Source organism: Symphalangus syndactylus, chromosome 6 (genome assembly GCF_028878055.3).
Source record: "Symphalangus syndactylus isolate Jambi chromosome 6, NHGRI_mSymSyn1-v2.1_pri, whole genome shotgun sequence".
In the NCBI taxonomy this organism is placed as follows: Eukaryota; Metazoa; Chordata; class Mammalia; order Primates; family Hylobatidae; genus Symphalangus; species Symphalangus syndactylus.
In genome coordinates this window covers 149,627,626-149,699,714 of record NC_072428.2, presented here as the reverse complement: position 1 = coordinate 149,699,714, position 72,089 = coordinate 149,627,626, and positions in this window count along the sequence as shown.

Sequence of the window (72,089 nt, the reverse complement as noted above, 5' to 3'; positions counted from 1 at the left end):
TTTCCACTACTACGCTCTTAGCGCTCCAAATGTCCAGTTGCATTTTCTACAGAAAGAGTGTTCAGATCTGCTCAATCAAAAGTATGGTTTAACTCTGTTAGCTGAATGCACAGATCAGAAAGAAGTTTCACCGAATGATTCTGTGTAGTTTATATTTGAAGACATTCCTTTTTCCACTATTACCCTCTTAGCGCTCCGAATCTCCACTTGCATTTTCTACAAAAAGAGTGTTTCATAACTGCTCAATCAAAAATATGTTTTATCTCTGTTAACTGAATTTACAGATCAGAAATAAGTTTCACAGAATGCATCTGTGTAGTTTTTATTTGAAGATATTCTTTTTCAAAATGTAGGCCTCTTAGCGCTTAGCATGTCCAATTGCAGTTTCTACAGAAAGAGTGTTTCACAACGGCTCAATCAAAAGTAAGGTTCAACTCTGTTAGTTGAATGCACAGAACAGAAAGAATTTTCACAGAATGCTACTGTGTAGTTTATATTTGAATATATTCCTTTTTCCACTATTACCCTCTTAGCGCTCCGAATGTCCACTTGCATTTTCTACAGAAAGAGTGTTCAGAACTGCGCAATCAAAAGTATGGTTTAACTCTGTTAGCTTAATGAACATATCAGAAATAAGTTTCACACAATGCTTCTGTGTAGTTTTTATTTGAAGATATTATTTTCCCCAATATAGGCCTCTTAGCGCTCAGAATGTCCAATTGCAGTTTCTACAGAAAGAGTGTTTCAGAACGGCTCAATCAAAAGTAAGGTTCAACTCTGTTAGTTGAATGCACAGAACAGAAAGAAGTTTCATACAATGCTTCTGTGTAGTTTATATTTGAACATATTCTTTTTTCCACTATTACCCACTTAGCGCTACGAATGTCCAGTTGCATTTTCTACAGACAGAGTGTTTCAAAACTGCTCAATCAAAAGTATGGTTTAACTCTGTTAGCTGAATGCTCAGATCAGAAAGAAGTTTCACAGAATGCTTCTGTGTAGTTTATATTTGAATATATTCCTTTTTCCACTACTACGCTCTTAGCGCTCCAAATGTCCAGTTGCATTTTCTACAGAAAGAGTGTTCAGATCTGCTCAATCAAAAGTATGGTTTAACTCTGTTAGCTGAATGCACAGATCAGAAAGAAGTTTCACCGAATGATTCTGTGTAGTTTATATTTGAAGACATTCCTTTTTCCACTATTACCCACTTAGCGCTCCGAATCTCCACTTGCATTTTCTACAAAAAGAGTGTTTCATAACTGCTCAATCAAAAATATGTTTTATCTCTGTTAACTGAATTTACAGATCAGAAATAAGTTTCACAGAATGCATCTGTGTAGTTTTTATTTGAAGATATTCTTTTTCAAAATGTAGGCCTCTTAGCGCTTAGCATGTCCAATTGCAGTTTCTACAGAAAGAGTGTTTCAGAACGGCTCAATCAAAAGTAAGGTTCAACTCTGTTAGTTGAATGCACAGAACAGAAAGAATTTTCACAGAATGCTACTGTGTAGTTTATATTTGAATATATTCCTTTTTCCACTATTACCCTCTTAGCGCTCCGAATGTCCACTTGCATTTTCTACAGAAAGAGTGTTCAGAACTGCGCAATCAAAAGTATGGTTTAACTCTGTTAGCTTAATGAACATATCAGAAATAAGTTTCACACAATGCTTCTGTGTAGTTTTTATTTGAAGATATTATTTTTCCCAATATAGGCCTCTTAGCGCTCAGAATGTCCAATTGCAGTTTCTACAGAAAGAGTGTTTCAGAACGGCTCAATCAAAAGTAAGGTTCAACTCTGTTAGTTGAATGCACAGAACAGAAAGAAGTTTCATACAATGCTTCTGTGTAGTTTATATTTGAACATATTATTTTTTCCACTATTACCCACTTAGCGCTACGAATGTCCAGTTGCATTTTCTACAGACAGAGTGTTTCAAAACTGCTCAATCAAAAGTATGGTTTAACTCTGTTAGCTGAATGCTCAGATCAGAAAGAAGTTTCACAGAATGCTTCTGTGTAGTTTATATTTGAATATATTCCTTTTTCCACTACTACGCTCTTAGCGCTCCAAATGTCCAGTTGCATTTTCTACAGAAAGAGTGTTCAGATCTGCTCAATCAAAAGTATGGTTTAACTCTGTTAGCTGAATGCACAGATCAGAAAGAAGTTTCACCGAATGATTCTGTGTAGTTTATATTTGAAGACATTCCTTTTTCCACTATTACCCACTTAGCGCTCCGAATCTCCACTTGCATTTTCTACAAAAAGAGTGTTTCATAACTGCTCAATCAAAAATATGTTTTATCTCTGTTAACTGAATTTACAGATCAGAAATAAGTTTCACAGAATGCATCTGTGTAGTTTTTATTTGAAGATATTCTTTTTCAAAATGTAGGCCTCTTAGCGCTTAGCATGTCCAATTGCAGTTTCTACAGAAAGAGTGTTTCAGAACGGCTCAATCAAAAGTAAGGTTCAACTCTGTTAGTTGAATGCACAGAACAGAAAGAATTTTCACAGAATGCTACTGTGTAGTTTATATTTGAATATATTCCTTTTTCCACTATTACCCTCTTAGCGCTCCGAATGTCCACTTGCATTTTCTACAGAAAGAGTGTTCAGAACTGCGCAATCAAAAGTGTGGTTTAACTCTGTTAGCTTAATGAACATATCAGAAATAAGTTTCACACAATGCTTCTGTGTAGTTTTTATTTGAAGATATTATTTTTCCCAATATAGGCCTCTTAGCGCTCAGAATGTCCAATTTCAGTTTCTACAGAAAGAGTGTTTCAGAAAGGCTCAATCAAAAGTAAGGTTCAACTCTGTTAGTTGAATGCACAGAACAGAAAGAAGTTTCATACAATGCTTCTGTGTAGTTTATATTTGAACATATTCTTTTTTCCAATATTACCCACTTAGCGCTACGAATGTCCAGTTGCATTTTCTACAGACAGAGTGTTTCAAACCTGCTCAATCAAAAGTATGGTTTAACTCTGTTAGCTGAATGCTCAGATCAGAAAGAAGTTTCACAGAATGCTTCTGTGTAGTTTATATTTGAATATATTCCTTTTTCCACTACTACTCTCTTAGCGCTCCAAATGTCCAGTTGCATTTTCTACAGAAAGAGAGTTCAGATCTGCTCAATCAAAAGTATGGTTTAATTCTGTTAGCTGAATGCACAGATCAGAAAGAAGTTTCACCGAATGATTCTGTGTAGTTTATATTTGGAGACATTCCTTTTTCCACTATTACCCTCTTAGCGCTCCGAATCTCCACTTGCATTTTCTACAGAAAGAGTGTTTCAGAACGGCTCAATCAAAACTAAGGTTCAACTCTTTTAGTTGAACGAACAGAACAGAAAGATGTTTCACACAATTCTTCTGTGTAGTTTTTATTTGTAGACATTCTTTTTCCCAATATAGGCCTCTTAGCGCTCAGAATGTCCAATTGCAGTTTCTACAGAAAGAGTGTTTCAGAACGGCTCAATCAAAAGTAAGGTTCAACTCTGTTAGTTGAATGCACAGAACAGAAAGAAGTTTCATACAATGCTTCTGTGTAGTTTATATTTGAACATATTCTTTTTTCCACTATTACCCACTTAGCGCTACGAATGTCCAGTTGCATTTTCTACAGACAGAGTGTTTCAAAACTGCTCAATCAAAAGTATGGTTTAACTCTGTTAGCTGAATGCTCAGATCAGAAAGAAGTTTCACAGAATGCTTCTGTGTAGTTTATATTTGAATATATTCCTTTTTCCACTACTACGCTCTTAGCGCTCCAAATGTCCAGTTGCATTTTCTACAGAAAGAGTGTTCAGATCTGCTCAATCAAAAGTATGGTTTAACTCTGTTAGCTGAATGCACAGATCAGAAAGAAGTTTCACCGAATGATTCTGTGTAGTTTATATTTGAAGACATTCCTTTTTCCACTATTACCCTCTTAGCGCTCCGAATCTCCACTTGCATTTTCTACAAAAAGAGTGTTTCATAACTGCTCAATCAAAAATATGTTTTATCTCTGTTAACTGAATTTACAGATCAGAAATAAGTTTCACAGAATGCATCTGTGTAGTTTTTATTTGAAGATATTCTTTTTCAAAATGTAGGCCTCTTAGCGCTTAGCATGTCCAATTGCAGTTTCTACAGAAAGAGTGTTTCAGAACGGCTCAATCAAAAGTAAGGTTCAACTCTGTTAGTTGAATGCACAGAACAGAAAGAATTTTCACAGAATGCTACTGTGTAGTTTATAATTGTATATATTCCTTTTTCCACTATTACCCTCTTAGCGCTCAGAATGTCCACTTGCATTTTCTACAGAAAGAGTGTTCAGAACTGCGCAATCAAAAGTATGGTTTAACTCTGTTAGCTTAATGAACATATCAGAAATAAGTTTCACACAATGCTTCTGTGTAGTTTTTATTTGAAGATATTATTTTTCCCAATATAGGCCTCTTAGCGCTCAGAATGTCCAATTGCAGTTTCTACAGAAAGAGTGTTTCAGAAAGGCTCAATCAAAAGTAAGGTTCAACTCTGTTAGTTGAATGCACAGAACAGAAAGAAGTTTCATACAATGCTTCTGTGTAGTTTATATTTGAACATATTCTTTTTTCCACTATTACCCACTTAGCGCTACGAATGTCCAGTTGCATTTTCTACAGACAGAGTGTTTCAAAACTGCTCAATCAAAAGTATGGTTTAACTCTGTTTGCTGAATGCTCAGATCAGAAAGAAGTTTCACAGAATGCTTCTGTGTAGTTTATATTTGAATATATTCCTTTTTCCACTACTACTCTCTTAGCGCTCCAAATGTCCAGTTGCATTTTCTACAGAAAGGGAGTTCAGATCTGCTCAATCAAAAGTATGGTTTAACTCTGTTAGCTGAATGCACAGATCAGAAAGAAGTTTCACCGAATGATTCTGTGTAGTTTATATTTGGAGACATTCCTTTTTCCACTATTACCCTCTTAGCGCTCCGAATCTCCACTTGCATTTTCTACAGAAAGAGTGTTTCAGAACGGCTCAATCAAAACTAAGGTTCAACTCTTTTAGTTGAACAAACAGAACAGAAAGAAGTTTCACACAATTCTTCTGTGTAGTTTTTATTTGTAGACATTCTTTTTCCCAATATAGGCCTCTTAGCGCTCAGAATGTCCAATTGCAGTTTCTACAGAAAGAGTGTTTCAGAACGGCTCAATCAAAAGTAAGGTTCAACTCTGTTAGTTGAATGCACAGAACAGAAAGAAGTTTCATACAATGCTTCTGTGTAGTTTATATTTGAACATATTCTTTTTTCCACTATTACCCACTTAGCGCTACGAATGTCCAGTTGCATTTTCTACAGACAGAGTGTTTCAAAACTGCTCAATCAAAAGTATGGTTTAACTCTGTTAGCTGAATGCTCAGATCAGAAAGAAGTTTCACAGAATGCTTCTGTGTAGTTTATATTTGAATATATTCCTATTTCCACTACTACGCTCTTAGCGCTCCAAATGTCCAGTTGCATTTTCTACAGAAAGAGTGTTCAGATCTGCTCAATCAAAAGTATGGTTTAACTCTGTTAGCTGAATGCACAGATCAGAAAGAAGTTTCACCGAATGATTCTGTGTAGTTTATATTTGAAGACATTCCTTTTTCCACTATTACCCTCTTAGCGCTCCGAATCTCCACTTGCATTTTCTACAAAAAGAGTGTTTCATAACTGCTCAATCAAAAATATGTTTTATCTCTGTTAACTGAATTTACAGATCAGAAATAAGTTTCACAGAATGCATCTGTGTAGTTTTTATTTGAAGATATTCTTTTTCAAAATGTAGGCCTCTTAGCGCTTAGCATGTCCAATTGCAGTTTCTACAGAAAGAGTGTTTCAGAACGGCTCAATCAAAAGTAAGGTTCAACTCTGTTAGTTGAATGCACAGAACAGAAAGAATTTTCACAGAATGCTACTGTGTAGTTTATATTTGAATATATTCCTTTTTCCACTATTACCCTCTTAGCGCTCCGAATGTCCACTTGCATTTTCTACAGAAAGAGTGTTCAGAACTGCGCAATCAAAAGTATGGTTTAACTCTGTTAGCTTAATGAACATATCAGAAATAAGTTTCACACAATGCTTCTGTGTAGTTTTTATTTGAAGATATTATTTTCCCCAATATAGGCCTCTTAGCGCTCAGAATGTCCAATTGCAGTTTCTACAGAAAGAGTGTTTCAGAACGGCTCAATCAAAAGTAAGGTTCAACTCTGTTAGTTGAATGCACGGAACAGAAAGAAGTTTCATACAATGCTTCTGTGTAGTTTATATTTGAACATATTCTTTTTTCCACTATTACCCACTTAGCGCTACGAATGTCCAGTTGCATTTTCTACAGACAGAGTGTTTCAAAACTGCTCAATCAAAAGTATGGTTTAACTCTGTTAGCTGAATGCTCAGATCAGAAAGAAGTTTCACAGAATGCTTCTGTGTAGTTTATATTTGAATATATTCCTTTTTCCACTACTACGCTCTTAGCGCTCCAAATGTCCAGTTGCATTTTCTACAGAAAGAGTGTTCAGATCTGCTCAATCAAAAGTATGGTTTAACTCTGTTAGCTGAATGCACAGATCAGAAAGAAGTTTCACCGAATGATTCTGTGTAGTTTATATTTGAAGACATTCCTTTTTCCACTATTACCCACTTAGCGCTCCGAATCTCCACTTGCATTTTCTACAAAAAGAGTGTTTCATAACTGCTCAATCAAAAATATGTTTTATCTCTGTTAACTGAATTTACAGATCAGAAATAAGTTTCACAGAATGCATCTGTGTAGTTTTTATTTGAAGATATTCTTTTTCAAAATGTAGGCCTCTTAGCGCTTAGCATGTCCAATTGCAGTTTCTACAGAAAGAGTGTTTCAGAACGGCTCAATCAAAAGTAAGGTTCAACTCTGTTAGTTGAATGCACAGAACAGAAAGAATTTTCACAGAATGCTACTGTGTAGTTTATATTTGAATATATTCCTTTTTCCACTATTACCCTCTTAGCGCTCCGAATGTCCACTTGCATTTTCTACAGAAAGAGTGTTCAGAACTGCGCAATCAAAAGTGTGGTTTAACTCTGTTAGCTTAATGAACATATCAGAAATAAGTTTCACACAATGCTTCTGTGTAGTTTTTATTTGAAGATATTATTTTTCCCAATATAGGCCTCTTAGCGCTCAGAATGTCCAATTGCAGTTTCTACAGAAAGAGTGTTTCAGAAAGGCTCAATCAAAAGTAAGGTTCAACTCTGTTAGTTGAATGCACAGAACAGAAAGAAGTTTCATACAATGCTTCTGTGTAGTTTATATTTGAACATATTCTTTTTTCCACTATTACCCACTTAGCGCTACGAATGTCCAGTTGCATTTTCTACAGACAGAGTGTTTCAAACCTGCTCAATCAAAAGTATGGTTTAACTCTGTTAGCTGAATGCTCAGATCAGAAAGAAGTTTCACAGAATGCTTCTGTGTAGTTTATATTTGAATATATTCCTTTTTCCACTACTACTCTCTTAGCGCTCCAAATGTCCAGTTGCATTTTCTACAGAAAGAGAGTTCAGATCTGCTCAATCAAAAGTATGGTTTAATTCTGTTAGCTGAATGCACAGATCAGAAAGAAGTTTCACCGAATGATTCTGTGTAGTTTATATTTGGAGACATTCCTTTTTCCACTATTACCCTCTTAGCGCTCCGAATCTCCACTTGCATTTTCTACAGAAAGAGTGTTTCAGAACGGCTCAATCAAAACTAAGGTTCAACTCTTTTAGTTGAACGAACAGAACAGAAAGATGTTTCACACAATTCTTCTGTGTAGTTTTTATTTGTAGACATTCTTTTTCCCAATATAGGCCTCTTAGCGCTCAGAATGTCCAATTGCAGTTTCTACAGAAAGAGTGTTTCAGAACGGCTCAATCAAAAGTAAGGTTCAACTCTGTTAGTTGAATGCACAGAACAGAAAGAAGTTTCATACAATGCTTCTGTGTAGTTTATATTTGAACATATTCTTTTTTCCACTATTACCCACTTAGCGCTACGAATGTCCAGTTGCATTTTCTACAGACAGAGTGTTTCAAAACTGCTCAATCAAAAGTATGGTTTAACTCTGTTAGCTGAATGCTCAGATCAGAAAGAAGTTTCACAGAATGCTTCTGTGTAGTTTATATTTGAATATATTCCTTTTTCCACTACTACGCTCTTAGCGCTCCAAATGTCCAGTTGCATTTTCTACAGAAAGAGTGTTCAGATCTGCTCAATCAAAAGTATGGTTTAACTCTGTTAGCTGAATGCACAGATCAGAAAGAAGTTTCACCGAATGATTCTGTGTAGTTTATATTTGAAGACATTCCTTTTTCCACTATTACCCTCTTAGCGCTCCGAATCTCCACTTGCATTTTCTACAAAAAGAGTGTTTCATAACTGCTCAATCAAAAATATGTTTTATCTCTGTTAACTGAATTTACAGATCAGAAATAAGTTTCACAGAATGCATCTGTGTAGTTTTTATTTGAAGATATTCTTTTTCAAAATGTAGGCCTCTTAGCGCTTAGCATGTCCAATTGCAGTTTCTACAGAAAGAGTGTTTCAGAACGGCTCAATCAAAAGTAAGGTTCAACTCTGTTAGTTGAATGCACAGAACAGAAAGAATTTTCACAGAATGCTACTGTGTAGTTTATAATTGTATATATTCCTTTTTCCACTATTACCCTCTTAGCGCTCAGAATGTCCACTTGCATTTTCTACAGAAAGAGTGTTCAGAACTGCGCAATGAAAAGTATGGTTTAACTCTGTTAGCTTAATGAACATATCAGAAATAAGTTTCACACAATGCTTCTGTGTAGTTTTTATTTGAAGATATTATTTTTCCCAATATAGGCCTCTTAGCGCTCAGAATGTCCAATTGCAGTTTCTACAGAAAGAGTGTTTCAGAAAGGCTCAATCAAAAGTAAGGTTCAACTCTGTTAGTTGAATGCACAGAACAGAAAGAAGTTTCATACAATGCTTCTGTGTAGTTTATATTTGAACATATTCTTTTTTCCACTATTACCCACTTAGCGCTACGAATGTCCAGTTGCATTTTCTACAGACAGAGTGTTTCAAAACTGCTCAATCAAAAGTATGGTTTAACTCTGTTTGCTGAATGCTCAGATCAGAAAGAAGTTTCACAGAATGCTTCTGTGTAGTTTATATTTGAATATATTCCTTTTTCCACTACTACTCTCTTAGCGCTCCAAATGTCCAGTTGCATTTTCTACAGAAAGGGAGTTCAGATCTGCTCAATCAAAAGTATGGTTTAACTCTGTTAGCTGAATGCACAGATCAGAAAGAAGTTTCACCGAATGATTCTGTGTAGTTTATATTTGGAGACATTCCTTTTTCCACTATTACCCTCTTAGCGCTCCGAATCTCCACTTGCATTTTCTACAGAAAGAGTGTTTCAGAACGGCTCAATCAAAACTAAGGTTCAACTCTTTTAGTTGAACAAACAGAACAGAAAGAAGTTTCACACAATTCTTCTGTGTAGTTTTTATTTGTAGACATTCTTTTTCCCAATATAGGCCTCTTAGCGCTCAGAATGTCCAATTGCAGTTTCTACAGAAAGAGTGTTTCAGAACGGCTCAATCAAAAGTAAGGTTCAACTCTGTTAGTTGAATGCACAGAACAGAAAGAAGTTTCATACAATGCTTCTGTGTAGTTTATATTTGAACATATTCTTTTTTCCACTATTACCCACTTAGCGCTACGAATGTCCAGTTGCATTTTCTACAGACAGAGTGTTTCAAAACTGCTCAATCAAAAGTATGGTTTAACTCTGTTAGCTGAATGCTCAGATCAGAAAGAAGTTTCACAGAATGCTTCTGTGTAGTTTATATTTGAATATATTCCTATTTCCACTACTACGCTCTTAGCGCTCCAAATGTCCAGTTGCATTTTCTACAGAAAGAGTGTTCAGATCTGCTCAATCAAAAGTATGGTTTAACTCTGTTAGCTGAATGCACAGATCAGAAAGAAGTTTCACCGAATGATTCTGTGTAGTTTATATTTGAAGACATTACTTTTTCCACTATTACCCTCTTAGCGCTCCGAATCTCCACTTGCATTTTCTACAAAAAGAGTGTTTCATAACTGCTCAATCAAAAATATGTTTTATCTCTGTTAACTGAATTTACAGATCAGAAATAAGTTTCACAGAATGCATCTGTGTAGTTTTTATTTGAAGATATTCTTTTTCAAAATGTAGGCCTCTTAGCGCTTAGCATGTCCAATTGCAGTTTCTACAGAAAGAGTGTTTCAGAACGGCTCAATCAAAAGTAAGGTTCAACTCTGTTAGTTGAATGCACAGAACAGAAAGAATTTTCACAGAATGCTACTGTGTAGTTTATATTTGAATATATTCCTTTTTCCACTATTACCCTCTTAGCGCTCCGAATGTCCACTTGCATTTTCTACAGAAAGAGTGTTCAGAAATGCGCAATCAAAAGTATGGTTTAACTCTGTTAGCTTAATGAACATATCAGAAATAAGTTTCACACAATGCTTCTGTGTAGTTTTTATTTGAAGATATTATTTTTCCCAATATAGGCCTCTTAGCGCTCAGAATGTCCAATTGCAGTTTCTACAGAAAGAGTGTTTCAGAACGGCTCAATCAAAAGTAAGGTTCAACTCTGTTAGTTGAATGCACAGAACAGAAAGAAGTTTCATACAATGCTTCTGTGTAGTTTATATTTGAACATATTCTTTTTTCCACTATTACCCACTTAGCGCTACGAATGTCCAGTTGCATTTTCTACAGAAAGAGTGTTTCAAAACTGCTCAATCAAAAGTATGGTTTAACTCTGTTAGCTGAATGCTCAGATCAGAAAGAAGTTTCACAGAATGCTTCTGTGTAGTTTATATTTGAATATATTCCTTTTTCCACTACTACGCTCTTAGCCCTCCAAATGTCCAGTTGCATTTTCTACAGAAAGAGTGTTCAGATCTGCTCAATCAAAAGTATGGTTTAACTCTGTTAGCTGAATGCACAGATCAGAAAGAAGTTTCACCGAATGATTCTGTGTAGTTTATATTTGAAGACATTCCTTTTTCCACTATTACCCTCTTAGCGCTCCGAATCTCCACTTGCATTTTCTACAAAAGAGTGTTTCATAACTGCTCAATCAAAAATATGTTTTATCTCTGTTAACTGAATTTACAGATCAGAAATAAGTTTCACAGAATGCATCTGTGTAGTTTTTATTTGAAGATATTCTTTTTCAAAATGTAGGCCTCTTAGCGCTTAGCATGTCCAATTGCAGTTTCTACAGAAAGAGTGTTTCAGAACGGCTCAATCAAAAGTAAGGTTCAACTCTGTTAGTTGAATGCACAGAACAGAAAGAATTTTCACAGAATGCTACTGTGTAGTTTATATTTGAATATATTCCTTTTTCCACTATTACCCTCTTAGCGCTCCGAATGTCCACTTGCATTTTCTACAGAAAGAGTGTTCAGAACTGCGCAATCAAAAGTATGGTTTAACTCTGTTAGCTTAATGAACATATCAGAAATAAGTTTCACACAATGCTTCTGTGTAGTTTTTATTTGAAGATATTATTTTTCCCAATATAGGCCTCTTAGCGCTCGGAATGTCCAATTGCAGTTTCTACAGAAAGAGTGTTTCAGAAAGGCTCAATCAAAACTAAGGTTCAACTCTGTTAGTTGAATGCACAGAACAGAAAGAAGTTTCATACAATGATTCTGTGTAGCTTATATTTGAACATATTCTTTTTTCCACTATTACCCACTTAGCGCTACGAATGTCCAGTTGCATTTTCTACAGACAGAGTGTTTCAAAACTGCTCAATCAAAAGTATGGTTTAACTCTGTTAGCTGAATGCTCAGATCAGAAAGAAGTTTCCCAGAATGCTTCTGTGTAGTTTATATTTGAATATATTCCTTTTTCCACTACTACTCTCTTAGCGCTCCAAATGTCCAGTTGCATTTTCTACAGAAAGAGTGTTCAGATCTGCTCAATCAAAAGTATGGTTTAACTCTGTTAGCTGAATGCACAGATCAGAAAGAAGTTTCACAGAATGATTCTGTGTAGTTTATATTTGGAGACATTCCTTTTTCCACTATTACGCTCTTAGCGCTCCGAATCTCCACTTGCATTTTCTACAGAAAGTGTGTTTCAGAACGGCTCAATCAAAACTAAGGTTCAACTCTTTTAGTTGAACAAACAGAACAGAAAGGAGTTTCACACAATTCTTCTGTGTAGTTTTTATTTGTAGACATTCTTTTTCCCAATATAGGCCTCTTAGCGCTCAGAATGTCCAATTGCAGTTTCTACAGAAAGAGTGTTTCAGAACGGCTCAATCAAAAGTGAGGTTCAACTCTGTTAGTTGAATGCACAGAACAGAAAGAAGTTTCATACAATGCTTCTGTGTAGTTTATATTTGAACATATTCTTTTTTCCACTATTACCCACTTAGCGCTACGAATGTCCAGTTGCATTTTCTACAGACAGAGTGTTTCAAAACTGCTCAATCAAAAGTATGGTTTAACTCTGTTAGCTGAATGCTCAGATCAGAAAGAAGTTTCACAGAATGCTTCTGTGTAGTTTATATTTGAATATATTCCTTTTTCCACTACTACGCTCTTAGCGCTCCAAATGTCCAGTTGCATTTTCTACAGAAAGAGTGTTCAGATCTGCTCAATCAAAAGTATGGTTTAACTCTGTTAGCTGAATGCACAGATCAGAAAGAAGTTTCACCGAATGATTCTGTGTAGTTTATATTTGAAGACATTCCTTTTTCCACTATTACCCTCTTAGCGCTCCGAATCTCCACTTGCATTTTCTACAAAAAGAGTGTTTCATAACTGCTCAATCAAAAATATGTTTTATCTCCTTTAACTGAATTTACAGATCAGAAATAAGTTTCACAGAATGCATCTGTGTAGTTTTTATTTGAAGATATTCTTTTTCCCAATGTAGGCCTCTCAGCGCTTAGCATGTCCAATTGCAGTTTCTACAGAAAGAGTGTTTCAGAACGGCTCAATCAAAAGTAAGGTTCAACTCTGTTAGTTGAATGCACAGAACAGAAAGAATTTTCACAGAATGCTACTGTGTAGTTTATATTTGAATATATTGCTTTTCCCACTATTACCCTCTTAGCGCTCCGAATGTCCACTTGCATTTTCTACAGAAAGAGTGTTCAGAACTGCGCAATCAAAAGTATGGTTTAACTCTGTTAGCTTAATGAACATATCAGAAATAAGTTTCACACAATGCTTCTGTGTAGTTTTTATTTGAAGATATTATTTTTCCCAATATAGGCCTCTTAGCGCTCAGAATGTCCAATTGCAGTTTCTACAGAAAGAGTGTTTCAGAAAGGCTCAATCAAAAGTAAGGTTCAACTCTGTTAGTTGAATGCACAGAACAGAAAGAAGTTTTATACACTGCTTCTGTGTAGTTTATATTTGAACATATTCTTTTTTCCACTATTACCCACTTAGCGCTACGAATGTCCAGTTGCATTTTCTACAGACAGAGTGTTTCAAAACTGCTCAATCAAAAGTATGGTTTAACTCTGTTAGCTGAATGCTCAGATCAGAAAGAAGTTTCACAGAATGCTTCTGTGTAGTTTATATTTGAATATATTCCTTTTTCCACTACTACTCTCTTAGCGCTCCAAATGTCCAGTTGCATTTTCTACAGAAAGAGAGTTCAGATCTGCTCAATCAAAAGTATGGTTTAAATCTGTTAGCTGAATGCACAGATCAGAAAGAAGTTTCACCGAATGATTCTGTGTAGTTTATATTTGGAGACATTCCTTTTTCCACTATTACCCTCTTAGCGCTCCGAATCTCCACTTGCATTTTCTACAGAAAGAGTGTTTCAGAACGGCTCAATCAAAACTAAGGTTCAACTCTTTTAGTTGAACAAACAGAACAGAAAGAAGTTTCACACAATTCTTCTGTGTAGTTTTTATTTGTAGACATTCTTTTTCCCAATATAGGCCTCTTAGCGCTCAGAATGTCCAATTGCAGTTTCTACAGAAAGAGTGTTTCAGAACGGCTCAATCAAAAGTAAGGTTCAACTCTGTTAGTTGAATGCACAGAACAGAAAGAAGTTTCATACAATGCTTCTGTGTAGTTTATATTTGAACATATTCTTTTTTCCACTATTACCCACTTAGCGCTACGAATGTCCAGTTGCATTTTCTACAGACAGAGTGTTTCAAAACTGCTCAATCAAAAGTATGGTTTAACTCTGTTAGCTGAATGCTCAGATCAGAAAGAAGTTTCACAGAATGCTTCTGTGTAGTTTATATTTGAATATATTCCTTTTTCCACTACTACGCTCTTAGCGCTCCAAATGTCCAGTTGCATTTTCTACAGAAAGAGTGTTCAGATCTGCTCAATCAAAAGTATGGTTTAACTCTGTTAGCTGAATGCACAGATCAGAAAGAAGTTTCACCGAATGATTCTGTGTAGTTTATATTTGAAGACATTCCTTTTTCCACTATTACCCTCTTAGCGCTCCGAATCTCCACTTGCATTTTCTACAAAAAGAGTGTTTCATAACTGCTCAATCAAAAATATGTTTTATCTCTGTTAACTGAATTTACAGATCAGAAATAAGTTTCACAGAATGCATCTGTGTAGTTTTTATTTGAAGATATTCTTTTTCCCAATGTAGGCCTCTTAGCGCTTAGCATGTCCAATTGCAGTTTCTACAGAAAGAGTGTTTCAGAACGGCTCAATCAAAAGTAAGGTTCAACTCTGTTAGTTGAATGCACAGAACAGAAAGAATTTTCACAGAATGCTACTGTGTAGTTTATATTTGTATATATTGCTTTTCCCACTATTACCCTCTTAGCGCTCCGAATGTCCACTTGCATTTTCTACAGAAAGAGTGTTCAGAACTGCGCAATCAAAAGTATGGTTTAACTCTGTTAGCTTAATGAACATATCAGAAATAAGTTTCACACAATGCTTCTGTGTAGTTTTTATTTGAAGATATTATTTTTCCCAATATAGGCCTCTTAGCGCTCAGAATGTCCAATTTCAGTTTCTACAGAAAGAGTGTTTCAGAAAGGCTCAATCAAAACTAAGGTTCAACTCTGTTAGTTGAATGCACAGAACAGAAAGAAGTTTTATACACTGCTTCTGTGTAGTTTATATTTGAACATATTCTTTTTTCCACAATTACCCACTTAGCGCTACGAATGTCCAGTTGCATTTTCTACAGACAGAGTGTTTCAAAACTGCTCAATCAAAAGTATGGTTTAACTCTGTTAGCTGAATGCTCAGATCAGAAAGAAGTTTCACAGAATGCTTCTGTGTAGTTTATATTTGAATATATTCCTTTTTCCACTACTACTCTCTTAGCGCTCCAAATGTCCAGTTGCATTTTCTACAGAAAGAGAGTTCAGATCTGCTCAATCAAAAGTATGGTTTAACTCTGTTAGCTGAATGCACAGATCAGAAAGAAGTTTCACCGAATGATTCTGTGTAGTTTATATTTGGAGACATTCCTTTTTCCACTATTACCCTCTTAGCGCTCCGAATCTCCACTTGCATTTTCTACAGAAAGAGTGTTTCAGAACGGCTCAATCAAAACTAAGGTTCAACTCTTTTAGTTGAACAAACAGAACAGAAAGAAGTTTCACACAATTCTTCTGTGTAGTTTTTATTTGTAGACATTCTTTTTCCCAATATAGGCCTCTTAGCGCTCAGAATGTCCAATTGCAGTTTCTACAGAAAGAGTGTTTCAGAACGGCTCAATCAAAAGTAAGGTTCAACTCTGTTAGTTGAATGCACAGAACAGAAAGAAGTTTCATACAATGCTTCTGTGTAGTTTATATTTGAACATATTCTTTTTTCCACTATTACCCACTTAGCGCTATGAATGTCCAGTTGCATTTTCTACAGACAGAGTGTTTCAAAACTGCTCAATCAAAAGTATGGTTTAACTCTGTTAGCTGAATGCTCAGATCAGAAAGAAGTTTCACAGAATGCTTCTGTGTAGTTTATATTTGAATATATTCCTATTTCCACTACTACGCTCTTAGCGCTCCAAATGTCCAGTTGCATTTTCTACAGAAAGAGTGTTCAGATCTGCTCAATCAAAAGTATGGTTTAACTCTGTTAGCTGAATGCACAGATCAGAAAGAAGTTTCACCGAATGATTCTGTGTAGTTTATATTTGAAGACATTCCTTTTTCCACTATTACCCTCTTAGAGCTCCGAATCTCCACTTGCATTTTCTACAAAAAGAGTGTTTCATAACTGCTCAATCAAAAATATGTTTTATCTCTGTTAACTGAATTTACAGATCAGAAATAAGTTTCACAGAATGCATCTGTGTAGTTTTTATTTGAAGATATTCTTTTTCAAAATGTAGGCCTCTTAGCGCTTAGCATGTCCAATTGCAGTTTCTACAGAAAGAGTGTTTCAGAACGGCTCAATCAAAAGTAAGGTTCAACTCTGTTAGTTGAATGCACAGAACAGAAAGAATTTTCACAGAATGCTACTGTGTAGTTTATATTTGAATATATTCCTTTTTCCACTATTACCCTCTTAGCGCTCCGAATGTCCACTTGCATTTTCTACAGAAAGAGTGTTCAGAACTGCGCAATCAAAAGTATGGTTTAACTCTGTTAGCTTAATGAACATATCAGAAATAAGTTTCACACAATGCTTCTGTGTAGTTTTTATTTGAAGATATTATTTTTCCCAATATAGGCCTCTTAGCGCTCAGAATGTCCAATTGCAGTTTCTACAGAAAGAGTGTTTCAGAAAGGCTCAATCAAAAGTAAGGTTCAACTCTGTTAGTTGAATGCACAGAACAGAAAGAAGTTTTATACACTGCTTCTGTGTAGTTTATATTTGAACATATTCTTTTTTCCACTATTACCCACTTAGCGCTACGAATGTCCAGTTGCATTTTCTACAGACAGAGTGTTTCAAAACTGCTCAATCAAAAGTATGGTTTAACTCTGTTAGCTGAATGCTCAGATCAGAAAGAAGTTTCACAGAATGCTTCTGTGTAGTTTATATTTGAATATATTCCTTTTTCCACTACTACTCTCTTAGCGCTCCAAATGTCCAGTTGCATTTTCTACAGAAAGAGAGTTCAGATCTGCTCAATCAAAAGTATGGTTTAACTCTGTTAGCTGAATGCACAGATCAGAAAGAAGTTTCACCGAATGATTCTGTGTAGTTTATATTTGGAGACATTCCTTTTTCCACTATTACCCTCTTAGCGCTCCGAATCTCCACTTGCATTTTCTACAGAAATAGTGTTTCAGAACGGCTCAATCAAAACTAAGGTTCAACTCTTTTAGTTGAACAAACAGAACAGAAAGAAGTTTCACACAATTCTTCTGTGTAGTTTTTATTTGTAGACATTCTTTTTCCCAATATAGGCCTCTTAGCGCTCAGAATGTCCAATTGCAGTTTCTACAGAAAGAGTGTTTCAGAACGGCTCAATCAAAAGTAAGGTTCAACTCTGTTAGTTGAATGCACAGAACAGAAAGAAGTTTCATACAATGCTTCTGTGTAGTTTATATTTGAACATATTCTTTTTTCCACTATTACCCACTTAGCGCTATGAATGTCCAGTTGCATTTTCTACAGACAGAGTGTTTCAAAACTGCTCAATCAAAAGTATGGTTTAACTCTGTTAGCTGAATGCTCAGATCAGAAAGAAGTTTCACAGAATGCTTCTGTGTAGTTTATATTTGAATATATTCCTATTTCCACTACTACGCTCTTAGCGCTCCAAATGTCCAGTTGCATTTTCTACAGAAAGACTGTTCAGATCTGCTCAATCAAAAGTATGGTTTAACTCTGTTAGCTGAATGCACAGATCAGAAAGAAGTTTCACCGAATGATTCTGTGTAGTTTATATTTGAAGACATTCCTTTTTCCACTATTACCCTCTTAGAGCTCCGAATCTCCACTTGCATTTTCTACAAAAAGAGAGTTTCATAACTGCTCAATCAAAAATATGTTTTATCTCTGTTAACTGAATTTACAGATCAGAAATAAGTTTCACAGAATGCATCTGTGTAGTTTTTATTTGAAGATATTCTTTTTCAAAATGTAGGCCTCTTAGCGCTTAGCATGTCCAATTGCAGTTTCTACAGAAAGAGTGTTTCAGAACGGCTCAATCAAAAGTAAGGTTCAACTCTGTTAGTTGAATGCACAGAACAGAAAGAATTTTCACAGAATGCTACTGTGTAGTTTATATTTGAATATATTCCTTTTTCCACTATTACCCTCTTAGCGCTCCGAATGTCCACTTGCATTTTCTACAGAAAGAGTGTTCAGAACTGCGCAATCAAAAGTATGGTTTAACTCTGTTAGCTTAATGAACATATCAGAAATAAGTTTCACACAATGCTTCTGTGTAGTTTTTATTTGAAGATATTATTTTTCCCAATATAGGCCTCTTAGCGCTCAGAATGTCCAATTGCAGTTTCTACAGAAAGAGTGTTTCAGAAAGGCTCAATCAAAAGTAAGGTTCAACTCTGTTAGTTGAATGCACAGAACAGAAAGAAGTTTTATACACTGCTTCTGTGTAGTTTATATTTGAACATATTCTTTTTTCCACTATTACCCACTTAGCGCTACGAATGTCCAGTTGCATTTTCTACAGACAGAGTGTTTCAAAACTGCTCAATCAAAAGTATGGTTTAACTCTGTTAGCTGAATGCTCAGATCAGAAAGAAGTTTCACAGAATGCTTCTGTGTAGTTTATATTTGAATATATTCCTTTTTCCACTACTACTCTCTTAGCGCTCCAAATGTCCAGTTGCATTTTCTACAGAAAGAGAGTTCAGATCTGCTCAATCAAAAGTATGGTTTAAATCTGTTAGCTGAATGCACAGATCAGAAAGAAGTTTCACCGAATGATTCTGTGTAGTTTATATTTGGAGACATTCCTTTTTCCACTATTACCCTCTTAGCGCTCCGAATCTCCACTTGCATTTTCTACAGAAAGAGTGTTTCAGAACGGCTCAATCAAAACTAAGGTTCAACTCTTTTAGTTGAACAAACAGAACAGAAAGAAGTTTCACACAATTCTTCTGTGTAGTTTTTATTTGTAGACATTTTTTTTCCCAATATAGGCCTCTTAGCGCTCAGAATGTCCAATTGCAGTTTCTACAGAAAGAGTGTTTCAGAACGGCTCAATCAAAAGTAAGGTTCAACTCTGTTAGTTGAATGCACAGAACAGAAAGAAGTTTCATACAATGCTTCTGTGTAGTTTATATTTGAACATATTCTTTTTTCCACTATTACCCACTTAGCGCTACGAATGTCCAGTTGCATTTTCTACAGACAGAGTGTTTCAAAACTGCTCAATCAAAAGTATGGTTTAACTCTGTTAGCTGAATGCTCAGATCAGAAAGAAGTTTCACAGAATGCTTCTGTGTAGTTTATATTTGAATATATTCCTTTTTCCACTACTACGCTCTTAGCGCTCCAAATGTCCAGTTGCATTTTCTACAGAAAGAGTGTTCAGATCTGCTCAATCAAAAGTATGGTTTAACTCTGTTAGCTGAATGCACAGATCAGAAAGAAGTTTCACCGAATGATTCTGTGTAGTTTATATTTGAAGACATTCCTTTTTCCACTATTACCCTCTTAGCGCTCCGAATCTCCACTTGCATTTTCTACAAAAAGAGTGTTTCATAACTGCTCAATCAAAAATATGTTTTATCTCTGTTAACTGAATTTACAGATCAGAAATAAGTTTCACAGAATGCATCTGTGTAGTTTTTATTTGAAGATATTCTTTTTCCCAATGTAGGCCTCTTAGCGCTTAGCATGTCCAATTGCAGTTTCTACAGAAAGAGTGTTTCAGAACGGCTCAATCAAAAGTAAGGTTCAACTCTGTTAGTTGAATGCACAGAACAGAAAGAATTTTCACAGAATGCTACTGTGTAGTTTATATTTGTATATATTGCTTTTCCCACTATTACCCTCTTAGCGCTCCGAATGTCCACTTGCATTTTCTACAGAAAGAGTGTTCAGAACTGCGCAATCAAAAGTATGGTTTAACTCTGTTAGCTTAATGAACATATCAGAAATAAGTTTCACACAATGCTTCTGTGTAGTTTTTATTTGAAGATATTATTTTTCCCAATATAGGCCTCTTAGCGCTCAGAATGTCCAATTTCAGTTTCTACAGAAAGAGTGTTTCAGAAAGGCTCAATCAAAAGTAAGGTTCAACTCTGTTAGTTGAATGCACAGAACAGAAAGAAGTTTTATACACTGCTTCTGTGTAGTTTATATTTGAACATATTCTTTTTTCCACAATTACCCACTTAGCGCTACGAATGTCCAGTTGCATTTTCTACAGACAGAGTGTTTCAAAACTGCTCAATCAAAAGTATGGTTTAACTCTGTTAGCTGAATGCTCAGATCAGAAAGAAGTTTCACAGAATGCTTCTGTGTAGTTTATATTTGAATATATTCCTTTTTCCACTACTACTCTCTTAGCGCTCCAAATGTCCAGTTGCATTTTCTACAGAAAGAGAGTTCAGATCTGCTCAATCAAAAGTATGGTTTAACTCTGTTAGCTGAATGCACAGATCAGAAAGAAGTTTCACCGAATGATTCTGTGTAGTTTATATTTGGAGACATTCCTTTTTCCACTATTACCCTCTTAGCGCTCCGAATCTCCACTTGCATTTTCTACAGAAAGAGTGTTTCAGAACGGCTCAATCAAAACTAAGGTTCAACTCTTTTAGTTGAACAAACAGAACAGAAAGAAGTTTCACACAATTCTTCTGTGTAGTTTTTATTTGTAGACATTCTTTTTCCCAATATAGGCCTCTTAGCGCTCAGAATGTCCAATTGCAGTTTCTACAGAAAGAGTGTTTCAGAACGGCTCAATCAAAAGTAAGGTTCAACTCTGTTAGTTGAATGCACAGAACAGAAAGAAGTTTCATACAATGCTTCTGTGTAGTTTATATTTGAACATATTCTTTTTTCCACTATTACCCACTTAGCGCTATGAATGTCCAGTTGCATTTTCTACAGACAGAGTGTTTCAAAACTGCTCAATCAAAAGTATGGTTTAACTCTGTTAGCTGAATGCTCAGATCAGAAAGAAGTTTCACAGAATGCTTCTGTGTAGTTTATATTTGAATATATTCCTATTTCCACTACTACGCTCTTAGCGCTCCAAATGTCCAGTTGCATTTTCTACAGAAAGAGTGTTCAGATCTGCTCAATCAAAAGTATGGTTTAACTCTGTTAGCTGAATGCACAGATCAGAAAGAAGTTTCACCGAATGATTCTGTGTAGTTTATATTTGAAGACATTCCTTTTTCCACTATTACCCTCTTAGAGCTCCGAATCTCCACTTGCATTTTCTACAAAAAGAGTGTTTCATAACTGCTCAATCAAAAATATGTTTTATCTCTGTTAACTGAATTTACAGATCAGAAATAAGTTTCACAGAATGCATCTGTGTAGTTTTTATTTGAAGATATTCTTTTTCAAAATGTAGGCCTCTTAGCGCTTAGCATGTCCAATTGCAGTTTCTACAGAAAGAGTGTTTCAGAACGGCTCAATCAAAAGTAAGGTTCAACTCTGTTAGTTGAATGCACAGAACAGAAAGAATTTTCACAGAATGCTACTGTGTAGTTTATATTTGAATATATTCCTTTTTCCACTATTACCCTCTTAGCGCTCCGAATGTCCACTTGCATTTTCTACAGAAAGAGTGTTCAGAACTGCGCAATCAAAAGTATGGTTTAACTCTGTTAGCTTAATGAACATATCAGAAATAAGTTTCACACAATGCTTCTGTGTAGTTTTTATTTGAAGATATTATTTTTCCCAATATAGGCCTCTTAGCGCTCAGAATGTCCAATTGCAGTTTCTACAGAAAGAGTGTTTCAGAAAGGCTCAATCAAAAGTAAGGTTCAACTCTGTTAGTTGAATGCACAGAACAGAAAGAAGTTTTATACACTGCTTCTGTGTAGTTTATATTTGAACATATTCTTTTTTCCACTATTACCCACTTAGCGCTACGAATGTCCAGTTGCATTTTCTACAGACAGAGTGTTTCAAAACTGCTCAATCAAAAGTATGGTTTAACTCTGTTAGCTGAATGCTCAGATCAGAAAGAAGTTTCACAGAATGCTTCTGTGTAGTTTATATTTGAATATATTCCTTTTTCCACTACTACTCTCTTAGCGCTCCAAATGTCCAGTTGCATTTTCTACAGAAAGAGAGTTCAGATCTGCTCAATCAAAAGTATGGTTTAAATCTGTTAGCTGAATGCACAGATCAGAAAGAAGTTTCACCGAATGATTCTGTGTAGTTTATATTTGGAGACATTCCTTTTTCCACTATTACCCTCTTAGCGCTCCGAATCTCCACTTGCATTTTCTACAGAAAGAGTGTTTCAGAACGGCTCAATCAAAACTAAGGTTCAACTCTTTTAGTTGAACAAACAGAACAGAAAGAAGTTTCACACAATTCTTCTGTGTAGTTTTTATTTGTAGACATTCTTTTTCCCAATATAGGCCTCTTAGCGCTCAGAATGTCCAATTGCAGTTTCTACAGAAAGAGTGTTTCAGAACGGCTCAATCAAAAGTAAGGTTCAACTCTGTTAGTTGAATGCACAGAACAGAAAGAAGTTTCATACAATGCTTCTGTGTAGTTTATATTTGAACATATTCTTTTTTCCACTATTACCCACTTAGCGCTACGAATGTCCAGTTGCATTTTCTACAGACAGAGTGTTTCAAAACTGCTCAATCAAAAGTATGGTTTAACTCTGTTAGCTGAATGCTCAGATCAGAAAGAAGTTTCACAGAATGCTTCTGTGTAGTTTATATTTGAATATATTCCTATTTCCACTACTACGCTCTTAGCGCTCCAAATGTCCAGTTGCATTTTCTACAGAAAGAGTGTTCAGATCTGCTCAATCAAAAGTATGGTTTAACTCTGTTAGCTGAATGCACAGATCAGAAAGAAGTTTCACCGAATGATTCTGTGTAGTTTATATTTGAAGACATTCCTTTTTCCACTATTACCCTCTTAGAGCTCCGAATCTCCACTTGCATTTTCTACAAAAAGAGTGTTTCATAACTGCTCAATCAAAAATATGTTTTATCTCTGTTAACTGAATTTACAGATCAGAAATAAGTTTCACAGAATGCATCTGTGTAGTTTTTATTTGAAGATATTCTTTTTCAAAATGTAGGCCTCTTAGCGCTTAGCATGTCCAATTGCAGTTTCTACAGAAAGAGTGTTTCAGAACGGCTCAATCAAAAGTAAGGTTCAACTCTGTTAGTTGAAGGCACAGAACAGAAAGAATTTTCACAGAATGCTACTGTGTAGTTTATATTTGAATATATTCCTTTTTCCACTATTACCCTCTTAGCGCTCCGAATGTCCACTTGCATTTTCTACAGAAAGAGTGTTCAGAACTGCGCAATCAAAAGTATGGTTTAACTCTGTTAGCTTAATGAACATATCAGAAATAAGTTTCACACAATGCTACTGTGTAGTTTTTATTTGAAGATATTATTTTTCCCAATATAGGCCTCTTAGCGCTCAGAATGTCCAATTGCAGTTTCTACAGAAAGAGTGTTTCAGAAAGGCTCAATCAAAAGTAAGGTTCAACTCCGTTAGTTGAATGCACAGAACAGAAAGAAGTTTCATACAATGCTTCTGTGTAGTTTATATTTGAACATATTCTTTTTTCCACAATTACCCACTTAGCGCTACGAATGTCCAGTTGCATTTTCTACAGACAGAGTGTTTCAAAACCGCTCAATCAAAAGTATGGTTTAACTCTGTTTGCTGAATGCTCAGAAGAGAAAGAAGTTTCCCAGAATGCTTCTGTGTAGTTTATATTTGAATATATTCCTTTTTCCACTACTACTCTCTTAGCGCTCCAAATGTCCAGTTGCATTTTCTACAGAAAGAGTGTTCAGATCTGCTCAATCAAAAGTATGGTTTAACTCTGTTAGCTGAATGCACAGATCAGAAAAAGTTTCACAGAATGATTCTGTGTAGTTTATATTTGGAGACATTCCTTTTTCCACTATTACGCTCTTAGCGCTCCGAATCTCTACTTGCATTTTCTACAGAAAGTGTGTTTCAGAACGGCTCAATCAAAACTAAGGTTCAACTCTTTTAGTTGAACAAACAGAACAGAAAGAAGTTTCACACAATTCTTCTGTGTAGTTTTTATTTGCAGACATTCTTTTTCCCAATATAGGCCTGTTAGCGCTCAGAATGTCCAATTGCAGTTTCTACAGAAAGAGTGTTTCAGAACGGCTCAATCAAAAGTAAGGTTCAACTCTGTTAGTTGAATGCACAGAACAGAAAGAAGTTTCATACAATGCTTCTGTGTAGTTTATATTTGAACATATTCTTTTTTCCACTATTACCCACTTAGCGCTACGAATGTCCAGTTGCATTTTCTACAGACAGAGTGTTTCAAAACTGCTCAATCAAAAGTATGGTTTAACTCTGTTAGCTGAATGCTCAGATCAGAAAGAAGTTTCACAGAATGCTTCTGTGTAGTTTATATTTGAATATATTCCTATTTCCACTACTACGCTCTTAGCGCTCCAAATGTCCAGTTGCATTTTCTACAGAAAGAGTGTTCAGATCTGCTCAATCAAAAGTATGGTTTAACTCTGTTAGCTGAATGCACAGATCAGAAAGAAGTTTCACCGAATGATTCTGTGTAGTTTATATTTGAAGACATTCCTTTTTCCACTATTACCCTCTTAGAGCTCCGAATCTCCACTTGCATTTTCTACAAAAAGAGTGTTTCATAACTGCTCAATCAAAAATATGTTTTATCTCTGTTAACTGAATTTACAGATCAGAAATAAGTTTCACAGAATGCATCTGTGTAGTTTTTATTTGAAGATATTCTTTTTCAAAATGTAGGCCTCTTAGCGCTTAGCATGTCCAATTGCAGTTTCTACAGAAAGAGTGTTTCAGAACGGCTCAATCAAAAGTAAGGTTCAACTCTGTTAGTTGAATGCACAGAACAGAAAGAATTTTCACAGAATGCTACTGTGTAGTTTATATTTGAATATATTCCTTTTTCCACTATTACCCTCTTAGCGCTCCGAATGTCCACTTGCATTTTCTACAGAAAGAGTGTTCAGAACTGCGCAATCAAAAGTATGGTTTAACTCTGTTAGCTTAATGAACATATCAGAAATAAGTTTCACACAATGCTTCTGTGTAGTTTTTATTTGAAGATATTATTTTTCCCAATATAGGCCTCTTAGCGCTCAGAATGTCCAATTGCAGTTTCTACAGAAAGAGTGTTTCAGAAAGGCTCAATCAAAAGTAAGGTTCAACTCTGTTAGTTGAATGCACAGAACAGAAAGAAGTTTTATACACTGCTTCTGTGTAGTTTATATTTGAACATATTCTTTTTTCCACTCTTACCCACTTAGCGCTACGAATGTCCAGTTGCATTTTCTACAGACAGAGTGTTTCAAAACTGCTCAATCAAAAGTATGGTTTAACTCTGTTAGCTGAATGCTCAGATCAGAAAGAAGTTTCACAGAATGCTTCTGTGTAGTTTATATTTGAATATATTCCTTTTTCCACTACTACTCTCTTAGCGCTCCAAATGTCCAGTTGCATTTTCTACAGAAAGAGAGTTCAGATCTGCTCAATCAAAAGTATGGTTTAAATCTGTTAGCTGAATGCACAGATCAGAAAGTAGTTTCACCGAATGATTCTGTGTAGTTTATATTTGGAGACATTCCTTTTTCCACTATTACCCTCTTAGCGCTCCGAATCTCCACTTGCATTTTCTACAGAAATAGTGTTTCAGAACGGCTCAATCAAAACTAAGGTTCAACTCTTTTAGTTGAACAAACAGAACAGAAAGAAGTTTCACACAATTCTTCTGTGTAGTTTTTATTTGTAGACATTCTTTTTCCCAATATAGGCCTCTTAGCGCTCAGAATGTCCAATTGCAGTTTCTACAGAAAGAGTGTTTCAGAACGGCTCAATCAAAAGTAAGGTTCAACTCTGTTAGTTGAATGCACAGAACAGAAAGAAGTTTCATACAATGCTTCTGTGTAGTTTATATTTGAACATATTCTTTTTTCCACTATTACCCACTTAGCGCTACGAATGTCCAGTTGCATTTTCTACAGACAGAGTGTTTCAAAACTGCTCAATCAAAAGTATGGTTTAACTCTGTTAGCTGAATGCTCAGATCAGAAAGAAGTTTCACAGAATGCTTCTGTGTAGTTTATATTTGAATATATTCCTATTTCCACTACTACGCTCTTAGCGCTCCAAATGTCCAGTTGCATTTTCTACAGAAAGAGTGTTCAGATCTGCTCAATCAAAAGTATGGTTTAACTCTGTTAGCTGAATGCACAGATCAGAAAGAAGTTTCACCGAATGATTCTGTGTAGTTTATATTTGAAGACATTCCTTTTTCCACTATTACCCTCTTAGAGCTCCGAATCTCCACTTGCATTTTCTACAAAAAGAGTGTTTCATAACTGCTCAATCAAAAATATGTTTTATCTCTGTTAACTGAATTTACAGATCAGAAATAAGTTTCACAGAATGCATCTGTGTAGTTTTTATTTGAAGATATTCTTTTTCAAAATGTAGGCCTCTTAGCGCTTAGCATGTCCAATTGCAGTTTCTACAGAAAGAGTGTTTCAGAACGGCTCAATCAAAAGTAAGGTTCAACTCTGTTAGTTGAAGGCACAGAACAGAAAGAATTTTCACAGAATGCTACTGTGTAGTTTATATTTGAATATATTCCTTTTTCCACTATTACCCTCTTAGCGCTCCGAATGTCCACTTGCATTTTCTACAGAAAGAGTGTTCAGAACTGCGCAATCAAAAGTATGGTTTAACTCTGTTAGCTTAATGAACATATCAGAAATAAGTTTCACACAATGCTACTGTGTAGTTTTTATTTGAAGATATTATTTTTCCCAATATAGGCCTCTTAGCGCTCAGAATGTCCAATTGCAGTTTCTACAGAAAGAGTGTTTCAGAAAGGCTCAATCAAAAGTAAGGTTCAACTCCGTTAGTTGAATGCACAGAACAGAAAGAAGTTTCATACAATGCTTCTGTGTAGTTTATATTTGAACATATTCTTTTTTCCACAATTACCCACTTAGCGCTACGAATGTCCAGTTGCATTTTCTACAGACAGAGTGTTTCAAAACCGCTCAATCAAAAGTATGGTTTAACTCTGTTTGCTGAATGCTCAGAAGAGAAAGAAGTTTCCCAGAATGCTTCTGTGTAGTTTATATTTGAATATATTCCTTTTTCCACTACTACTCTCTTAGCGCTCCAAATGTCCAGTTGCATTTTCTACAGAAAGAGTGTTCAGATCTGCTCAATCAAAAGTATGGTTTAACTCTGTTAGCTGAATGCACAGATCAGAAAAAGTTTCACAGAATGATTCTGTGTAGTTTATATTTGGAGACATTCCTTTTTCCACTATTACGCTCTTAGCGCTCCGAATCTCCACTTGCATTTTCTACAGAAAGTGTGTTTCAGAACGGCTCAATCAAAACTAAGGTTCAACTCTTTTAGTTGAACAAACAGAACAGAAAGAAGTTTCACACAATTCTTCTGTGTAGTTTTTATTTGCAGACATTCTTTTTCCCAATATAGGCCTGTTAGCGCTCAGAATGTCCAATTGCAGTTTCTACAGAAAGAGTGTTTCAGAACGGCTCAATCAAAAGTAAGGTTCAACTCTGTTAGTTGAATGCACAGAACAGAAAGAAGTTTCATACAATGCTTCTGTGTAGTTTATATTTGAATATATTCCTATTTCCACTACTACGCTCTTAGCGCTCCAAATGTCCAGTTGCATTTTCTACAGAAAGAGTGTTCAGATCTGCTCAATCAAAAGTATGGTTTAACTCTGTTAGCTGAATGCACAGATCAGAAAGAAGTTTCACCGAATGATTCTGTGTAGTTTATATTTGAAGACATTCCTTTTTCCACTATTACCCTCTTAGCGCTCCGAATCTCCACTTGCATTTTCTACAAAAAGAGTGTTTCATAACTGCTCAATCAAAAATGTGTTTTATCTCTGTTAACTGAATTTACAGATCAGAAATATGTTTCACAGAATGCATCTGTGTAGTTTTTATTTGAAGATATTCTTTTTCAAAATGTAGGCCTCTTAGCGCTTAGCATGTCCAATTGCAGTTTCTACAGAAAAAGTGTTTCAGAACGGCTCAATCAAAAGTAAGGTTCAACTCTGTTAGTTGAATGCACAGAACAGAAAGTATTTTCACAGAATGCTACTGTGTAGTTTATGTTTGAATATATTCCTTTTTCCACTATTACCCTCTTAGCGCTCCGAATGTCCACTTGCATTTTCTACAGAAAGAGTGTTCAGAACTGCACAATCAAAAGTATGGTTTAACTCTGTTAGCTTAATGAACATATCAGAAATAAGTTTCACACAATGCTTCTGTGTAGTTTTTATTTGAAGATATTATTTTTCCCAATATAGGCCTCTTAGCGCTCAGAATGTCCAATTGCAGTTTCTACAGAAAGAGTGTTTCAGAAAGGCTCAATCAAAAGTAAGGTTCAACTCTGTTAGTTGAATGCACAGAACAGAAAGAAGTTTCATACAATGCTTCTGTGTAGTTTATATTTGAACATATTCTTTTTTCCACTATTACCCACTTAGCGCTACGAATGTCCAGTTGCATTTTCTACAGACAGAGTGTTTCAAAACTGCTCAATCAAAATTATGGTTTAACTCTGTTAGCTGAATGCTCAGATCAGAAAGAAGTTTCACAGAATGCTTCTGTGTAGTTTATATTTGAATATATTCCTTTTTCCACTACTACTCTCTTAGCGCTCCAAATGTCCAGTTGCATTTTCTACAGAAAGAGAGTTCAGATCTGCTCAATCAAAAGTATGGTTTAACTCTGTTAGCTGAATGCACAGATCTGCAAGTAGTTTCACCGAATGATTCTGTGAAGTTTATATTTGGAGACATTCCTTTTTCCACTATTACCCTCTTAGCGCTCCGAATCTCCACTTGCATTTTCTACAGAAAGAGTGTTTCAGAACGGCTCAATCAAAACTAAGGTTCAACTCTTTTAGTTGAACAAACAGAACAGAAAGAAGTTTCACACAATTCTTCTGTGTAGTTTTTATTTGTAGACATTCTTTTTCCCAATATAGGCCTCTTAGCGCTCAGAATGTCCAATTGCAGTTTCTACAGAAAGAGTGTTTCAGAACGGCTCAATTCAAAGTAAGGTTCAACTCAGTTAGTTGAATGCACAGAACAGAAAGACGTTTCATACAATGCTTCTGTGTAGTTTATATTTGAACATATTCTTTTTTCCACTATTACCCACTTAGCGCTACGAATGTCCAGTTGCATTTTCTACAGACAGAGTGTTTCAAAACTGCTCAATCAAAAGTATGGTTTAACTCTGTTAGCTGAATGCTCAGATCAGAAAGAAGTTTCACAGAATGCTTCTGTGTAGTTTATATTTGAATATATTCCTTTTTCCACTACTACGCTCTTAGCGCTCCAAATGTCCAGTTGCATTTTCTACAGAAAGAGTGTTCAGATCTGCTCAATCAAAAGTATGGTTTAACTCTGTTAGCTGAATGCACAGATCAGAAAGAAGTTTCACCGAATGATTCTGTGTAGTTTATATTTGAAGACATTCCTTTTTCCACTATTACCCTCTTAGCGCTCCGAATCTCCACTTGCATTTTCTACAAAAGAGTGTTTCATAACTGCTCAATCAAAAATATGTTTTATCTCTGTTAACTGAATTTACAGATCAGAAATAAGTTTCACAGAATGCATCTGTGTAGTTTTTATTTGAAGATATTCTTTTTCAAAATGTAGGCCTCTTAGCGCTTAGCATGTCCAATTGCAGTTTCTACAGAAAGAGTGTTTCAGAACGGCTCAATCAAAAGTAAGGTTCAACTCTGTTAGTTGAATGCACAGAACAGAAAGGATTTTCACAGAATGCTACTGTGTAGTTTATATTTGAATATATTCCTTTTTCCACTATTACCCTCTTAGCGCTCCGAATGTCCACTTGCATTTTCTACAGAAAGAGTGTTCAGAACTGCGCAATCAAAAGTATGGTTTAACTCTGTTAGCTTAATGAACATATCAGAAATAAGTTTCACACAATGCTTCTGTGTAGTTTTTATTTGAAGATATTATTTTTCCCAATATAGGCCTCTTAGCGCTCGGAATGTCCAATTGCAGTTTCTACAGAAAGAGTGTTTCAGAAAGGCTCAATCAAAACTAAGGTTCAACTCTGTTAGTTGAATGCACAGAACAGAAAGAAGTTTCATACAATGCTTCTGTGTAGCTTATATTTGAACATATTCTTTTTTCCACTATTACCCACTTAGCGCTACGAATGTCCAGTTGCATTTTCTACAGACAGAGTGTTTCAAAACTGCTCAATCAAAAGTATGGTTTAACTCTGTTTGCTGAATGCTCAGATCAGAAAGAAGTTTCCCAGAATGCTTCTGTGTAGTTTATATTTGAATATATTCCTTTTTCCACTACTACTCTCTTAGCGCTCCTAATGTCCAGTTGCATTTTCTACAGAAAGAGTGTTCAGATCTGCTCAATCAAAAGTATGGTTTAACTCTGTTAGCTGAATGCACAGATCAGAAAGAAGTTTCACAGAATGATTCTGTGTAGTTTATATTTGGAGACATTCCTTTTTCCAGTATTACGCTCTTAGCGCTCCGAATCTCCACTTGCATTTTCTACAGAAAGTGTGTTTCAGAACGGCTCAATCAAAACTAAGGTTCAACTCTTTTAGTTGAACAAACAGAACAGAAAGAAGTTTCACACAATTCTTCTGTGTAGTTTTTATTTGTAGACATTCTTTTTCCCAATATAGGCCTCTTAGCGCTCAGAATGTCCAATTGCAGTTTCTACAGAAAGAGTGTTTCAGAACGGCTCAATCAAAAGTAAGGTTCAACTCTGTTAGTTGAATGCACAGAACAGAAAGAAGTTTCATACAATGCTTCTGTGTAGTTTATATTTGAACATATTCTTTTTTCCACTATTACCCACTTAGCGCTACGAATGTCCAGTTGCATTTTCTACAGACAGAGTGTTTCAAAACTGCTCAATCAAAAGTATGGTTTAACTCTGTTAGCTGAATGCTCAGATCAGAAAGAAGTTTCACAGAATGCTTCTGTGTAGTTTATATTTGAATATATTCCTTTTTCCACTACTACTCTCTTAGCGCTCCAAATGTCCAGTTGCATTTTCTACAGAAAGGGAGTTCAGATCTGCTCAATCAAAAGTATGGTTTAACTCTGTTAGCTGAATGCACAGATCAGAAAGAAGTTTCACCGAATGATTCTGTGTAGTTTATATTTGGAGACATTCCTTTTTCCACTATTACCCTCTTAGCGCTCCGAATCTCCACTTGCATTTTCTACAGAAAGAGTGTTTCAGAACGGCTCAATCAAAACTAAGGTTCAACTCTTTTAGTTGAACAAACAGAACAGAAAGAAGTTTCACACAATTCTTCTGTGTAGTTTTTATTTGTAGACATTCTTTTTCCCAATATAGGCCTCTTAGCGCTCAGAATGTCCAATTGCAGTTTCTACAGAAAGAGTGTTTCAGAACGGCTCAATCAAAAGTAAGGTTCAACTCTGTTAGTTGAATGCACAGAACAGAAAGAAGTTTCATACAATGCTTCTGTGTAGTTTATATTTGAACATATTCTTTTTTCCACTATTACCCACTTAGCGCTACGAATGTCCAGTTGCATTTTCTACAGACAGAGTGTTTCAAAACTGCTCAATCAAAAGTATGGTTTAACTCTGTTAGCTGAATGCTCAGATCAGAAAGAAGTTTCACAGAATGCTTCTGTGTAGTTTATATTTGAATATATTCCTATTTCCACTACTACGCTCTTAGCGCTCCAAATGTCCAGTTGCATTTTCTACAGAAAGAGTGTTCAGATCTGCTCAATCAAAAGTATGGTTTAACTCTGTTAGCTGAATGCACAGATCAGAAAGAAGTTTCACCGAATGATTCTGTGTAGTTTATATTTGAAGACATTCCTTTTTCCACTATTACCCTCTTAGCGCTCCGAATCTCCACTTGCATTTTCTACAAAAAGAGTGTTTCATAACTGCTCAATCAAAAATATGTTTTATCTCTGTTAACTGAATTTACAGATCAGAAATAAGTTTCACAGAATGCATCTGTGTAGTTTTTATTTGAAGATATTCTTTTTCAAAATGTAGGCCTCTTAGCGCTTAGCATGTCCAATTGCAGTTTCTACAGAAAGAGTGTTTCAGAACGGCTCAATCAAAAGTAAGGTTCAACTCTGTTAGTTGAATGCACAGAACAGATAGAATTTTCACAGAATGCTACTGTGTAGTTTATATTTGAATATATTCCTTTTTCCACTATTACCCTCTTAGCGCTCCGAATGTCCACTTGCATTTTCTACAGAAAGAGTGTTCAGAACTGCGCAATCAAAAGTATGGTTTAACTCTGTTAGCTTAATGAACATATCAGAAATAAGTTTCACACAATCCTTCTGTGTAGTTTTTATTTGAAGATATTATTTTTCCCAATATAGGCCTCTTAGCGCTCAGAATGTCCAATTGCAGTTTCTACAGAAAGAGTGTTTCAGAAAGGCTCAATCAAAAGTAAGGTTCAACTCTGTTAGTTGAATGCACAGAACAGAAAGAAGTTTTATACACTGCTTCTGTGTAGTTTATATTTGAACATATTCTTTTTTCCACTATTACCCACTTAGCGCTACGAATGTCCAGTTGCATTTTCTACAGACAGAGTGTTTCAAAACTGCTCAATCAAAAGTATGGTTTAACTCTGTTAGCTGAATGCTCAGATCAGAAAGAAGTTTCACAGAATGCTTCTGTGTAGTTTATATTTGAATATATTCCTTTTTCCACTACTACTCTCTTAGCGCTCCAAATGTCCAGTTGCATTTTCTACAGAAAGAGAGTTCAGATCTGCTCAATCAAAAGTATGGTTTAAATCTGTTAGCTGAATGCACAGATCAGAAAGAAGTTTCACCGAATGATTCTGTGTAGTTTATATTTGGAGACATTCCTTTTTCCACTATTACCCTCTTAGCGCTCCGAATCTCCACTTGCATTTTCTACAGAAATAGTGTTTCAGAACGGCTCAATCAAAACTAAGGTTCAACTCTTTTAGTTGAACAAACAGAACAGAAAGAAGTTTCACACAATTCTTCTGTGTAGTTTTTATTTGTAGACATTCTTTTTCCCAATATAGGCCTCTTAGCGCTCAGAATGTCCAATTGCAGTTTCTACAGAAAGAGTGTTTCAGAACGGCTCAATCAAAAGTAAGGTTCAACTCTGTTAGTTGAATGCACAGAACAGAAAGAAGTTTCATACAATGCTTCTGTGTAGTTTATATTTGAACATATTCTTTTTTCCACTATTACCCACTTAGCGCTACGAATGTCCAGTTGCATTTTCTACAGACAGAGTGTTTCAAAACTGCTCAATCAAAAGTATGGTTTAACTCTGTTAGCTGAATGCTCAGATCAGAAAGAAGTTTCACAGAATGCTTCTGTGTAGTTTATATTTGAATATATTCCTATTTCCACTACTACGCTCTTAGCGCTCCAAATGTCCAGTTGCATTTTCTACAGAAAGAGTGTTCAGATCTGCTCAATCAAAAGTATGGTTTAACTCTGTTAGCTGAATGCACAGATCAGAAAGAAGTTTCACCGAATGATTCTGTGTAGTTTATATTTGAAGACATTCCTTTTTCCACTATTACCCTCTTAGAGCTCCGAATCTCCACTTGCATTTTCTACAAAAAGAGTGTTTCATAACTGCTCAATCAAAAATATGTTTTATCTCTGTTAACTGAATTTACAGATCAGAAATAAGTTTCACAGAATGCATCTGTGTAGTTTTTATTTGAAGATATTCTTTTTCAAAATGTAGGCCTCTTAGCGCTTAGCATGTCCAATTGCAGTTTCTACAGAAAGAGTGTTTCAGAACGGCTCAATCAAAAGTAAGGTTCAACTCTGTTAGTTGAAGGCACAGAACAGAAAGAATTTTCACAGAATGCTACTGTGTAGTTTATATTTGAATATATTCCTTTTTCCACTATTACCCTCTTAGCGCTCCGAATGTCCACTTGCATTTTCTACAGAAAGAGTGTTCAGAACTGCGCAATCAAAAGTATGGTTTAACTCTGTTAGCTTAATGAACATATCAGAAATAAGTTTCACACAATGCTACTGTGTAGTTTTTATTTGAAGATATTATTTTTCCCAATATAGGCCTCTTAGCGCTCAGAATGTCCAATTGCAGTTTCTACAGAACGAGTGTTTCAGAAAGGCTCAATCAAAAGTAAGGTTCAACTCCGTTAGTTGAATGCACAGAACAGAAAGAAGTTTCATACAATGCTTCTGTGTAGTTTATATTTGAACATATTCTTTTTTCCACAATTACCCACTTAGCGCTACGAATGTCCAGTTGCATTTTCTACAGACAGAGTGTTTCAAAACCGCTCAATCAAAAGTATGGTTTAACTCTGTTTGCTGAATGCTCAGAAGAGAAAGAAGTTTCCCAGAATGCTTCTGTGTAGTTTATATTTGAATATATTCCTTTTTCCACTACTACTCTCTTAGCGCTCCAAATGTCCAGTTGCATTTTCTACAGAAAGAGTGTTCAGATCTGCTCAATCAAAAGTATGGTTTAACTCTGTTAGCTGAATGCACAGATCAGAAAAAGTTTCACAGAATGATTCTGTGTAGTTTATATTTGGAGACATTCCTTTTTCCACTATTACGCTCTTAGCGCTCCGAATCTCCACTTGCATTTTCTACAGAAAGTGTGTTTCAGAACGGCTCAATCAAAACTAAGGTTCAACTCTTTTAGTTGAACAAACAGAACAGAAAGAAGTTTCACACAATTCTTCTGTGTAGTTTTTATTTGCAGACATTCTTTTTCCCAATATAGGCCTGTTAGCGCTCAGAATGTCCAATTGCAGTTTCTACAGAAAGAGTGTTTCAGAACGGCTCAATCAAAAGTAAGGTTCAACTCTGTTAGTTGAATGCACAGAACAGAAAGAAGTTTCATACAATGCTTCTGTGTAGTTTATATTTGAACATATTCTTTTTTCCACTATTACCCACTTAGCGCTACGAATGTCCAGTTGCATTTTCTACAGACAGAGTGTTTCAAAACTGCTCAATCAAAAGTATGGTTTAACTCTGTTAGCTGAATGCTCAGATCAGAAAGAAGTTTCACAGAATGCTTCTGTGTAGTTTATATTTGAATATATTCCTTTTTCCACTACTATGCTCTTAGCGCTCCAAATGTCCAGTTGCATTTTCTACAGAAAGAGTGTTCAGATCTGCTCAATCAAAAGTATGGTTTAACTCTGTTAGCTGAATGCACAGATCAGAAAGAAGTTTCACCGAATGATTCTGTGTAGTTTATATTTGAAGACATTCCTTTTTCCACTATTACCCTCTTAGCGCTCCGAATCTCCACTTGCATTTTCTACAAAAAGAGTGTTTCATAACTGCTCAATCAAAAATGTGTTTTATCTCTGTTAACTGAATTTACAGATCAGAAATATGTTTCACAGAATGCATCTGTGTAGTTTTTATTTGAAGATATTCTTTTTCAAAATGTAGGCCTCTTAGCGCTTAGCATGTCCAATTGCAGTTTCTACAGAAAAAGTGTTTCAGAACGGCTCAATCAAAAGTAAGGTTCAACTCTGTTAGTTGAATGCACAGAACAGAAAGTATTTTCACAGAATGCTACTGTGTAGTTTATGTTTGAATATATTCCTTTTTCCACTATTACCCTCTTAGCGCTCCGAATGTCCACTTGCATTTTCTACAGAAAGAGTGTTCAGAACTGCACAATCAAAAGTATGGTTTAACTCTGTTAGCTTAATGAACATATCAGAAATAAGTTTCACACAATGCTTCTGTGTAGTTTTTATTTGAAGATATTATTTTTCCCAATATAGGCCTCTTAGCGCTCAGAATGTCCAATTGCAGTTTCTACAGAAAGAGTGTTTCAGAAAGGCTCAATCAAAAGTAAGGTTCAACTCTGTTAGTTGAATGCACAGAACAGAAAGAAGTTTCATACAATGCTTCTGTGTAGTTTATATTTGAACATATTCTTTTTTCCACTATTACCCACTTAGCGCTACGAATGTCCAGTTGCATTTTCTACAGACAGAGTGTTTCAAAACTGCTCAATCAAAATTATGGTTTAACTCTGTTAGCTGAATGCTCAGATCAGAAAGAAGTTTCACAGAATGCTTCTGTGTAGTTTATATTTGAATATATTCCTTTTTCCACTACTACTCTCTTAGCGCTCCAAATGTCCAGTTGCATTTTCTACAGAAAGAGAGTTCAGATCTGCTCAATCAAAAGTATGGTTTAACTCTGTTAGCTGAATGCACAGATCTGCAAGTAGTTTCACCGAATGATTCTGTGAAGTTTATATTTGGAGACATTCCTTTTTCCACTATTACCCTCTTAGCGCTCCGAATCTCCACTTGCATTTTCTACAGAAAGAGTGTTTCAGAACGGCTCAATCAAAACTAAGGTTCAACTCTTTTAGTTGAACAAACAGAACAGAAAGAAGTTTCACACAATTCTTCTGTGTAGTTTTTATTTGTAGACATTCTTTTTCCCAATATAGGCCTCTTAGCGCTCAGAATGTCCAATTGCAGTTTCTACAGAAAGAGTGTTTCAGAACGGCTCAATTCAAAGTAAGGTTCAACTCTGTTAGTTGAATGCACAGAACAGAAAGACGTTTCATACAATGCTTCTGTGTAGTTTATATTTGAACATATTCTTTTTTCCACTATTACCCACTTAGCGCTACGAATGTCCAGTTGCATTTTCTACAGACAGAGTGTTTCAAAACTGCTCAATCAAAAGTATGGTTTAACTCTGTTAGCTGAATGCTCAGATCAGAAAGAAGTTTCACAGAATGCTTCTGTGTAGTTTATATTTGAATATATTCCTTTTTCCACTACTACGCTCTTAGCGCTCCAAATGTCCAGTTGCATTTTCTACAGAAAGAGTGTTCAGATCTGCTCAATCAAAAGTATGGTTTAACTCTGTTAGCTGAATGCACAGATCAGAAAGAAGTTTCACCGAATGATTCTGTGTAGTTTATATTTGAAGACATTCCTTTTTCCACTATTACCCTCTTAGCGCTCCGAATCTCCACTTGCATTTTCTACAAAAGAGTGTTTCATAACTGCTCAATCAAAAATATGTTTTATCTCTGTTAACTGAATTTACAGATCAGAAATAAGTTTCACAGAATGCATCTGTGTAGTTTTTATTTGAAGATATTCTTTTTCAAAATGTAGGCCTCTTAGCGCTTAGCATGTCCAATTGCAGTTTCTACAGAAAGAGTGTTTCAGAACGGCTCAATCAAAAGTAAGGTTCAACTCTGTTAGTTGAATGCACAGAACAGAAAGGATTTTCACAGAATGCTACTGTGTAGTTTATATTTGAATATATTCCTTTTTCCACTATTACCCTCTTAGCGCTCCGAATGTCCACTTGCATTTTCTACAGAAAGAGTGTTCAGAACTGCGCAATCAAAAGTATGGTTTAACTCTGTTAGCTTAATGAACATATCAGAAATAAGTTTCACACAATGCTTCTGTGTAGTTTTTATTTGAAGATATTATTTTTCCCAATATAGGCCTCTTAGCGCTCGGAATGTCCAATTGCAGTTTCTACAGAAAGAGTGTTTCAGAAAGGCTCAATCAAAACTAAGGTTCAACTCTGTTAGTTGAATGCACAGAACAGAAAGAAGTTTCATACAATGCTTCTGTGTAGCTTATATTTGAACATATTCTTTTTTCCACTATTACCCACTTAGCGCTACGAATGTCCAGTTGCATTTTCTACAGACAGAGTGTTTCAAAACTGCTCAATCAAAAGTATGGTTTAACTCTGTTTGCTGAATGCTCAGATCAGAAAGAAGTTTCCCAGAATGCTTCTGTGTAGTTTATATTTGAATATATTCCTTTTTCCACTACTACTCTCTTAGCGCTCCTAATGTCCAGTTGCATTTTCTACAGAAAGAGTGTTCAGATCTGCTCAATCAAAAGTATGGTTTAACTCTGTTAGCTGAATGCACAGATCAGAAAGAAATTTCACAGAATGATTCTGTGTAGTTTATATTTGGAGACATTCCTTTTTCCAGTATTACGCTCTTAGCGCTCCGAATCTCCACTTGCATTTTCTACAGAAAGTGTGTTTCAGAACGGCTCAATCAAAACTAAGGTTCAACTCTTTTAGTTGAACAAACAGAACAGAAAGAAGTTTCACACAATTCTTCTGTGTAGTTTTTATTTGTAGACATTCTTTTTCCCAATATAGGCCTCTTAGCGCTCAGAATGTCCAATTGCAGTTTCTACAGAAAGAGTGTTTCAGAACGGCTCAATCAAAAGTAAGGTTCAACTCTGTTAGTTGAATGCACAGAACAGAAAGAAGTTTCATACAATGCTTCTGTGTAGTTTATATTTGAACATATTCTTTTTTCCACTATTACCCACTTAGCGCTACGAATGTCCAGTTGCATTTTCTACAGACAGAGTGTTTCAAAACTGCTCAATCAAAAGTATGGTTTAACTCTGTTAGCTGAATGCTCAGATCAGAAAGAAGTTTCACAGAATGCTTCTGTGTAGTTTATATTTGAATATATTCCTTTTTCCACTACTACTCTCTTAGCGCTCCAAATGTCCAGTTGCATTTTCTACAGAAAGGGAGTTCAGATCTGCTCAATCAAAAGTATGGTTTAACTCTGTTAGCTGAATGCACAGATCAGAAAGAAGTTTCACCGAATGATTCTGTGTAGTTTATATTTGGAGACATTCCTTTTTCCACTATTACCCTCTTAGCGCTCCGAATCTCCACTTGCATTTTCTACAGAAAGAGTGTTTCAGAACGGCTCAATCAAAACTAAGGTTCAACTCTTTTAGTTGAACAAACAGAACAGAAAGAAGTTTCACACAATTCTTCTGTGTAGTTTTTATTTGTAGACATTCTTTTTCCCAATATAGGCCTCTTAGCGCTCAGAATGTCCAATTGCAGTTTCTACAGAAAGAGTGTTTCAGAACGGCTCAATCAAAAGTAAGGTTCAACTCTGTTAGTTGAATGCACAGAACAGAAAGAAGTTTCATACAATGCTTCTGTGTAGTTTATATTTGAACATATTCTTTTTTCCACTATTACCCACTTAGCGCTACGAATGTCCAGTTGCATTTTCTACAGACAGAGTGTTTCAAAACTGCTCAATCAAAAGTATGGTTTAACTCTGTTAGCTGAATGCTCAGATCAGAAAGAAGTTTCACAGAATGCTTCTGTGTAGTTTATATTTGAATATATTCCTATTTCCACTACTACGCTCTTAGCGCTCCAAATGTCCAGTTGCATTTTCTACAGAAAGAGTGTTCAGATCTGCTCAATCAAAAGTATGGTTTAACTCTGTTAGCTGAATGCACAGATCAGAAAGAAGTTTCACCGAATGATTCTGTGTAGTTTATATTTGAAGACATTCCTTTTTCCACTATTACCCTCTTAGCGCTCCGAATCTCCACTTGCATTTTCTACAAAAAGAGTGTTTCATAACTGCTCAATCAAAAATATGTTTTATCTCTGTTAACTGAATTTACAGATCAGAAATAAGTTTCACAGAATGCATCTGTGTAGTTTTTATTTGAAGATATTCTTTTTCAAAATGTAGGCCTCTTAGCGCTTAGCATGTCCAATTGCAGTTTCTACAGAAAGAGTGTTTCAGAACGGCTCAATCAAAAGTAAGGTTCAACTCTGTTAGTTGAATGCACAGAACAGATAGAATTTTCACAGAATGCTACTGTGTAGTTTATATTTGAATATATTCCTTTTTCCACTATTACCCTCTTAGCGCTCCGAATGTCCACTTGCATTTTCTACAGAAAGAGTGTTCAGAACTGCGCAATCAAAAGTATGGTTTAACTCTGTTAGCTTAATGAACATATCAGAAATAAGTTTCACACAATCCTTCTGTGTAGTTTTTATTTGAAGATATTATTTTTCCCAATATAGGCCTCTTAGCGCTCAGAATGTCCAATTGCAGTTTCTACAGAAAGAGTGTTTCAGAACGGCTCAATCAAAAGTAAGGTTCAACTCTGTTAGTTGAATGCACAGAACAGAAAGAAGTTTCATACAATGCTTCTGTGTAGTTTATATTTGAACATATTCTTTTTTCCACTATTACCCACTTAGCGCTACGAATGTCCAGTTGCATTTTCTACAGACAGAGTGTTTCAAAACTGCTCAATCAAAAGTATGGTTTAACTCTGTTAGCTGAATGCTCAGATCAGAAAGAAGTTTCACAGAATGCTTCTGTGTAGTTTATATTTGAATATATTCCTTTTTCCACTACTACGCTCTTAGCGCTCCAAATGTCCAGTTGCATTTTCTACAGAAAGAGTGTTCAGATCTGCTCAATCAAAAGTATGGTTTAACTCTGTTAGCTGAATGCACAGATCAGAAAGAAGTTTCACCGAATGATTCTGTGTAGTTTATATTTGAAGACATTCCTTTTTCCACTATTACCCACTTAGCGCTCCGAATCTCCACTTGCATTTTCTACAAAAAGAGTGTTTCATAACTGCTCAATCAAAAATATGCTTTATCTCTGTTAACTGAATTTACAGATCAGAAATAAGTTTCAAAGAATGCATCTGTGTAGTTTTTATTTGAAGATATTCTTTTTCAAAATGTAGGCCTCTTAGCGCTTAGCATGTCCAATTGCAGTTTCTACAGAAAGAGTGTTTCAGAACGGCTCAATCAAAAGTAAGGTTCAACTCTGTTAGTTGAATGCACAGAACAGAAAGAATTTTCACAGAATGCTACTGTGTAGTTTATATTTGAATATATTCCTTTTTCCACTATTACCCTCTTAGCGCTCCGAATGTCCACTTGCATTTTCTACAGAAAGAGTGTTCAGAACTGCGCAATCAAAAGTATGGTTTAACTCTGTTAGCTTAATGAACATATCAGAAATAAGTTTCACACAATGCTTCTGTGTAGTTTTTATTTGAAGATATTATTTTTCCCAATATAGGCCTCTTAGCGCTCAGAATGTCCAATTGCAGTTTCTACAGAAAGAGTGTTTCAGAAAGGCTCAATCAAAAGTAAGGTTCAACTCTGTTAGTTGAATGCACAGAACAGAAAGAAGTTTCATACAATGCTTCTGTGTAGTTTATATTTGAACATATTCTTTTTTCCACTATTACCCACTTAGCGCTACGAATGTCCAGTTGCATTTTCTACAGACAGAGTGTTTCAAAACTGCTCAATCAAAAGTATGGTTTAACTCTGTTAGCTGAATGCTCAGATCAGAAAGAAGTTTCACAGAATGCTTCTGTGTAGTTTATATTTGAATATATTCCTTTTTCCACTACTACTCTCTTAGCGCTCCAAATGTCCAGTTGCATTTTCTACAGAAAGGGAGTTCAGATCTGCTCAATCAAAAGTATGGTTTAACTCTGTTAGCTGAATGCACAGATCAGAAAGAAGTTTCACCGAATGATTCTGTGTAGTTTATATTTGGAGACATTCCTTTTTCCACTATTACCCTCTTAGCGCTCCGAATCTCCACTTGCATTTTCTACAGAAAGAGTGTTTCAGAACGGCTCAATCAAAACTAAGGTTCAACTCTTTTAGTTGAACAAACAGAACAGAAAGAAGTTTCACAAAATTCTTCTGTGTAGTTTTTATTTGTAGACATTCTTTTTCCCAATATAGGCCTCTTAGCGCTCAGAATGTCCAATTGCAGTTTCTACAGAAAGAGTGTTTCAGAACGGCTCAATCAAAAGTAAGGTTCAACTCTGTTAGTTGAATGCACAGAACAGAAAGAAGTTTCATACAATGCTTCTGTGTAGTTTATATTTGAACATATTCTTTTTTCCACTATTACCCACTTAGCGCTACGAATGTCCAGTTGCATTTTCTACAGACAGAGTGTTTGAAAACTGCTCAATCAAAAGTATGGTTTAACTCTGTTAGCTGAATGCTCAGATCAGAAAGAAGTTTCACAGAATGCTTCTGTGTAGTTTATATTTGAATATATTCCTATTTCCACTACTACGCTCTTAGCGCTCCAAATGTCCAGTTGCATTTTCTACAGAAAGAGTGTTCAGATCTGCTCAATCAAAAGTATGGTTTAACTCTGTTAGCTGAATGCACAGATCAGAAAGAAGTTTCACCGAATGATTCTGTGTAGTTTATATTTGAAGACATTCCTTTTTCCACTATTACCCTCTTAGCGCTCCGAATCTCCACTTGCATTTTCTACAAAAAGAGTGTTTCATAACTGCTCAATCAAAAATATGTTTTATCTCTGTTAAATGAATTTACAGATCAGAAATAAGTTTCACAGAATGCATCTGTGTAGTTTTTATTTGAAGATATTCTTTTTCAAAATGTAGGCCTCTTAGCGCTTAGCATGTCCAATTGCAGTTTCTACAGAAAGAGTGTTTCAGAACGGCTCAATCAAAAGTAAGGTTCAACTCTGTTAGTTGAATGCACAGAACAGAAAGAATTTTCACAGAATGCTACTGTGTAGTTTATATTTGAATATATTCCTTTTTCCACTATTACCCTCTTAGCGCTCCGAATGTCCACTTGCATTTTCTACAGAAAGAGTGTTCAGAACTGCGCAATCAAAAGTATGGTTTAACTCTGTTAGCTTAATGAACATATCAGAAATAAGTTTCACACAATGCTTCTGTGTAGTTTTTATTTGAAGATATTATTTTTCCCAATATAGGCCTCTTAGCGCTCAGAATGTCCAATTGCAGTTTCTACAGAAAGAGTGTTTCAGAACGGCTCAATCAAAAGTAAGGTTCAACTCTGTTAGTTGAATGCACAGAACAGAAAGAAGTTTCATACAATGCTTCTGTGTAGTTTATATTTGAACATATTCTTTTTTCCACTATTACCCACTTAGCGCTACGAATGTCCAGTTGCATTTTCTACAGACAGAGTGTTTCAAAACTGCTCAATCAAAAGTATGGTTTAACTCTGTTAGCTGAATGCTCAGATCAGAAAGAAGTTTCACAGAATGCTTCTGTGTAGTTTATATTTGAATATATTCCTTTTTCCACTACTACGCTCTTAGCGCTCCAAATGTCCAGTTGCATTTTCTACAGAAAGAGTGTTCAGATCTGCTCAATCAAAAGTATGGTTTAACTCTGTTAGCTGAATGCACAGATCAGAAAGAAGTTTCACCGAATGATTCTGTGTAGTTTATATTTGAAGACATTCCTTTTTCCACTATTACCCACTTAGCGCTCCGAATCTCCACTTGCATTTTCTACAAAAAGAGTGTTTCATAACTGCTCAATCAAAAATATGCTTTATCTCTGTTAACTGAATTTACAGATCAGAAATAAGTTTCAAAGAATGCATCTGTGTAGTTTTTATTTGAAGATATTCTTTTTCAAAATGTAGGCCTCTTAGCGCTTAGCATGTCCAATTGCAGTTTCTACAGAAAGAGTGTTTCAGAACGGCTCAATCAAAAGTAAGGTTCAACTCTGTTAGTTGAATGCACAGAACAGAAAGAATTTTCACAGAATGCTACTGTGTAGTTTATATTTGAATATATTCCTTTTTCCACTATTACCCTCTTAGCGCTCCGAATGTCCACTTGCATTTTCTACAGAAAGAGTGTTCAGAACTGCGCAATCAAAAGTATGGTTTAACTCTGTTAGCTTAATGAACATATCAGAAATAAGTTTCACACAATGCTTCTGTGTAGTTTTTATTTGAAGATATTATTTTTCCCAATATAGGCCTCTTAGCGCTCAGAATGTCCAATTGCAGTTTCTACAGAAAGAGTGTTTCAGAAAGGCTCAATCAAAAGTAAGGTTCAACTCTGTTAGTTGAATGCACAGAACAGAAAGAAGTTTCATACAATGCTTCTGTGTAGTTTATATTTGAACATATTCTTTTTTCCACTATTACCCACTTAGCGCTACGAATGTCCAGTTGCATTTTCTACAGACAGAGTGTTTCAAAACTGCTCAATCAAAAGTATGGTTTAACTCTGTTAGCTGAATGCTCAGATCAGAAAGAAGTTTCACAGAATGCTTCTGTGTAGTTTATATTTGAATATATTCCTTTTTCCACTACTACTCTCTTAGCGCTCCAAATGTCCAGTTGCATTTTCTACAGAAAGGGAGTTCAGATCTGCTCAATCAAAAGTATGGTTTAACTCTGTTAGCTGAATGCACAGATCAGAAAGAAGTTTCACCGAATGATTCTGTGTAGTTTATATTTGGAGACATTCCTTTTTCCACTATTACCCTCTTAGCGCTCCGAATCTCCACTTGCATTTTCTACAGAAAGAGTGTTTCAGAACGGCTCAATCAAAACTAAGGTTCAACTCTTTTAGTTGAACAAACAGAACAGAAAGAAGTTTCACAAAATTCTTCTGTGTAGTTTTTATTTGTAGACATTCTTTTTCCCAATATAGGCCTCTTAGCGCTCAGAATGTCCAATTGCAGTTTCTACAGAAAGAGTGTTTCAGAACGGCTCAATCAAAAGTAAGGTTCAACTCTGTTAGTTGAATGCACAGAACAGAAAGAAGTTTCATACAATGCTTCTGTGTAGTTTATATTTGAACATATTCTTTTTTCCACTATTACCCACTTAGCGCTACGAATGTCCAGTTGCATTTTCTACAGACAGAGTGTTTGAAAACTGCTCAATCAAAAGTATGGTTTAACTCTGTTAGCTGAATGCTCAGATCAGAAAGAAGTTTCACAGAATGCTTCTGTGTAGTTTATATTTGAATATATTCCTATTTCCACTACTACGCTCTTAGCGCTCCAAATGTCCAGTTGCATTTTCTACAGAAAGAGTGTTCAGATCTGCTCAATCAAAAGTATGGTTTAACTCTGTTAGCTGAATGCACAGATCAGAAAGAAGTTTCACCGAATGATTCTGTGTAGTTTATATTTGAAGACATTCCTTTTTCCACTATTACCCTCTTAGCGCTCCGAATCTCCACTTGCATTTTCTACAAAAAGAGTGTTTCATAACTGCTCAATCAAAAATATGTTTTATCTCTGTTAAATGAATTTACAGATCAGAAATAAGTTTCACAGAATGCATCTGTGTAGTTTTTATTTGAAGATATTCTTTTTCAAAATGTAGGCCTCTTAGCGCTTAGCATGTCCAATTGCAGTTTCTACAGAAAGAGTGTTTCAGAACGGCTCAATCAAAAGTAAGGTTCAACTCTGTTAGTTGAATGCACAGAACAGAAAGAATTTTCACAGAATGCTACTGTGTAGTTTATATTTGAATATATTCCTTTTTCCACTATTACCCTCTTAGCGCTCCGAATGTCCACTTGCATTTTCTACAGAAAGAGTGTTCAGAACTGCGCAATCAAAAGTATGGTTTAACTCTGTTAGCTTAATGAACATATCAGAAATAAGTTTCACACAATGCTTCTGTGTAGTTTTTATTTGAAGATATTATTTTTCCCAATATAGGCCTCTTAGCGCTCAGAATGTCCAATTGCAGTTTCTACAGAAAGAGTGTTTCAGAACGGCTCAATCAAAAGTAAGGTTCAACTCTGTTAGTTGAATGCACAGAACAGAAAGAAGTTTCATACAATGCTTCTGTGTAGTTTATATTTGAACATATTCTTTTTTCCACTATTACCCACTTAGCGCTACGAATGTCCAGTTGCATTTTCTACAGACAGAGTGTTTCAAAACTGCTCAATCAAAAGTATGGTTTAACTCTGTTAGCTTAATGCTCAGATCAGAAAGAAGTTTCACAGAATGCTTCTGTGTAGTTTATATTTGAATATATTCCTTTTTCCACTACTACGCTCTTAGCGCTCCAAATGTCCAGTTGCATTTTCTACAGAAAGAGTGTTCAGATCTGCTCAATCAAAAGTATGGTTTAACTCTGTTAGCTGAATGCACAGATCAGAAAGAAGTTTCACCGAATGATTCTGTGTAGTTTATATTTGAAGACATTCCTTTTTCCACTATTACTCACTTAGCGCTCCGAATCTCCACTTGCATTTTCTACAAAAAGAGTGTTTCATAACTGCTCAATCAAAAATATGTTTTATCTCTGTTAACTGAATTTACAGATCAGAAATAAAGTTTCACAGAATGCATCTGTGTAGTTTTTATTTGAAGATATTCTTTTTCAAAATGTAGGCCTCTTAGCGCTTAGCATGTCCAATTGCAGTTTCTACAGAAAGAGTGTTTCAGAACGGCTCAATCAAAAGTAAGGTTCAACTCTGTTAGTTGAATGCACAGAACAGAAAGAATTTTCACAGAATGCTACTGTGTAGTTTATATTTGAATATATTCCTTTTTCCACTATTACCCTCTTAGCGCTCCGAATGTCCACTTGCATTTTCTACAGAAAGAGTGTTCAGAACTGCGCAATCAAAAGTATGGTTTAACTCTGTTAGCTTAATGAACATATCAGAAATAAGTTTCACACAATGCTTCTGTGTAGTTTTTATTTGAAGATATTATTTTTCCCAATATAGGCCTCTTAGCGCTCAGAATGTCCAATTGCAGTTTCTACAGAAAGAGTGTTTCAGAAAGGCTCAATCAAAAGTAAGGTTCAACTCTGTTAGTTGAATGCACAGAACAGAAAGAAGTTTCATACAATGCTTCTGTGTAGTTTATATTTGAACATATTCTTTTTTCCACTATTACCCACTTAGCGCTACGAATGTCCAGTTGCATTTTCTACAGACAGAGTGTTTCAAAACTGCTCAATCAAAAGTATGGTTTAACTCTGTTAGCTGAATGCTCAGATCAGAAAGAAGTTTCACAGAATGCTTCTGTGTAGTTTATATTTGAATATATTCCTTTTTCCACTACTACTCTCTTAGCGCTCCAAATGTCCAGTTGCATTTTCTACAGAAAGAGAGTTCAGATCTGCTCAATCAAAAGTATGGTTTAACTCTGTTAGCTGAATGCACAGATCAGAAAGAAGTTTCACCGAATGATTCTGTGTAGTTTATATTTGGAGACATTCCTTTTTCCACTATTACCCTCTTAGCGCTCCGAATCTCCACCTGCATTTTCTACAGAAAGAGTGTTTCAGAACGGCTCAATCAAAACTAAGGTTCAACTCTTTTAGTTGAACAAACAGAACAGAAAGAAGTTTCACACAATTCTTCTGTGTAGTTTTATTTGTAGACATTCTTTTTCCCAATATAGGCCTCTTAGCGCTCAGAATGTCCAATTGCAGTTTCTACAGAAAGAGTGTTTCAGAACGGCTCAATCAAAAGTAAGGTTCAACTCTGTTAGTTGAATGCACAGAACAGAAAGAAGTTTCATACAATGCTTCTGTGTAGTTTATATTTGAACATATTCTTTTTTCCACTATTACCCACTTAGCGCTACGAATGTCCAGTTGCATTTTCTACAGACAGAGTGTTTCAAAACTGCTCAATCAAAAGTATGGTTTAACTCTGTTAGCTGAATGCTCAGATCAGAAAGAAGTTTCACAGGATGCTTCTGTGTAGTTTATATTTGAATATATTCCTTTTTCCACTACTACACTCTTAGCGCTCCAAATGTCCAGTTGCATTTTCTACAGAAACAGTGTTCAGATCTGCTCAATCAAAAGTATGGTTTAACTCTGTTAGCTGAATGCACAGATCAGAAAGAAGTTTCACCGAATGATTCTGTGTAGTTTATATTTGAAGACATTCCTTTTTCCACTATTACCCTCTTAGCGCTCCGAATCTCCACTTGCATTTTCTACAAAAAGAGTGTTTCATAACTGCTCAATCAAAAATATGTTTTATCTGTGTTAACTGAATTTACAGATCAGAAATAAGTTTCACAGAATGCATCTGTGTAGTTTTTATTTGAAGATATTCTTTTTCAAAATGTAGGCCTCTTAGCGCTTAGCATGTCCAATTGCAGTTTCTACAGAAAGAGTGTTTCAGAACGGCTCAATCAAAAGTAAGGTTCAACTCTGTTAGTTGAATGCACAGAACAGAAAGAATTTTCACAGAATGCTACTGTGTAGTTTATATTTGAATATATTCCTTTTTCCACTATTACCCTCTTAGCGCTCCGAATGTCCACTTGCATTTTCTACAGAAAGAGTGTTCAGAACTGCGCAATCAAAAGTGTGGTTTAACTCTGTTAGCTTAATGAACATATCAGAAATAAGTTTCACACAATGCTTCAGTGTAGTTTTTATTTGAAGATATTATTTTTCCCAATATAGGCCTCTTAGCGCTCAGAATGTCCAATTGCAGTTTCTACAGAAAGAGTGTTTCAGAAAGGCTCAATCAAAAGTAAGGTTCAACTCTGTTAGTTGAATGCACAGAACAGAAAGAAGTTTCATACAATGCTTCTGTGTAGTTTATATTTGAACATATTCTTTTTTCCACTATTACCCACTTAGCGCTACGAATGTCCAGTTGCATTTTCTACAGACAGAGTGTTTCAAACCTGCTCAATCAAAAGTATGGTTTAACTCTGTTAGCTGAATGCTCAGATCAGAAAGAAGTTTCACAGAATGCTTCTGTGTAGTTTATATTTGAATATATTCCTTTTTCCACTACTACTCTCTTAGCGCTCCAAATGTCCAGTTGCATTTTCTACAGAAAGAGAGTTCAGATCTGCTCAATCAAAAGTATGGTTTAATTCTGTTTACCTGAATGCACAGATCAGAAAGATGTTTCACCGAATGATTCTGTGTAGTTTATATTTGGAGACATTCCTTTTTCCACTATTACCCTCTTAGCGCTCCGAATCTCCACTTGCATTTTCTACAGAAAGAGTGTTTCAGAACGGCTCAATCAAAACTAAGGTTCAACTCTTTTAGTTGAACAAACAGAACAGAAAGATGTTTCACACAATTCTTCTGTGTAGTTTTTATTTGTAGACATTCTTTTTCCCAATATAGGCCTCTTAGCGCTCAGAATGTCCAATTGCAGTTTCTACAGAAAGAGTGTTTCAGAACGGCTCAATCAAAAGTAAGGTTCAACTCTGTTAGTTGAATGCACAGAACAGAAAGAAGTTTCATACAATGCTTCTGTGTAGTTTATATTTGAACATATTCTTTTTTCCACTATTACCCACTTAGCGCTACGAATGTCCAGTTGCATTTTCTACAGACAGAGTGTTTCAAAACTGCTCAATCAAAAGTATGGTTTAACTCTGTTAGCTGAATGCTCAGATCAGAAAGAAGTTTCACAGAATGCTTCTGTGTAGTTTATATTTGAATATATTCCTATTTCCACTACTACGCTCTTAGCGCTCCAAATGTCCAGTTGCATTTTCTACAGAAAGAGTGTTCAGATCTGCTCAATCAAAATTATGGTTTAACTCTGTTAGCTGAATGCACAGATCAGAAAGATGTTTCACCGAATGATTCTGTGTAGTTTATATTTGAAGACATTCCTTTTTCCACTATTACCCTCTTAGCGCCCCGAATCTCCACTTGCATTTTCTACAAAAAGAGTGTTTCATAACTGCTCAATCAAAAATATGTTTTATCTCTGTTAACTGAATTTACAGATCAGAAATAAGTTTCACAGAATGCATCTGTGTAGTTTTTATTTGAAGATATTCTTTTTCAAAATGTAGGCCTCTTAGCGCTTAGCATGTCCAATTGCAGTTTCTACAGAAAGAGTGTTTCAGAACGGCTCAATTAAAAGTAAGGTTCAACTCTGTTAGTTGAATGCACAGAACAGAAAGAATTTTCACAGAATGCTACTGTGTAGTTTATATTTGTATATATTCCTTTTTCCACTATTACCCTCTTAGCGCTCCGAATGTCCACTTGCATTTTCTACAGAAAGAGTGTTCAGAACTGCGCAATCAAAAGTATGGTTTAACTCTGTTAGCTTAATGAACATATCAGAAATAAGTTTCACACAATGCTTCTGTGTAGTTTTTATTTGAAGATATTATTTTTCCCAATATAGGCCTCTTAGCGCTCAGAATGTCCAATTGCAGTTTCTACAGAAAGAGTGTTTCAGAAAGGCTCAATCAAAAGTAAGGTTCAACTCTGTTAGTTGAATGCACAGAACAGAAAGAAGTTTCATACAATGCTTCTGTGTAGTTTATATTTGAACATATTCTTTTTTCCACTATTACCCACTTAGCGCTACGAATGTCCAGTTGCATTTTCTACAGACAGAGTGTTTCAAAACTGCTCAATCAAAAGTATGGTTTAACTCTGTTTGCTGAATGCTCAGATCAGAAAGAAGTTTCACAGAATGCTTCTGTGTAGTTTATATTTGAATATATTCCTTTTTCCACTACTACTCTCTTAGCGCTCCAAATGTCCAGTTGCATTTTCTACAGAAAGGGAGTTCAGATCTGCTCAATCAAAAGTATGGTTTAACTCTGTTAGCTGAATGCACAGATCAGAAAGAAGTTTCACCGAATGATTCTGTGTAGTTTATATTTGGAGACATTCCTTTTTCCACTATTACCCTCTTAGCGCTCCGAATCTCCACTTGCATTTTCTACAGAAAGAGTGTTTCAGAACGGCTCAATCAAAACTAAGGTTCAACTCTTTTAGTTGAACAAACAGAACAGAAAGAAGTTTCACACAATTCTTCTGTGTAGTTTTTATTTGTAGACATTCTTTTTCCCAATATAGGCCTCTTAGCGCTCAGAATGTCCAATTGCAGTTTCTACAGAAAGAGTGTTTCAGAACGGCTCAATCAAAAGTAAGGTTCAACTCTGTTAGTTGAATGCACAGAACAGAAAGAAGTTTCATACAATGCTTCTGTGTAGTTTATATTTGAACATATTCTTTTTTCCACTATTACCCACTTAGCGCTACGAATGTCCAGTTGCATTTTCTACAGACAGAGTGTTTCAAAACTGCTCAATCAAAAGTATGGTTTAACTCTGTTAGCTGAATGCTCAGATCAGAAAGAAGTTTCACAGAATGCTTCTGTGTAGTTTATATTTGAATATATTCCTATTTCCACTACTACGCTCTTAGCGCTCCAAATGTCCAGTTGCATTTTCTACAGAAAGAGTGTTCAGATCTGCTCAATCAAAAGTATGGTTTAACTCTGTTAGCTGAATGCACAGATCAGAAAGAAGTTTCACCGAATGATTCTGTGTAGTTTATATTTGAAGACATTCCTTTTTCCACTATTACCCTCTTAGCGCTCCGAATCTCCACTTGCATTTTCTACAAAAAGAGTGTTTCATAACTGCTCAATCAAAAATATGTTTTATCTCTGTTAACTGAATTTACAGATCAGAAATAAGTTTCACAGAATGCATCTGTGTAGTTTTTATTTGAAGATATTCTTTTTCAAAATGTAGGCCTCTTAGCGCTTAGCATGTCCAATTGCAGTTTCTACAGAAAGAGTGTTTCAGAATGGCTCAATCAAAAGTAAGGTTCAACTCTGTTAGTTGAATGCACAGAACAGAAAGAATTTTCACAGAATGCTACTGTGTAGTTTATATTTGAATATATTCCTTTTTCCACTATTACCCTCTTAGCGCTCCAAATGTCCACTTGCATTTTCTACAGAAAGAGTGTTCAGAACTGCGCAATCAAAAGTATGGTTTAACTCTGTTAGCTTAATGAACATATCAGAAATAAGTTTCACACAATGCTTCTGTGTAGTTTTTATTTGAAGATATTATTTTTCCCAATATAGGCCTCTTAGCGCTCAGAATGTCCAATTGCAGTTTCTACAGAAAGAGTGTTTCAGAAAGGCTCAATCAAAAGTAAGGTTCAACTCTGTTAGTTGAATGCACAGAACAGAAAGAAGTTTCATACAATGCTTCTGTGTAGTTTATATTTGAACATATTCTTTTTTCCACTATTACCCACTTAGCGTTACGAATGTCCAGTTGCATTTTCTACAGACAGAGTGTTTCAAAACCGCTCAATCAAAAGTATGGTTTAACTCTGTTTGCTGAATGCTCAGATCAGAAAGAAGTTTCCCAGAATGCTTCTGTGTAGTTTATATTTGAATATATTCCTTTTTCCACTACTACTCTCTTAGCGCTCCAAATGTCCAGTTGCATTTTCTACAGAAAGAGAGTTCAGATCTGCTCAATCAAAAGTATGGTTTAACTCTGTTAGCTGAATGCACAGATCAGAAAGAAGTTTCACCGAATGATTCTGTGTAGTTTATATTTGGAGACATTCCTTTTTCCACTATTACCCTCTTAGCGCTCCGAATGTCCACTTGCATTTTCTACAGAAAGAGTGTTCAGAACTGCGCAATCAAAAGTATGGTTTAACTCTGTTAGCTTAATGAACATATCAGAAATAAGTTTCACACAATGCTTCTGTGTAGTTTTTATTTGAAGATATTATTTTTCCCAATATAGGCCTCTTAGCGCTCAGAATGTCCAATTTCAGTTTCTACAGAAAGAGTGTTTCAGAAAGGCTCAATCAAAAGTAAGGTTCAACTCTGTTAGTTGAATGCACAGAACAGAAAGAAGTTTTATACACTGCTTCTGTGTAGTTTATATTTGAACATATTCTTTTTTCCACAATTACCCACTTAGCGCTACGAATGTCCAGTTGCATTTTCTACAGACAGAGTGTTTCAAAACTGCTCAATCAAAAGTATGGTTTAACTCTGTTAGCTGAATGCTCAGATCAGAAAGAAGTTTCACAGAATGCTTCTGTGTAGTTTATATTTGAATATATTCCTTTTTCCACTACTACTCTCTTAGCGCTCCAAATGTCCAGTTGCATTTTCTACAGAAAGAGAGTTCAGATCTGCTCAATCAAAAGTATGGTTTAACTCTGTTAGCTGAATGCACAGATCAGAAAGAAGTTTCACCGAATGATTCTGTGTAGTTTATATTTGGAGACATTCCTTTTTCCACTATTACCCTCTTAGCGCTCCGAATCTCCACTTGCATTTTCTACAGAAAGAGTGTTTCAGAACGGCTCAATCAAAACTAAGGTTCAACTCTTTTAGTTGAACAAACAGAACAGAAAGAAGTTTCACACAATTCTTCTGTGTAGTTTTTATTTGTAGACATTCTTTTTCCCAATATAGGCCTCTTAGCGCTCAGAATGTCCAATTGCAGTTTCTACAGAAAGAGTGTTTCAGAACGGCTCAATCAAAAGTAAGGTTCAACTCTGTTAGTTGAATGCACAGAACAGAAAGAAGTTTCATACAATGCTTCTGTGTAGTTTATATTTGAACATATTCTTGTTTCCACTATTACCCACTTAGCGCTACGAATGTCCAGTTGCATTTTCTACAGACAGAGTGTTTCAAAACTGCTCAATCAAAAGTATGGTTTAACTCTGTTAGCTGAATGCTCAGATCAGAAAGAAGTTTCACAGAATGCTTCTGTGTAGTTTATATTTGAATATATTCCTATTTCCACTACTACGCTCTTAGCGCTCCAAATGTCCAGTTGCATTTTCTACAGAAAGAGTGTTCAGATCTGCTCAATCAAAAGTATGGTTTAATTCTGTTAGCTGAATGCACAGATCAGAAAGAAGTTTCACCGAATGATTCTGTGTAGTTTATATTTGAAGACATTCCTTTTTCCACTATTACCCTCTTAGAGCTCCGAATCTCCACTTGCATTTTCTACAAAAAGAGTGTTTCATAACTGCTCAATCAAAAATATGTTTTATCTCTGTTAACTGAATTTACAGATCAGAAATAAGTTTCACAGAATGCATCTGTGTAGTTTTTATTTGAAGATATTCTTTTTCAAAATGTAGGCCTCTTAGCGCTTAGCATGTCCAATTGCAGTTTCTACAGAAAGAGTGTTTCAGAACGGCTCAATCAAAAGTAAGGTTCAACTCTGTTAGTTGAATGCACAGAACAGAAAGAATTTTCACAGAATGCTACTGTGTAGTTTATATTTGAATATATTCCTTTTTCCACTATTACCCTCTTAGCGCTCCGAATGTCCACTTGCATTTTCTACAGAAAGAGTGTTCAGAACTGCGCAATCAAAAGTATGGTTTAACTCTGTTAGCTTAATGAACATATCAGAAATAAGTTTCACACAATGCTTCTGTGTAGTTTTTATTTGAAGATATTATTTTTCCCAATATAGGCCTCTTAGCGCTCAGAATGTCCAATTGCAGTTTCTACAGAAAGAGTGTTTCAGAAAGGCTCAATCAAAAGTAAGGTTCAACTCTGTTAGTTGAATGCACAGAACAGAAAGAAGTTTTATACACTGCTTCTGTGTAGTTTATATTTGAACATATTCTTTTTTCCACAATTACCCACTTAGCGCTACGAATGTCCAGTTGCATTTTCTACAGACAGAGTGTTTCAAAACTGCTCAATCAAAAGTATGGTTTAACTCTGTTAGCTGAATGCTCAGATCAGAAAGAAGTTTCACAGAATGCTTCTGTGTAGTTTATATTTGAATATATTCCTTTTTCCACTACTACTCTCTTAGCGCTCCAAATGTCCAGTTGCATTTTCTACAGAAAGAGAGTTCAGATCTGCTCAATCAAAAGTATGGTTTAACTCTGTTAGCTGAATGCACAGATCAGAAAGAAGTTTCACCGAATGATTCTGTGTAGTTTATATTTGGAGACATTCCTTTTTCCACTATTACCCTCTTAGCGCTCCGAATCTCCACTTGCATTTTCTACAGAAAGAGTGTTTCAGAACGGCTCAATCAAAACTAAGGTTCAACTCTTTTAGTTGAACAAACAGAACAGAAAGAAGTTTCACACAATTCTTCTGTGTAGTTTTTATTTGTAGACATTCTTTTTCCCAATATAGGCCTCTTAGTGCTCAGAATGTCCAATTGCAGTTTCTACAGAAAGAGTGTTTCAGAACGGCTCAATCAAAAGTAAGGTTCAACTCTGTTAGTTGAATGCACAGAACAGAAAGAAGTTTCATACAATGCTTCTGTGTAGTTTATATTTGAACATATTCTTTTTTCCACTATTACCCACTTAGCGCTACGAATGTCCAGTTGCATTTTATACAGACAGAGTGTTTCAAAACTGCTCAATCAAAAGTATGGTTTAACTCTGTTAGCTGAATGCTCAGATCAGAAAGAAGTTTCACAGAATGCTTCTGTGTAGTTTATATTTGAATATATTCCTATTTCCACTACTACGCTCTTAGCGCTCCAAATGTCCAGTTGCATTTTCTACAGAAAGAGTGTTCAGATCTGCTCAATCAAAAGTATGGTTTAACTCTGTTAGCTGAATGCACAGATCAGAAAGAAGTTTCACCGAATGATTCTGTGTAGTTTATATTTGAAGACATTCCTTTTTCCACTAATACCCTCTTAGAGCTCCGAATCTCCACTTGCATTTTCTACAAAAAGAGTGTTTCATAACTGCTCAATCAAAAATATGTTTTATCTCTGTTAACTGAATTTACAGATCAGAAATAAGTTTCACAGAATGCATCTGTGTAGTTTTTATTTGAAGATATTCTTTTTCAAAATGTAGGCCTCTTAGCGCTTAGCATGTCCAATTGCAGTTTCTACAGAAAGAGTGTTTCAAAACGGCTCAATCAAAAGTAAGGTTCAACTCTGTTAGTTGAAGGCACAGAACAGAAAGAATTTTCACAGAATGCTACTGTGTAGTTTATATTTGAATATATTCCTTTTTCCACTATTACCCTCTTAGCGCTCCGAATGTCCACTTGCATTTTCTACAGAAAGAGTGTTCAGAACTGCGCAATCAAAAGTATGGTTTAACTCTGTTAGCTTAATGAACATATCAGAAATAAGTTTCACACAATGCTTCTGTGTAGTTTTTATTTGAAGATATTATTTTTCCCAATATAGGCCTCTTAGCGCTCAGAATGTCCAATTGCAGTTTCTACAGAAAGAGTGTTTCAGAAAGGCTCAATCAAAAGTAAGGTTCAACTCCGTTAGTTGAATGCACAGAACAGAAAGAAGTTTCATACAATGCTTCTGTGTAGTTTATATTTGAACATATTCTTTTTTCCACAATTACCCACTTAGCGCTACGAATGTCCAGTTGCATTTTCTACAGACAGAGTGTTTCAAAACCGCTCAATCAAAAGTATGGTTTAACTCTGTTTGCTGAATGCTCAGAAGAGAAAGAAGTTTCCCAGAATGCTTCTGTGTAGTTTATATTTGAATATATTCATTTTTCCACTACTACTCTCTTAGCGCTCCAAATGTCCAGTTGCATTTTCTACAGAAAGAGTGTTCAGATCTGCTCAATCAAAAGTATGGTTTAACTCTGTTAGCTGAATGCACAGATCAGAAAAAGTTTCACAGAATGATTCTGTGTAGTTTATATTTGGAGACATTCCTTTTTCCACTATTACGCTCTTAGCGCTCCGAATCTCCACTTGCATTTTCTACAGAAATTGTGTTTCAGAACGGCTCAATCAAAACTAAGGTTCAACTCTTTTAGTTGAACAAACAGAACAGAAAGAAGTTTCACACAATTCTTCTGTGTAGTTTATATTTGTAGACATTCTTTTTCCCAATATAGGCCTGTTAGCGCTCAGAATGTCCAATTGCAGTTTCTACAGAAAGAGTGTTTCAGAGCGGCTCAATCAAAAGTAAGGTTCAACTCTGTTAGTTGAATGCACAGAACAGAAAGAAGTTTCATACAATGCTTCTGTGTAGTTTATATTTGAACATATTCTTTTTTCCACTATTACCCACTTAGCGCTACGAATGTCCAGTTGCATTTTCTACAGACAGAGTGTTTCAAAACTGCTCAATCAAAGGTATGGTTTAACTCTGTTAGCTGAATGCTCAGATCAGAAAGAAGTTTCACAGAATGCTTCTGTGTAGTTTATATTTGAATATATTCCTTTTTCCACTACTATGCTCTTAGCGCTCCAAATGTCCAGTTGCATTTTCTACAGAAAGAGTGTTCAGATCTGCTCAATCAAAAGTATGGTTTAACTCTGTTAGCTGAATGCACAGATCAGAAAGAAGTTTCACCGAATGATTCTGTGTAGTTTATATTTGAAGACATTCCATTTTCCACTATTACCCTCTTAGCGCTCCGAATCTGCACTTGCATTTTCTAGAAAAAGAGAGTTTCATAACTGCTCAATCAAAAATATGTTTTTTCTCTGTTAACTGAATTTAAAGATCAGAAATATGTTTCACAGAATGCATCTGTGTAGTTTTTATTTGAAGATATTCTTTTTCAAAATGTAGGCCTCTTAGCGCTTAGCATGTCCAATTGCAGTTTCTACAGAAAGAGTGTTTCAGAACGGCTCAATCAAAAGTAAGGTTCAACTCTGTTAGTTGAATGCACAGAACAGAAAGAATTTTCACAGAATGCTACTGTGTAGTTTATATTTGAATATATTCCTTTTTCCACTATTACCCTCTTAGCGCTCCGAATGTCCACTTGCATTTTCTACAGAAAGAGTGTTCAGAACTGCACAATCAAAAGTATGGTTTAACTCTGTTAGCTTAATGAACATATCAGAAATAAGTTTCACACAATGCTTCTGTGTAGTTTTTATTTGAAGATATTATTTTTCCCAATATAGGCCTCTTAGCGCTCAGAATGTCCAATTGCAGTTTCTACAGAAAGAGTGTTTCAGAAAGGCTCAATCAAAAGTAAGGTTCAACTCTGTTAGTTGAATGCACAGAACAGAAAGAAGTTTCATACAATGCTTCTGTGTAGTTTATATTTGAACATATTCTTTTTTCCACTATTACCCACTTAGCGCTACGAATGTCCAGTTGCATTTTCTACAGACAGAGTGTTTCAAAACTGCTCAATCAAAAGTATGGTTTAACTCTGTTAGCTGAATGCTCAGATCAGAAAGAAGTTTCACAGAATGCTTCTGTGTAGTTTATATTTGAATATATTCCTTTTTCCACTACTACTCTCTTAGCGCTCCAAATGTCCAGTTGCATTTTCTACAGAAAGAGAGTTCAGATCTGCTCAATCAAAAGTATGGTTTAACTCTGTTAGCTGAATGCACAGATCTGAAAGTAGTTTCACCGAATGATTCTGTGAAGTTTATATTTGGAGACATTCCTTTTTCCACTATTACCTTCTTAGCGCTCCGAATCTCCACTTGCATTTTCTACAGAAAGAGTGTTTCAGAACGGCTCAATCAAAACTAAGGTTCAACTCTTTTAGTTGAACAAACAGAACAGAAAGAAGTTTCACACAATTCTTCTGTGTAGTTTTTATTTGTAGACATTCTTTTTCCCAATATAGGCCTCTTAGCGCTCAGAATGTCCAATTGCAGTTTCTACAGAAAGAGTGTTTCAGAACGGCTCAATTCAAAGTAAGGTTCAACTCTGTTAGTTGAATGCACAGAACAGAAAGACGTTTCATACAATGCTTCTGTGTAGTTTATATTTGAACATATTCTTTTTTCCACTATTACCCACTTAGCGCTACGAATGTCCAGTTGCATTTTCTACAGACAGAGTGTTTCAAAACTGCTCAATCAAAAGTATGGTTTAACTCTGTTAGCTGAATGCTCAGATCAGAAAGAAGTTTCACAGAATGCTTCTGTGTAGTTTATATTTGAATATATTCCTTTTTCCACTACTACGCTCTTAGCGCTCCAAATGTCCAGTTGCATTTTCTACAGAAAGAGTGTTCAGATCTGCTCAATCAAAAGTATGGTTTAACTCTGTTAGCTGAATGCACAGATCAGAAAGAAGTTTCACCGAATGATTCTGTGTAGTTTATATTTGAAGACATTCCTTTTTCCACTATTACCCTCTTAGCGCTCCGAATCTCCACTTGCATTTTCTACAAAAGAGTGTTTCATAACTGCTCAATCAAAAATATGTTTTATCTCTGTTAACTGAATTTACAGATCAGAAATAAGTTTCACAGAATGCATCTGTGTAGTTTTTATTTGAAGATATTCTTTTTCAAAATGTAGGCCTCTTAGCGCTTAGCATGTCCAATTGCAGTTTCTACAGAAAGAGTGTTTCAGAACGGCTCAATCAAAAGTAAGGTTCAACTCTGTTAGTTGAATGCACAGAACAGAAAGAATTTTCACAGAATGCTACTGTGTAGTTTATATTTGAATATATTCCTTTTTCCACTATTACCCTCTTAGCGCTCCGAATGTCCACTTGCATTTTCTACAGAAAGAGTGTTCAGAACTGCGCAATCAAAAGTATGGTTTAACTCTGTTAGCTTAATGAACATATCAGAAATAAGTTTCACACAATGCTTCTGTGTAGTTTTTATTTGAAGATATTATTTTTCCCAATATAGGCCTCTTAGCGCTCGGAATGTCCAATTGCAGTTTCTACAGAAAGAGTGTTTCAGAAAGGCTCAATCAAAACTAAGGTTCAACTCTGTTAGTTGAATGCACAGAACAGAAAGAAGTTTCATACAATGATTCTGTGTAGCTTATATTTGAACATATTCTTTTTTCCACTATTACCCACTTAGCGCTACGAATGTCCAGTTGCATTTTCTACAGACAGAGTGTTTCAAAACTGCTCAATCAAAAGTATGGTTTAACTCTGTTAGCTGAATGCTCAGATCAGAAAGAAGTTTCCCAGAATGCTTCTGTGTAGTTTATATTTGAATATATTCCTTTTTCCACTACTACTCTCTTAGCGCTCCAAATGTCCAGTTGCATTTTCTACAGAAAGAGTGTTCAGATCTGCTCAATCAAAAGTATGTTTTAACTCTGTTAGCTGAATGCACAGATCAGAAAGAAGTTTCACAGAATGATTCTGTGTAGTTTATATTTGGAGACATTCCTTTTTCCACTATTACGCTCTTAGCGCTCCGAATCTCCACTTGCATTTTCTACAGAAAGTGTGTTTCAGAACGGCTCAATCAAAACTAAGGTTCAACTCTTTTAGTTGAACAAACAGAACAGAAAGGAGTTTCACACAATTCTTCTGTGTAGTTTTTATTTGTAGACATTCTTTTTCCCAATATAGGCCTCTTAGCGCTCAGAATGTCCAATTGCAGTTTCTACAGAAAGAGTGTTTCAGAACGGCTCAATCAAAAGTAAGGTTCAACTCTGTTAGTTGAATGCACAGAACAGAAAGAAGTTTCATACAATGCTTCTGTGTAGTTTATATTTGAACATATTCTTTTTTCCACTATTACCCACTTAGCGCTACGAATGTCCAGTTGCATTTTCTACAGACAGAGTGTTTCAAAACTGCTCAATCAAAAGTATGGTTTAACTCTGTTAGCTGAATGCTCAGATCAGAAAGAAGTTTCACAGAATGCTTCTGTGTAGTTTATATTTGAATATATTCCTTTTTCCACTACTACGCTCTTAGCGCTCCAAATGTCCAGTTGCATTTTCAACAGAAAGAGTGTTCAGATCTGCTCAATCAAAAGTATGGTTTAACTCTGTTAGCTGAATGCACAGATCAGAAAGAAGTTTCACCGAATGATTCTGTGTAGTTTATATTTGAAGACATTCCTTTTTCCACTATTACCCTCTTAGCGCTCCGAATCTCCACTTGCATTTTCTACAAAAAGAGTGTTTCATAACTGCTCAATCAAAAATATGTTTTATCTCTGTTAACTGAATTTACAGATCAGAAATAAGTTTCACAGAATGCATCTGTGTAGTTTTTATTTGAAGATATTCTTTTTCCCAATGTAGGCCTCTCAGCGCTTAGCATGTCCAATTGCAGTTTCTACAGAAAGAGTGTTTCAGAACGGCTCAATCAAAAGTAAGGTTCAACTCTGTTAGTTGAGTGCACAGAACAGAAAGAATTTTCACAGAATGCTACTGTGTAGTTTATATTTGAATATATTGCTTTTCCCACTATTACCCTCTTAGCGCTCCGAATGTCCACTTGCATTTTCTACAGAAAGAGTGTTCAGAACTGCGCAATCAAAAGTATGGTTTAACTCTGTTAGCTTAATGAACATATCAGAAATAAGTTTCACACAATGCTTCTGTGTAGTTTTTATTTGAAGATATTATTTTTCCCAATATAGGCCTCTTAGTGCTCAGAATGTCCAATTGCAGTTTCTACAGAAAGAGTGTTTCAGAAAGGCTCAATCAAATGTAAGGTTCAACACTGTTAGTTGAATGCACAGAACAGAAAGAAGTTTTATACACTGCTTCTGTGTAGTTTATATTTGAACATATTCTTTTTTCCACAATTACCCACTTAGCGCTACGAATGTCCAGTTGCATTTTCTACAGGCAGAGTGTTTCAAAACTGCTCAATCAAAAGTATGGTTTAACTCTGTTAGCTGAATGCTCAGATCAGAAAGAAGTTTCACAGAATGCTTCTGTGTAGTTTATATTTGAATATATTCCTTTTTCCACTACTACTCTCTTAGCGCTCCAAATGTCCAGTTGCATTTTCTACAGAAAGAGTGTTCAGATCTGCTCAATCAAAAGTATGGTTTAACTCTGTTAGCTGAATGCACAGATCAGAAAGAAGTTTCACCGAATGATTCTGTGTAGTTTATATTTGGAGACATTCCTTTTTCCACTATTACCCTCTTAGCGCTCCGAATCTCCACTTGCATTTTCTACAGAAAGAGTGTTTCAGAACGGCTCAATCAAAACTAAGGTTCAACTCTTTTAGTTGAACAAACAGAACAGAAAGAAGTTTCACACAATTCTTCTGTGTAGTTTTTATTTGTAGACATTCTTTTTCCCAATATAGGCCTCTTAGCGCTCAGAATGTCCAATTGCAGTTTCTACAGAAAGAGTGTTTCAGAACGGCTCAATCAAAAGTAAGGTTCAACTCTGTTAGTTGAATGCACAGAACAGAAAGAAGTTTCATACAATGCTTCTGTGTAGTTTATATTTGAACATATTCTTTTTTCCACTATTACCCACTTAGCGCTACGAATGTCCAGTTGCATTTTCTACAGACAGAGTGTTTCAAAACTGCTCAATCAGATGTATGGTTTAACTCTGTTAGCTGAATGCTCAGATCAGAAAGAAGTTTCACAGAATGCTTCTGTGTAGTTTATATTTGAATATATTCCTATTTCCACTACTACGCTCTTAGCGCTCCAAATGTCCAGTTGCATTTTCTACAGAAAGAGTGTTCAGATCTGCTCAATCAAAAGTATGGTTTAACTCTGTTAGCTGAATGCACAGATCAGAAAGAAGTTTCACCGAATGATTCTGTGTAGTTTATATTTGAAGACATTCCTTTTTCCACTATTACCCTCTTAGAGCTCCGAATCTCCACTTGCATTTTCTACAAAAAGAGTGTTTCATAACTGCTCAATCAAAAATATGTTTTATCTCTGTTAACTGAATTTAAAGATCAGAAATAAGTTTCACAGAATGCATCTGTGTAGTTTTTATTTGAAGATATTCTTTTTCAAAATGTAGGCCTCTTAGCGCTTAGCATGTCCAATTGCAGTTTCTACAGAAAGAGTGTTTCAGAACGGCTAAATCAAAAGTAAGGTTCAACTCTGTTAGTTGAATGCACAGAACAGAAAGAATTTTCACAGAATGCTACTGTGTAGTTTATATTTGAATATATTCCTTTTTCCACTATTACCCTCTTAGCGCTCCGAATGTCCACTTGCATTTTCTACAGAAAGAGTGTTCAGAACTGCGCAATCAAAAGTATGGTTTAACTCTGTTAGCTTAATGAACATATCAGAAATAAGTTTCACACAATGCTTCTGTGTAGTTTTTATTTGAAGATATTATTTTTCCCAATATAGGCCTCTTAGCGCTCAGAATATCCAATTGCAGTTTCTACAGAAAGAGTGTTTCAGAAAGGCTCAATCAAAAGTAAGGTTCAACTCTGTTAGTTGAATGCACAGAACAGAAAGAAGTTTCATACAATGCTTCTGTGTAGTTTATATTTGAACATATTCTTTTTTCCACTATTACCCACTTAGCGTTACGAATGTCCAGTTGCATTTTCTACAGACAGAGTGTTTCAAACCGCTCAATCAAAAGTATGGTTTAACTCTGTTTGCTGAATGCTCAGATCAGAAAGAAGTTTCCCAGAATGCTTCTGTGTAGTTTATATTTGAATATATTCCTTTTTCAACTACTACTCTCTTAGCGCTCCAAATGTCCAGTTGCATTTTCTACAGAAAGAGAGTTCAGATCTGCTCAATCAAAAGTATGGTTTAACTCTGTTAGCTGAATGCACAGATCAGAAAGAAGTTTCACCGAATGATTCTGTGTAGTTTATATTTGGAGACATTCCTTTTTCCACTATTACCCTCTTAGCGCTCCGAATCTCCACTTGCATTTTCTACAGAAAGAGTGTTTCAGAACGGCTCAATCAAAACTAAGGTTCAACTCTTTTAGTTGAACAAACAGAACAGAAAGAAGTTTCACACAATTCTTCTGTGTAGTTTTTATTTGTAGACATTCTTTTTCCCAATATAGGCCTCTTAGCGCTCAGAATGTCCAATTGCAGTTTCTACAGAAAGAGTGTTTCAGAACGGCTCAATCAAAAGTAAGGTTCAACTCTGTTAGTTGAATGCACAGAACAGAAAGAAGTTTCATACAATGCTTCTGTGTAGTTTATATTTGAACATATTCTTTTTTCCACTATTACCCACTTAGCGCTACGAATGTCCAGTTGCATTTTCTACAGACAGAGTGTTTCAAAACTGCTCAATCAAAAGTATGGTTTAACTCTGTTAGCTGAATGCTCAGATCAGAAAGAAGTTTCACAGAATGCTTCTGTGTAGTTTATATTTGAATATATTCCTATTTCCACTACTACGCTCTTAGCGCTCCAAATGTCCAGTTGCATTTTCTACAGAAAGAGTGTTCAGATCTGCTCAATCAAAAGTATGGTTTAACTCTGTTAGCTGAATGCACAGATCAGAAAGAAGTTTCACCGAATGATTCTGTGTAGTTTATATTTGAAGACATTCCTTTTTCCACTATTACCCTCTTAGAGCTCCGAATCTCCACTTGCATTTTCTACAAAAAGAGTGTTTCATAACTGCTCAATCAAAAATATGTTTTATCTCTGTTAACTGAATTTACAGATCAGAAATAAGTTTCACAGAATGCATCTGTGTAGTTTTTATTTGAAGATATTCTTTTTCAAAATGTAGGCCTCTTAGCGCTTAGCATGTCCAATTGCAGTTTCTACAGAAAGAGTGTTTCAGAACGGCTAAATCAAAAGTAAGGTTCAACTCTGTTAGTTGAATGCACAGAACAGAAAGAATTTTCACAGAATGCTACTGTGTAGTTTATATTTGAATATATTCCTTTTTCCACTATTACCCTCTTAGCGCTCCGAATGTCCACTTGCATTTTCTACAGAAAGAGTGTTCAGAACTGCGCAATCAAAAGTATGGTTTAACTCTGTTAGCTTAATGAACATATCAGAAATAAGTTTCACACAATGCTTCTGTGTAGTTTTTATTTGAAGATATTATTTTTCCCAATATAGGCCTCTTAGCGCTCAGAATGTCCAATTGCAGTTTCTACAGAAAGAGTGTTTCAGAAAGGCTCAATCAAAAGTAAGGTTCAACTCTGTTAGTTGAATGCACAGAACAGAAAGAAGTTTCATACAATGCTTCTGTGTAGTTTATATTTGAACATATTCTTTTTTCCACTATTACCCACTTAGCGTTACGAATGTCCAGTTGCATTTTCTACAGACAGAGTGTTTCAAACCGCTCAATCAAAAGTATGGTTTAACTCTGTTTGCTGAATGCTCAGATCAGAAAGAAGTTTCCCAGAATGCTTCTGTGTAGTTTATATTTGAATATATTCCTTTTTCAACTACTACTCTCTTAGCGCTCCAAATGTCCAGTTGCATTTTCTACAGAAAGAGAGTTCAGATCTGCTCAATCAAAAGTATGGTTTAACTCTGTTAGCTGAATGCACAGATCAGAAAGAAGTTTCACCGAATGATTCTGTGTAGTTTATATTTGGAGACATTCCTTTTTCCACTATTACCCTCTTAGCGCTCCGAATCTCCACTTGCATTTTCTACAGAAAGAGTGTTTCAGAACGGCTCAATCAAAACTAAGGTTCAACTCTTTTAGTTGAACAAACAGAACAGAAAGAAGTTTCACACAATTCTTCTGTGTAGTTTTTATTTGTAGACATTCTTTTTCCCAATATAGGCCTCTTAGCGCTCAGAATGTCCAATTGCAGTTTCTACAGAAAGAGTGTTTCAGAACGGCTCAATCAAAAGTAAGGTTCAACTCTGTTAGTTGAATGCACAGAACAGAAAGAAGTTTCATACAATGCTTCTGTGTAGTTTATATTTGAACATATTCTTTTTTCCACTATTACCCACTTAGCGCTACGAATGTCCAGTTGCATTTTCTACAGACAGAGTGTTTCAAAACTGCTCAATCAAAAGTATGGTTTAACTCTGTTAGCTGAATGCTCAGATCAGAAAGAAGTTTCACAGAATGCTTCTGTGTAGTTTATATTTGAATATATTCCTTTTTCCACTACTACGCTCTTAGCGCTCCAAATGTCCAGTTGCATTTTCTACAGAAAGAGTGTTCAGATCTGCTCAATCAAAAGTATGGTTTAACTCTGTTAGCTGAATGCACAGATCAGAAAGAAGTTTCACCGAATGATTCTGTGTAGTTTATATTTGAAGACATTCCTTTTTCCACTATTACCCTCTTAGCGCTCCGAATCTCCACTTGCATTTTCTACAAAAAGAGAGTTTCATAACTGCTCAATCAAAAATATGTTTTATCTCTGTTAACTGAATTTACAGATCAGAAATAAGTTTCACAGAATGCATCTGTGTAGTTTTTATTTGAAGATATTCTTTTTCCCAATGTAGGCCTCTTAGCGCTTAGCATGTCCAATTGCAGTTTCTACAGAAAGAGTGTTTCAGAACGGCTCAATCAAAAGTAAGGTTCAACTCTGTTAGTTGAATGCACAGAACAGAAAGAATTTTCACAGAATGCTACTGTGTAGTTTATATTTGAATATATTGCTTTTCCCACTATTACCCTCTTAGCGCTCCGAATGACCACTTGCATTTTCTACAGAAAGAGTGTTCAGAACTGCGCAATCAAAAGTATGGTTTAACTCTGTTAGCTTAATGAACATATCAGAAATAAGTTTCACACAATGCTTCTGTGTAGTTTTTATTTGAAGATATTATTTTTCCCAATATAGGCCTCTTAGCGCTCAGAATGTCCAATTTCAGTTTCTACAGAAAGAGTGTTTCAGAAAGGCTCAATCAAAAGTAAGGTTCAACTCTGTTAGTTGAATGCACAGAACAGAAAGAAGTTTTATACACTGCTTCTGTGTAGTTTATATTTGAACATATTCTTTTTTCCACAATTACCCACTTAGCGCTAAGAATGTCCAGTTGCATTTTCTACAGACAGAGTGTTTCAAAACTGCTCAATCAAAAGTATGGTTTAACTCTGTTAGCTGAATGCTCATATCAGAAAGAAGTTTCACAGAATGCTTCTGTGTAGTTTATATTTGAATATATTCCTTTTTCCACTACTACTCTCTTAGCGCTCCAAATGTCCAGTTGCATTTTCTACAGAAAGAGAGTTCAGATCTGCTCAATCAAAAGTATGGTTTAACTCTGTTAGCTGAATGCACAGATCAGAAAGAAGTTTCACCGAATGATTCTGTGTAGTTTATATTTAGAGACATTCCTTTTTCCACTATTACCCTCTTAGCGCTCCGAATCTCCACTTGCATTTTCTACAGAAAGAGTGTTTCAGAACGGCTCAATCAAAACTAAGGTTCAACTCTTTTAGTTGAACAAACAGAACAGAAAGAAGTTTCACACAATTCTTCTGTGTAGTTTTTATTTGTAGACATTCTTTTTCCCAATATAGGCCTCTTAGCGCTCAGAATGTCCAATTGCAGTTTCTACAGAAAGAGTGTTTCAGAACGGCTCAATCAAAAGTAAGGTTCAACTCTGTTAGTTGAATGCACAGAACAGAAAGAAGTTTCATACAATGCTTCTGTGTAGTTTATATTTGAACATATTCTTTTTTCCACTATTACCCACTTAGCGCTATGAATGTCCAGTTGCATTTTCTACAGACAGAGTGTTTCAAAACTGCTCAATCAAAAGTATGGTTTAACTCTGTTAGCTGAATGCTCAGATCAGAAAGAAGTTTCACAGAATGCTTCTGTGTAGTTTATATTTGAATATATTCCTATTTCCACTACTACGCTCTTAGCGCTCCAAATGCCCAGTTGCATTTTCTACAGAAAGAGTGTTCAGATCTGCTCAATCAAAAGTATGGTTTAACTCTGTTAGCTGAATGCACAGATCAGAAAGAAGTTTCACCGAATGATTCTGTGTAGTTTATATTTGAAGACATTCCTTTTTCCACTATTACCCTCTTAGAGCTCCGAATCTCCACTTGCATTTTCTACAAAAAGAGTGTTTCATAACTGCTCAATCAAAAATATGTTTTATCTCTGTTAACTGAATTTACAGATCAGAAATAAGTTTCACAGAATGCATCTGTGTAGTTTTTATTTGAAGATATTCTTTTTCAAAATGTAGGCCTCTTAGCGCTTAGCATGTCCAATTGCAGTTTCTACAGAAAGAGTGTTTCAGAACGGCTCAATCAAAAGTAAGGTTCAACTCTGTTAGTTGAATGCACAGAACAGAAAGAATTTTCACAGAATGCTACTGTGTAGTTTATATTTGAATATATTCCTTTTTCCACTATTACCCTCTTAGCGCTCCGAATGTCCACTTGCATTTTCTACAGAAAGAGTGTTCAGAACTGCGCAATCAAAAGTATGGTTTAACTCTGTTAGCTTAATGAACATATCAGAAATAAGTTTCACACAATGCTTCTGTGTAGTTTTTATTTGAAGATATTATTTTTCCCAATATAGGCCTCTTAGCGCTCAGAATGTCCAATTGCAGTTTCTACAGAAAGAGTGTTTCAGAAAGGCTCAATCAAAAGTAAGGTTCAACTCTGTTAGTTGAATGCACAGAACAGAAAGAAGTTTTATACACTGCTTCTGTGTAGTTTATATTTGAACATATTCTTTTTTCCACTATTACCCACTTAGCGCTACGAATGTCCAGTTGCATTTTCTACAGACAGAGTGTTTCAAAACTGCTCAATCAAAAGTATGGTTTAACTCTGTTAGCTGAATGCTCAGATCAGAAAGAAGTTTCCCAGAATGCTTCTGTGTAGTTTATATTTGAATATATTCCTTTTTCCACTACTACTCTCTTAGCGCTCCAAATGTCCAGTTGCATTTTCTACAGAAAGAGAGTTCAGATCTGCTCAATCAAAAGTATGGTTTAAATCTGTTAGCTGAATGCACAGATCAGAAAGAAGTTTCACCGAATGATTCTGTGTAGTTTATATTTGGAGACATTCCTTTTTCCACTATTACCCACTTAGCGCTCCGAATCTCCACTTGCATTTTCTACAGAAAGAGTGTTTCAGAACGGCTCAATCAAAACTAAGGTTCAACTCTTTTAGTTGAACAAACAGAACAGAAAGAAGTTTCACACAATTCTTCTGTGTAGTTTTTATTTGTAGACATTCTTTTTCCCAATATAGGCCTCTTAGCGCTCAGAATGTCCAATTGCAGTTTCTACAGAAAGAGTGTTTCAGAACGGCTCAATCAAAAGTAAGGTTCAACTCTGTTAGTTGAATGCACAGAACAGAAAGTATTTTCACAGAATGCTACTGTGTAGTTTATATTTGAATATATTCCTTTTTCCACTATTACCCTCTTAGCGCTCCGAATGTCCACTTGCATTTTCTACAGAAAGAGTGTTCAGAACTGCACAATCAAAAGTATGGTTTAACTCTGTTAGCTTAATGAACATATCAGAAATAAGTTTCACACAATGCTTCTGTGTAGTTTTTATTTGAAGATATTATTTTTCCCAATATAGGCCTCTTAGCGCTCAGAATGTCCAATTGCAGTTTCTACAGAAAGAGTGTTTCAGAAAGGCTCAATCAAAAGTAAGGTTCAACTCTGTTAGTTGAATGCACAGAACAGAAAGAAGTTTCATACAATGCTTCTGTGTAGTTTATATTTGAACATATTCTTTTTTCCACTATTACCCACTTAGCGCTACGAATGTCCAGTTGCATTTTCTACAGACAGAGTGTTTCAAAACTGCTCAATCAAAATTATGGCTTAACTCTGTTAGCTGAATGCTCAGATCAGAAAGAAGTTTCACAGAATGCTTCTGTGTAGTTTATATTTGAATATATTCCTTTTTCCACTACTACTCTCTTAGCGCTCCAAATGTCCAGTTGCATTTTCTACAGAAAGAGAGTTCAGATCTGCTCAATCAAAAGTATGGTTTAACTCTGTTAGCTGAATGCACAGATCTGCAAGTAGTTTCAACGAATGATTCTGTGAAGTTTATATTTGGAGACATTCCTTTTTCCACTATTACCCTCTTAGCGCTCCGAATCTCCACTTGCATTTTCTACAGAAAGAGTGTTTCAGAACGGCTCAATCAAAACTAAGGTTCAACTCTTTTAGTTGAACAAACAGAACAGAAAGAAGTTTCACACAATTCTTCTGTGTAGTTTTTATTTGTAGACATTCTTTTTCCCAATATAGGCCTCTTAGCGCTCAGAATGTCCAATTGCAGTTTCTACAGAAAGAGTGTTTCAGAACGGCTCAATTCAAAGTAAGGTTCAACTCTGTTAGTTGAATGCACAGAACAGAAAGACGTTTCATACAATGCTTCTGTGTAGTTTATATTTGAACATATTCTTTTTTCCACTATTACCCACTTAGCGCTACGAATGTCCAGTTGCATTTTCTACAGACAGAGTGTTTCAAAACTGCTCAATCAAAAGTATGGTTTAACTCTGTTAGCTGAATGCTCAGATCAGAAAGAAGTTTCACAGAATGCTTCTGTGTAGTTTATATTTGAATATATTCCTATTTCCACTACTACGCTCTTAGCGCTCCAAATGCCCAGTTGCATTTTCTACAGAAAGAGTGTTCAGATCTGCTCAATCAAAAGTATGGTTTAACTCTGTTAGCTGAATGCACAGATCAGAAAGAAGTTTCACCGAATGATTCTGTGTAGTTTATATTTGAAGACATTCCTTTTTCCACTATTACCCTCTTAGAGCTCCGAATCTCCACTTGCATTTTCTACAAAAAGAGTGTTTCATAACTGCTCAATCAAAAATATGTTTTATCTCTGTTAACTGAATTTACAGATCAGAAATAAGTTTCACAGAATGCATCTGTGTAGTTTTTATTTGAAGATATTCTTTTTCAAAATGTAGGCCTCTTAGCGCTTAGCATGTCCAATTGCAGTTTCTACAGAAAGAGTGTTTCAGAACGGCTCAATCAAAAGTAAGGTTCAACTCTGTTAGTTGAATGCACAGAACAGAAAGAATTTTCACAGAATGCTACTGTGTAGTTTATATTTGAATATATTCCTTTTTCCACTATTACCCTCTTAGCGCTCCGAATGTCCACTTGCATTTTCTACAGAAAGAGTGTTCAGAACTGCGCAATCAAAAGTATGGTTTAACTCTGTTAGCTTAATGAACATATCAGAAATAAGTTTCACACAATGCTTCTGTGTAGTTTTTATTTGAAGATATTATTTTTCCCAATATAGGCCTCTTAGCGCTCAGAATGTCCAATTGCAGTTTCTACAGAAAGAGTGTTTCAGAAAGGCTCAATCAAAAGTAAGGTTCAACTCTGTTAGTTGAATGCACAGAACAGAAAGAAGTTTTATACACTGCTTCTGTGTAGTTTATATTTGAACATATTCTTTTTTCCACTATTACCCACTTAGCGCTACGAATGTCCAGTTGCATTTTCTACAGACAGAGTGTTTCAAAACTGCTCAATCAAAAGTATGGTTTAACTCTGTTAGCTGAATGCTCAGATCAGAAAGAAGTTTCCCAGAATGCTTCTGTGTAGTTTATATTTGAATATATTCCTTTTTCCACTACTACTCTCTTAGCGCTCCAAATGTCCAGTTGCATTTTCTACAGAAAGAGAGTTCAGATCTGCTCAATCAAAAGTATGGTTTAAATCTGTTAGCTGAATGCACAGATCAGAAAGAAGTTTCACCGAATGATTCTGTGTAGTTTATATTTGGAGACATTCCTTTTTCCACTATTACCCTCTTAGCGCTCCGAATCTCCACTTGCATTTTCTACAGAAAGAGTGTTTCAGAACGGCTCAATCAAAACTAAGGTTCAACTCTTTTAGTTGAACAAACAGAACAGAAAGAAGTTTCACACAATTCTTCTGTGTAGTTTTTATTTGTAGACATTCTTTTTCCCAATATAGGCCTCTTAGCGCTCAGAATGTCCAATTGCAGTTTCTACAGAAAGAGTGTTTCAGAACGGCTCAATCAAAAGTAAGGTTCAACTCTGTTAGTTGAATGCACAGAACAGAAAGTATTTTCACAGAATGCTACTGTGTAGTTTATATTTGAATATATTCCTTTTTCCACTATTACCCTCTTAGCGCTCCGAATGTCCACTTGCATTTTCTACAGAAAGAGTGTTCAGAACTGCACAATCAAAAGTATGGTTTAACTCTGTTAGCTTAATGAACATATCAGAAATAAGTTTCACACAATGCTTCTGTGTAGTTTTTATTTGAAGATATTATTTTTCCCAATATAGGCCTCTTAGCGCTCAGAATGTCCAATTGCAGTTTCTACAGAAAGAGTGTTTCAGAAAGGCTCAATCAAAAGTAAGGTTCAACTCTGTTAGTTGAATGCACAGAACAGAAAGAAGTTTCATACAATGCTTCTGTGTAGTTTATATTTGAACATATTCTTTTTTCCACTATTACCCACTTAGCGCTACGAATGTCCAGTTGCATTTTCTACAGACAGAGTGTTTCAAAACTGCTCAATCAAAATTATGGCTTAACTCTGTTAGCTGAATGCTCAGATCAGAAAGAAGTTTCACAGAATGCTTCTGTGTAGTTTATATTTGAATATATTCCTTTTTCCACTACTACTCTCTTAGCGCTCCAAATGTCCAGTTGCATTTTCTACAGAAAGAGAGTTCAGATCTGCTCAATCAAAAGTATGGTTTAACTCTGTTAGCTGAATGCACAGATCTGCAAGTAGTTTCACCGAATGATTCTGTGAAGTTTATATTTGGAGACATTCCTTTTTCCACTATTACCCTCTTAGCGCTCCGAATCTCCACTTGCATTTTCTACAGAAAGAGTGTTTCAG